This window comes from Ursus arctos, unplaced genomic scaffold (assembly GCF_023065955.2).
Source record: "Ursus arctos isolate Adak ecotype North America unplaced genomic scaffold, UrsArc2.0 scaffold_19, whole genome shotgun sequence".
Lineage (NCBI taxonomy): Eukaryota > Metazoa > Chordata > Mammalia > Carnivora > Ursidae > Ursus > Ursus arctos.
In genome coordinates, this window is record NW_026622863.1 from 51762649 (window position 1) to 51822306 (window position 59658).

Here is a 59658-nt window from a genome sequence, read left to right on the forward strand (position 1 = left end):
CCCTGCCGTGTTCCTGACCTTAGGGGAAAAGCTCTCAGTTTTTCCCCATTAAGAATGATATTTGCTGAGGTCTTTTCATATATGGGTTTTATGATATCTAGGTGTGTTCCCTCTATCCCTACACTGTGAAGAGTTTTAATCAAGAAAGGATGCTTGCTGTACTTTGTCACATGCTTTTTCTGCATCTGTTGAGAGGATCATATGGTTTTCGTCCTTGCTTTTATTAGTGTAGTGTATCACATTGATTGATTTGAGGATGTTGAACCACCTTTGCAGTCCAGAATGAATCTCACTTGGTCATGATGAATAATCCTTTTAACGTACTCTTGGATCCTATTGGCTAGTATCTTGGTGAGAATTTTTGCATCCATGTTCATCAGGGATATTGATGTCTGTAATTCTCCTTTTTGGTAGTGTCTTTATCTGGTTTGCGGATCAAGGTAATGCTGGCCTCATGCAAAGAGTCTGGAAGTTTTCCTTCCATTTCTGTTTTTTGAAACAGCTTCAGAAGAATAGGTATGTTAAATCTTCTTGAAATGTTTGGTAGAATTCCCCTGGGAAGTCATCCAGCCCTGGACTTTTGTTTGTTAGGAGATTTTTGATTCCTGCTTCAATTTCCTTGCTGGTTATGGGTCTGTTCAAGTTTTCTATTTCTTCCCATTTCAGTTTTGGTAGTTTATACATCTCTAGGAATGCATCCATTTCTTTGAGATTGCCTAATATCTTGGCATATAGTTGCTCATAGTATGTTTTTATAATTATTTATATTTTGTCGGTATTGGTTGTGATCTCTCCTCTTTCATTCAAGATTTTATTTATTTGGGTCGTTTCTCTTTTCTTTTTGATAAGTCTGGCCAGGGTTTATCAATCTTACTAATTTGTTTAAGGAACCATCTCCTAGTTTTGTGGATTTGTTCTATTCTTTCCATTTCTATTTCATTGATTTCTGCTCTGACCTTTATTAATTCTCTTCTCTTGCTGGGTTTAGGCTTTATTTGCTGTTCTTTCTCCAGGTCCTTTAGGTGTAAGGTTAGGTTGTGTATTTGAGACCTTTCTTGTTTCTTGAGAAACGCTTGTATTGCTATATACGTCCCTCTTAGGACTGCCTTTGCTACATTCCAAAGGTTTTGAATGGTTGTGTTTTCATTTCAATTTATTTCCATGAATTTTTTTTTTAAAGATTTTATTTATTTATGTGACAGAGAGACAGCCAGTGAGAGAGGGAACACAGCAGGGGAGTGGGAGAGGAAGAAGCAGGCTCCCAGCAGAGGAGCCTGATGTGGGACTCGATCCCGGAACGCCGGGATCCCTCCCTAAGCCGAAGGCAGCCACCTAACGACTGCGCTACCCAGGCGCCCCTCCATGAATTTTTTAAATTATTTTTTAATTTCCTGGTTGACTCATTCATTCTTTAGTAGGATGCTCTTTAGCCTCCATGTGTTTGAGTTCTTTCCAACTTTTCTCTTGTGATTGAGTTCAAATTTCAAAGCATTGTAGTCTGAAAATATGCAGGGAATGATTCCATCTTTTGGTACCAGTTGAGACATGATTTGTGACCCAGTATGTGATCGGTTCTGGAGAATGTTCCATGTGCACTCGAGAAGAATGTGTATTCTGTTGCTTTAGGGTGGAATGCTGAATATGTCTTTGAAGCCCATCTGGTCCAGTGTGTCATTCAAAGTCATTGTTTCCTTTTTGATCTTCTGCTTAGATAATCTGTCCATTGCAGTGAGTGGGGTGTTAAAGTCCCCTACTATTATTATATTATTATTAATGTGTTTCTTTAATTTTGTTATTAATTGGTTTGTATAATTGTCTGCTCCTATCTTGGGGGCATAAAATTTAGAATTGTTAGATCTTCTTGTTGGATAGACCTCTTAATTATGGTATAGTGTCCTTCCTCATCTCTTATTACAGTCTTTGGTTTAAAATTTTATTTGTCTGATATAAGGATTGCTACTCCACCTTTCTTTTGATGTCCATTAGCATGATAAATGGTTTTCCACCCCCTCACTTTCAATCTAGAGGTGTCTTTGGGTCTAGAATGAGTCTTTTGCAGACAGCATTTCGATGGGTCTTGCTTTTTTTTTTTTTTTTTAAGATTTTATTTATTTATTTGGCAGAGAGACAGTGAGAGAGAGAACACAAGCAGGGGAGTGAGAGTAAGAAGCAGGCTTCCGCTGAGCAGGAAGCCCAATGTGGGGCTCGATCCCAGGACCCTGGGATCATGACCTGAGCCGAGGGCATGCTTAACGACCGAGCCACCCAAGCACCCCTGGGTCTTCCTTTTTTATCCAATCTGATACCCTGTGTCCTTTGATTGGGTCTTTTAGACCATTTACATTCAGAATAACTTTTGAAAGATAAGAGGTTAGTGCCATTTTATTGCCTGAATAGTCACAGTTTCTTTATATTTTCTCTGTTCCTTTTTGGTCTGTGTTCCTTTTGGGCTCTCTCTTCACTTAGGGGATCCCCTTTGATATTTCTTGCGGGGCTGGTTTAGTGACCACAAATTCTTTTAGTTTCTCTTTGTCCTGGAATCTCTTTATCTCTCCTTTTATTCTGAATGACGGCCTCGCTGGATAAAGTGTTCTTGGCTGCCTATTTTTCTCATTTAGCACCCTGAATATATCATGCCAGTCCTTTCTGGCCTGCCAGGTTTCTGTGGATAGGTCTGCTGCCCTTCTAATGTTTTTACCCTTGTATGTTGTGGACCTCTTGTCCCAAGATGCTTGCAGGATTTTTTCTTTGTCTCTGAGGTTTCCAAGCTTCACTATCTATATGTTGAAGTGTTGACCTATTTTTAATGATTTTGAGGGGTATTCTCTCTGTTTCCTGGACTTTGATGCCTGTTTTCTTCTCCAGATTAGAGAAGATCTCTGTTATAATTTCCTTAATATACCTTCTGCTCCTCCCCTCTCTCTTTCCTCTTCTGGGATTCCAATTATTCTAATATTATTTCACTTTATAGTATTACTTATCTCTCGAATTCTCCCCTCATAATCCAATAGTTGTTTATCTCTCTTTTTCTCAGCTTCTTTATTCTCCATCACTTTGTTTTCTATACCATTAATTTTCTCTTATGCCTCATTTATCCTAGAAGTTAGAGCCTCCGTTTTTTGTTTTTTTTTTTAAGATTGTATTTATTTGACACAGAGAGAGCAAGCACAAGCAGAAGGAGTGGCAGGCAGAGGGAGGGGGGAAGCAGGCTCCCCCTGAGCAAGGAGCCCAACGTGGGGCTCGATCCCAGGACCCTGGGATCATGACCTGAGCCAGAGTCAGACGCTTAACCAACTGAGCTACCTACACACCCCTAGAATCTCCATTTTTTATTGCATCTCATTGATAGCCTTTTTGATTTCCACTTGACTAGATTTTAGTTCTTTTATTTCTCCAGAATGAGATTCTCTAGTGTCTTCTATGCTTTTTTCAAGCCCCACTAGTATCTCTATAATCGTTATTCTGAACTCTAGTTCCGCATCTTACTTATATCCATACTGAATAGGTCCCTGGCAGTCAATACTGCCTCTCGTTCTCTTTTTTGAGGTGATTTTTTCCATCTTGTCATTCTGTCCAGAGATGAATAGATGAATGAGAGAACAAAACACTAAAATGGCAACAACAATCCCTTAGAAATATGCAGTAAACAAATCAGAAGAGACCTGAAACAAAAAAAAAAAATTTTTTTTAAAGTGAGAGAGAATATAATCAGACAGGTGAACAGAACAGAGCAGTACACTGGATCCCATGTGTATTTTGATCTGTTTGTTAGAAAAGTAGATACCAAAAGTGTAAGGAATGAAAAACATGTATGTACAAAAATAAAATTAAATACAGTGAAAGGACAGAATGTAACTTTAAAAATGAAAGTTAAAAGACAAAAAAAAGAAAAAAGGAAAGAATATAAGCAGACGGGTGAACATCTACTATATCCTGGGTTTATTTTGATCTGTTAGAAGAAACTACATCCCAAAATCGTGAGGAAAGAAAAAATTACATATACAAAAATAATATTAAATACATTGAAGGAATAGAATGTAACTGTAAAGATGAAAATTTAAAAAGACTTTTAAAAAAAGAAAGAATATAATCAGACAGGTGAAGAGAACAGAGCAATACATTAGATTCTGGGTGTATTTTGGTGTGTTTGTTAGAAGAAACTGCATCCCAGAATTGTAAAGGAAGAAAAAAATATATATATATATATATACGAAAATAAATACAGTGAAAGGATAGAATGTAACTCTAAAAATGAAAATTAAAAAAGACTTTAAAAAAAAGAGTTGATAAAATAGGAAATTGGTTTAAAAGGAAAAAGAAAAAAAATTAAAATTGACAGGCTAAGGAATCGTGAGAAAAAAAACCATGAATTCTATGTACTGTTTTCCCCTAGCCCTGGAGTTTTGCAGTTCTGTGTGATCGGTAAACTTGGTCTTAGCGGGAGGTTCTTGCTGAACTTCTGGGGGAGGGGCCTGTTGCACTGATTCTCAGGTGTCTTTGCCGTGGGAGGAATTGCACCCCTCTTGTCAGGAGGCCCGGCTAAGTAAGAGGCTCTGGATTGCTCTATGTGGCTTTTGTTCCCTGAAGGCTTTCCCTGCAGCTTTAGAGGATGACAATGAAAGTGGCGGCCTCCCAATCTCCAGGCCAAGAGCCAAAACCTTGTGCCCCCCACTCCTCAGTGAACCCTCAGGGAAAAGCAGGCAATCACTCCTGGCTCCCTGGTCTGTGGCCGCACTCTGCTCACCCAGCCTGTGTTGTGACAAAGCATTTGTGGCCCTGCTTCAAGTCTCGAAACTTTGTAGACTCCTGCGGGGCACATGCGTGCCTCCCCAAGAGAGGAAGAGGGATCTTGCGGGGCTCTGCTGCTTGCTGGAGAGTGGTTGCTCCAAGCGGGAGAGTGGTTGCCCTACCGTGTCATGGTTCATGATTCACGGTTTATGGCAACACCGAGCTGAGACCCCACTTTCAGGCTCCCTGATTGTAGCCGGATTCCCCGCTCCAATGCCTGGGAACTCTTCCGCAGTCAGGCACCCCCATTCTTTCTGTGACGCTGGGTATCCTGAGACCACACTGTCCCACCTAGGACTCTACTGTGCTCGCCACCTGAGCTCCTTTCAGACAGGGATGTCCCTCGCTGGAATAGCCTTCTAAAAGTTCTGATTTTGCACTCTGTGGCTATATCACTTTCCAGTGCCTGGCTTCCAGAGGCTCCCTACCCCCATGGTTTATCTTCTGATATATCCCCTTGGATTCACTTCTCCACACCTCCTACCTTGCAGAAAGTGGTCGCTTTTCTATTTGTAGACATGCAGCAATCTTTTCTTAGATCTCCGGTTGAGTTCACAGGTATTCAGAATAATTTGATAGCTATCTAGCTGAATTCCTGGGACCAGACAAAACTAAGGTCTCCTACTCCTCTGCCATCTTGGACTTCCACTTTTCCCCCCATTTTTTTAATGGGACAGTGTCACCATCTTATTTTAATGTAAACATTTAATACCAGAGATTAAGTTAATTTTTACCAACTCAGAATTTTTGCAAATATATGAACTTTCCATTTTATCGTATAGTTTATATCACACTACTTCAAAGCATTTCTCTACATGTATTCTCTCTCTTTTTTAAATATTTTATTTATTTGAGAGAAAGCACAAGCAGAGGGAGAGGGAGAAGCAGACTCTCCGCTGAGCGCAGAGTCCGATGCGGAGCTTGATCCCAGGACCCCAGTATCAATAATCTGAGCCGAAGTCAGACACTTAACCCACTGAGCCACCCACGTGCCCCTGCATGTATTCTAAAACAGCTCCTCTGGAATGATTTCCATCACCAGTAACATAAATATACAAGGAACCTTGATTCTAAACAAACAACATCTCAAATGAGTAACTTAAATGAGTCATCAGATAATTGCAGTTGTTAATATCCAAAGGACACTTTGTTGAAATGTTTCTTCTGATCCAACAGTTATAAATTTGAATCTTCAGAAAACAAGGGTGGTACAAGAGTAAAATAAACTAAACTTCTGCAATTTAAGCCTCCCATAGCCCTAATCCTTTGACAGAAGCAAAGCAAAGCATCTTTGCTGCAAATTAAATGGGTCTCCAGTATTTCCATCTAGTTGATCTTTCAGAGCTAGACACCTATGACATAAAATAAATACCTATACCATCTTGGTTCTGGTTGGTTTAATTATGCCCGAAGAGTTTAATACCCACTCATCCAGGTCCAACAGTGGAAGGTCACATAAGTCGCTCTGGTAATTGGTGAGAAGAGACTGTAAAAGCACAGGTTGATTGTGCTGGTGCAGCCCTGTGGGAAGTTTTCTAACATAAAGAATGAGTAGAACAGTTCCGCTCTGAAGACCAGTTCATTAAGGGTAGTTTATATAGAAGGACAGAAACATTCTTCTCTCCCACACGTTATCTGCCATTCTACTTCTTAGAAGGTAGGTGGTACTAAGAGGATTTAGTGTTGTACAAGTATACATTATGATCTCGTACTGCTCCATTTCCTCATAGTTTGATGTCTTCCCAGCTGCCTGTGGTCTCATTGGGAGACTCGTCAGTGATTGGGTGGACTGTTACCAACTATTAATTGGTTCAGTTGTCATTGCTTATATCTGACCCTCCTTTTGGAGAGTGGGCACACCATGAACTCTCCTGTATTGCTAGTATGAAGTGTGGCGTGATTCTCCACCCTGTTGTTCCTCTCTGCCAATCTCTATGAGCTCCGTGGAGGCCGGCACCTGTGGGCACCTGGATGAGGGTGTGCGTGGAACATACAACTGTCAGATGAGTCTGCTGTTCACTCCACTCAGACTCACCTGGCCACCAGTGACTACACCTCACTGCGTCCTTGGCCAGCCCATTTTGTTCCTTTTTATGATTTCTCTATCTTTGTTGAACAGCTCTTTTGTTTACTGTATCTTCTTTTGTTGAATCGTCTACCTGTAGCTCACTAAGCTTTGTTAAAACAATTATTTTGAATTTCGTCTGATAGATCACCTATCTCATTTCCATGGGTATGTTTTCTGATGAATTACTATATTCCTTTGATGGTGTTATGTTTCCTTGATTTTTTGTTTCTTACATCCTTGCATTGATGTTTGCATATTTGATGGTGTGTTCACTTCTTCCAGACTTTGTGGTACTTTTGGTTGAGAGAGTCCTTCACCTACAGGTGCGTGCAAAGGTGTCAGCTTCATGGGGTGTGGCTGTTCTGGATCTGGGGAAGGGCCAATGATAAACTCTCTGGGCAGCTCTGTCACCTGTCAGCATCAGCGAAGGCATCAGGAAGAGATGGCAGGATGGGCAAGGCTGCGGTATCCAAAGCAGTGGGGAAAACTGCTGAGGAACGCCTGATGGCTTTTTTCCATGGAGAGTATTGTGGCAGAGTTGAGGTCGGTGCTGAGTCCCAACTCATGGGCACCCTGTGGGTGGTGGCAGCGGCACTGGGGTCTGGTGTGCGGGCACTTTCAGAGTGACAGCAGTTTTGGGCCCTGGGATACCGATTACACCTCAGTGGTGTTAGTTTGCTTTGTGAGTTGCAGCCACACCCTGAACAGCCATGAAGTTTGTGTCTGTGTGTGCATGGATACACAGTAGCTCTGAGGTCCTGGCATCTGACTAGCCTATCTGGAGGGTATTTCCATTCCCTTGAGGCATAGGTGGACTTGATGTAGCTGGGGGTCAGGGTCTGGAATGCAGGCACACATAGGCACAGATCTGGGGCCCAGGACATGCACAGGGCTGAGGGGCAGTTGCAGTCCTTGTCCTGGAGCTGCACAACAGCAGCTCCTGGGGGTGGGGTGCAGGATACAGTAGCTTTATATTCACTGGGTCCATGATAGTGATGCGTGTTGGTTAACTCGGTGGCAGAAGCTGCCAGTGTCCCCTGTGGAGCAGGCAGCTGGAGCGTGCTGAGCAGGGACTGCAGTAGTGACTAATGAGATAGGTCCAGCCCTTACTTCTGACCCATCCCCACATCTCTCCTAATAGTCTCCAGCTGTCCTTTCTGCGTGCTTGTGCTCTCCTTTATGCTCCACTGTGTAGTAATTGGTCTTAATTGGATTTTTGAGCCCTCTGAAGCTAATGTCATTCATGGACAGCTCTTGAAGTCATTTTTGTTGGGGTAAAGGATGGTATCCTCTGTTCTACCATCCTGCTGACATCAGTCACATAGGATGTTTGTCTGGGTCCTTTGTACCCTGAGTAACTCTGGGACAGTGCTGGCCATCCATTTGACCGGTTTTCCTCCAGTATTTCTTTCCTTTCCTTACTTTCCTTTTCCTTTCTCTTTCCCTTTCCTTGCCCTTTCCTTTCCTTTTCAAGGAGCCCAACACAGGGCTTGAACTCAGGACCCTGAGATCAAGACCTGAGCTGTGATAAAGGGTCGGATGCCCAACTGGTGGAGCCACTAGGGCGCCCTTTCCTGCAGTGTTTCTATCCTCCTGGTACTCTGTAGTTGCTCAGGAGGGCTTACAGAGAAGAGTCCTTTGTGTATCATAGCATGGACATGCTCCAGAAGTGACCACGTGGGCTTACAGGGGCCCTGTTTCTTGTGCATGGCAGCTGGAAAGGTGTGATTCTCAGGACTGTGTTCAGATCATACTGGGCACCTTTGTTCAACCAGTTTGATGTGATTGCCGATGGCGACAATCCGTTTCTGTCTTTCCTCCTTCACTCTTGATAATTTGTGGACTTCTGGGTTCTACTCCTTTGTTAATTACGTGACTTGCAGTGTAGGGGTAATCGGTGCTTTTCAGGCCTCTACATCTCACCCATTTCTCTCACCGCTCTTTCTGTGTACTCTAGCATTCACACTTGCCCAGTTTGCCAGGAGATGTTGACATATACTTAAACTGACCTTGAACAGCAGCAAATTTCATGTGATTGGATTTTCCCACAGCCTTCTACTCAGCCAAGAAACAGGCCAACACAAAGTTGTGGGCAGAGAACAAGTTGTAGACCCTGGCTCTCTTCCTTGTGTCATACCATAGTGTTTTGTCCTTCTAGAGTGCTCTCCGTAATACTTTGACCAGTTGGGCCCAGTTACGCACAGCGTCCACTCCTTCAGTTGAATTCCATCTCCTTTGTGTGGAAAAGCACGCTGTACACTCCTGCCTAGATGAATCGGGTGCATGCGTGTGATGGGCTCAGCCCCTCGCGATAGTGAACACGAATTTCACCAGCGTTTCTTTGCCTTCAGGTTGCTGCTGTGGAGCAGAGGGTGAGGAGGCACCCTTTGCACAGAGCACTACTGTAGGCGCGTCACAGGCCGGGACGCCCACGGCAGCTGTGTCTTCCCGGAAGACCCACCCCTGTGAGATGTGTGGTCCAGTCTTGAGAGACATTTTCCACTTGGCTGAGCACCAGGGAAAAGGAAACAGCCAGAAACTGTTGAGGTGTGGGGCGTGTGGGAAACGATTTTATTGCAGTGCAAAGTCTCAGCAGCAGCAGGAGGAGCACACAGAAGAGAAACCATTTAGATGCAGTGTCAATAGGGCCTCTGTGGTGAAGAGCCGGGGATTCCATGATTCAGGAAAGCCCTTTACCCGTGGAGAGGTTCAGAAGGACCTCCAGCCTGGCTTGGGACATCTAGAGCAAGAGGCCACCTATACTGGGGAGAAGCTAAAGGAAATCACCCAGTTAGGGACAACTTTACAAAGCAGAAAAAGTCATGGTACTTGGGGAGAATGCAAGAATACCTTTGGTCCCAAACACATACATATTCAGGACCAGGGTGTCCACTTTGGAAGACAGTCCTTTGTGTGCAGTGAATGTGGGAAATCTTTTAGCACTCTTACTACTCTCCATTATCACCACAGAGTTCACACAGGAGAAAGGCCTTATGAGTGCAGTGAGTGTGGCAAATCCTTTACCCGAAGACATAGACTCAATATGCACCTAAAGGTACACTCAGGTGAAAGGCCTTATGAGTGTAATGAATGTGGGAAATCTTTTATTTGTAGGTATGAACTCCATTATCATCAGAGAAGTCACTCTGGAGAAAAACCTTTTGAGTGCAGTGAATGTGGGAAATCCTTTAGACAAAAACATTCCCTCTCAATACACCAGAGAATTCATAGTAGAGGAAACCCTTACAAATGCAACAAATGTGGGAAATCTTTTTCTTGTAGTTCCAGCTTCCATTATCATGAGAGAGTTCACACAGGAGAAAGGCCTTATGAATGCAGTGAGTGTGGAAAGTCTTTTATAAGTAGTACTGCCCTCCATTATCATCACAGAGTTCACACTGGAGAAAGGCCTCATGAATGCAGTGAATGTGGGAAATCTTTTATCACTCGTACTGCTCTCTCTTATCACCACAGGGTTCACACAGGAGAACGACCTTATGAGTGCAGTAAATGTGGGAAGTCTTTTAGGGGAAAATCTAACCTCTCTCAGCATTGGAGAGTTCACACTAGAGAAAGGCATGGTTGTATAATGAATATGCAATTTCCTTATTCAGTGTAATGCCACTGGTGGAAACTCTTTGAGGAGCCATTTGTCTGATTTGAATCTTTTATAGTGGGGAGATTCCTTTTAATTTATATTGAAGTATGTGTGGCTATGTTGCCTTTTCTAAATTGTCCAGAGATCTCTCTAGATTTATGTAAATGACAGTTCTGTGACCCTTTCACCTCTGCTGACTGGTAGGTCCACACAGTGCGCATCAGTCTCCACCCCGGTGCACTCAGAGAAGCTGACCCCTGTTCTCTTGAATTGGAGCAGATTAGCAGTAACCTGTGGTCTTAGGGGTCAGCTTCCCCTTCTCCTTGAATACCTTCAGGGCATGGACCTAAATCAGTGATGACCCAGAGAACATCATGAATTTGGCTGGCAGCTTACAGAGAATGACTACCTTTTTCAGGAACACGTTGGTCTCGTGTGATACTTGTGATGAGTTTTTCCAGCTTCCAAGTGACAAACTGGAGAACTGTCTGCTCCACATTGATTTGGCTAACATGATATTCAAGGCCTTACTGTTTAAGTCCTCTTTAATCTTGAATGTTCTACTTACTGTGTGGGGTAGTTTATAAAAAGATTTGGGCTCACCAGGCATCAAAGGGTGAACTTTTTAAGAGTCTCAAATTATCTGTGCCTGAGGAGGGAGAGGATGATGGCAGGAAATAGCTTGCCAGTTTTATTTTGTTTTGTTTTTTAAGTAAACTCGATGTCCAGCTTGGGGCTCAAAGTCAAAACCCTGCCATCAAGAATCACAAGCTCTACTGATTGAGCCAGCCAGGCGTCCCAGTAGCCTCCCAGTTTGGACTAAATTTGCACTGCTGCCTCACAGCCTCCTAGGAAAAACTGTGGGGCTTTCTGGTTTTCACTTGAGGCCTGGATGACATGTGTTTTAGGGGCCTCAGTGATGACCCCCAGGAGGGGGCAGGTGTGGGACTCTTAGTGCTTGTGAAAGCAACATGAGTTTTTTCCCGTACTCAAAGGAGGTATCACAGGGATGTCAGCACTGTTGAGGGGATCTTTTCCCATGTTTACAAGTAGCCATGAGCTCTGATGTCCACAATTCACTGGGCGAGGATCACTGGTTGTAATACCGTAGGGGTTAAGGAAAAGCATAATTGGTACAGAAACGCTGGCTTAATAGAAAGGGGAGGAGACTGCAGCCAACTGGATGGAACGTGCCTCTTCTACAAATGCATCTGGACAAGTTTCTGTGACAGAGACTCCGCAGGATCAGTGTGTACACAAATCTCAGGAGGTCTAGGCATGTTTATCTAATGTAGCTGAAGTCATTGTCAAATAAAATAATTGAAAGATAATTGGCGATTCCTTTAGCCCCTCAGTGTTTTCCACCTCAAGGCCATTACTGCACAGAGAGGAAAACAAAATATTAAAAGGGGCGGGGGGAATCTATAGTTTGTTGATGTGGCACTTAAGACCCAGGCGGTGTTCCAGTTAACTCCAGGGGAGATGTCCTTCATTGCTCCCTATATTTGCAGATGGAGGTAAGACTAACGCCCAGAGGACATGGGAACAGGTGGTACTGTCAGTTTAGGGTTGCCAAACCTATTTTTATTTTGAGCCAATTTTTAAAATTGTATAAAGGTTTAATTTACAGATGCTAATAAGCTGCATATAATTAAGAGTGTACAATTTGTAAGTTTTGACAAGGATATGAATCTCTGACCCCATCATAATCCTGATAATGACCAGATATGTCATGGTATATGTACCTCCTGCCCTTTTATAATCTCTCCTTACCCTACCCACCTCTCCAGGTAACCATCGCACTTTGTTTTACAATGGAAACCATCATTTTTATTTATATGTTTGGAATCAGACTGTTTACTCTTTTGTTTCCCCCGATTTCCTTTGTGTTTCATAATTACTTTGACTTTCATCAGTGACATTATACAAGTAGCTTACTTTTCTGTCTAGATAACACCCTTATGTTTGCATATACCGCTGTTACTTTATTCATCTTTTTTGGGCTTTTAGGTTATTTCTAGATTTTTGCCTATTGAAAATAAAGCAGGGGCGCCTGGGTGGCACAGCGGTTAAGCAGCTGCCTTCGGCTCAGGGCGTGATCCCGGCGTTATGGGATCGAGCCCCATATCAGGCTCCTCCGCTATGAGCCTGCTTCTTCCTCTCCTATTCCCCCTGCTTGTGTTCCCTCTCTCGCTGGCTGTCTCTATCTCTGTCGAATAAATAAATAAAATCTTAAAAAAAAAAAAAGAAAGAAAGAAAAGAAAGCAGTCACAAACATTTGTTGTCAGTACTGTATGCTGTTTTTATTTTTGTCAGTAACTTAATGTTCAATACCTGAGTCACAAGGCAGATGAATATTAACTTTTGAAAAAACGGCTGTGCTGCGATCAAAATGACCGTCCGCGTTTGCATCAGCAATGGATGAAAGTCCACTTCTCCCACATCCCTGCCAGTACGTGACGTGGCCATTCTTTAATTTCAGCCCAGGTAGTAAGTGTGTAGGACAACCTCATGGTAGTTTTAATCGCATTTCCTGAAGGATTCATGATTTTGAGCATTTTTTATGTCTTATTTGCCAATTGCAAATCTTCTTTTGTATTTCTTTTCCATTAACATCATTTGCCTATTTTCTTGTGAGTTACAGTGATTTTCCTGTTCATTTACAAATAAGACACTAAAACAACAAAGACATGTCTAAAAGAAAACCACAGGCCCCAAATAGAGTCACTTTGCTACCACTACATCACCAAACCGGGGCTTATTAGCTAACCTGATTGTAGTTTCACTTTTCCTCAGCCTAAAGTTTCCTGGTTATGCTCGTGATGTCATCCACCTAATAAGTCCCCATTGTCCCCCAAAAGGAGGTGGCTTTGACCAAATAATCTTTTTATCTTTTTTTGTTTTCATGTCGTCCTTGTCCTGCCTTTAAAACCCTTCTGCCCCTTTGAGCCCCTTTCTATTTGTTAGATGGGGTGCTGTCCAATTCATAAATTGTTCAATAGAGATAATTTGATCTTTGAATTTACTCAGTTGAGTATTGTTTTTTATTTTATTAATTTAATGTAAATTCAATTAGACAACATAGAGTGCATCATTAGTTTTAGATGTAGTTGTTCAAGAGTATTGTTTTTCAGTAGACATATTGGAGTTGTCCTGGATTTTACATAGGTTGATCATTTTTCTATACGGAGTACTTGTTTCTAAATACTAGAAGGCTATTCATTATTTTTCCACAGATTTTGCACATGTCATGACCAAAAACACCATATGTGCTTAAGTTTAGGGTGCAAATCCAGCCCCACTTTAGTATTTGCCTATTTACAAACGGTAAATTCTCCCATTATGAGAGCGGGACATGCTCAGAGAAGGCGCTGAACAGCCATTTGGATGTTTGGTGGAAAACTAAACTTTGGCGTGTGCAGGAGATTTTACAAGGCCAGGCAGACAGCAGCTGTCGGGCCTGTGAGCTGCCTTGAGGTCTGCAGGAGCCTCCCAGGCAGGAGACCTTAATCCTGACAGGCCAGAGGGGAGGGACGTCCCTGAACACACTACTGGTGACTGAAAATCTGGCTGGTCTCACGTTAGAAGTGACAAAGGTTGTCAGGTACACCCACTCAGTTCAGAGTCACTTCCTCCTATCCCACCCAGTACATTGGAAGAAATTCTCACCGTGGAACGCCAGCCTCCAAGTGATTTAATTTCTTCTCTTTCTGTATCAGTTGACTGCTGGTCCCCAACGTGTCGACATTCCATGCATCTCACCAGGGCTCTGGGATGTGTTTCCGGACAGCTGTCTCAGGAGAAGCCAGCTGGGCAGGGGAAGGGGGCGGGGGTGCGGCCTCCCCCCTGGTCAGGAAGGACGGACTGGGAGCCGGGTGGGGCGGGGCCTCTCCCGGGAAAGACAGGGATTTCCGTGCCCTGGGCAGGGCCTCACCCAGAACGTCCGGGTCAGTGCTGGCCTCCCTCTCCACCCGAAGAGTGGGAGTGGAGGCCCTGTAGGACCTCTGCGAGAAGGAAGAGGTTCCCTAGGTCAGGCGTGTGGGAACCTGCGGAGGCCTTTCCCATCCCGGGGACACACACGGGATCATGGTCTCACCTCGGAGGATATGCTAGGAAGGGGTCTGCGGGGGGCCTGGTGCCGGGTGGGAGGGCAGGGGTCGTGCAGAGACAGAGGAAACACCTGGAAGTTCTTGAGGACCCGTACTTCGCTGGAAAGGAAGTTCCCACCATCAGTCCTTAAGCCAGTGCCCTGTCCAGAGCTCTGGCCATCCTTGCCCCTCAGAGACACAGCACAGTCCTCAGGTGAGTCCCCCCATTCCTCCCGCATGCACCACTGTGACTGCTCCGGCACCTCCTGGCGGTGACGGGGTGTAGAAGTCTGGAATAAACCGCAGATTATGTTACGGGAGAAACCTCAGGCCCAAGTTGGTCAACAAATTATGACTTTGTTGTACTGTGCGGGCACAGGGGTGCGAGAGCACCTGCCCTGAGTGTCCCAAACGTACTAGGGGAGGTCCCTCCCCAGTGACAAAATCCAGAGGTAGAAAAACAAGCGGGACAAAGAAAGGAATCTTAGCGAGGACAACGGAGGGAAGACAGTGGACTGACCTCTCAAAGACTGACTCCAAAGTGCTCAAAACACTTCAGGGTTTATAGAAGGAAAACGGGGGGCAAAGGGGGGGGGTACATGCAGGTGGGCAGTGAAAGCCAAAATAGATCATTGTGCACTGGAAGCCACCTAGCCACCTGCTTCGTTTGCTCAGAACTGCAAATCAGGGGCACCTGGGTGGCTTAGTTGTTTAAGCGCCTGCCTTTGACTGGGGTCATGATCCCAGGATCCTGGGATGGAGCCCCTCAAATGAATAAATAAAATCTTAAAAAAAAAAACAAAACCGCAAATCAACAAAGAGGCCCGTAGATGCAGGTGGCTCCAATGTCCTACCACTGACGTAAGCAAACCGAAACCTAACCTGGAGCAAAATCTTCTAAATGCCCCAATGGTGAAAACTAAAAACACCCAATCACACAAAGCCGTCTACGTTGGTCTCTGTGCCCTACTTAAAACACACATATGCAAACACACACACAAAACAGTCAACTAGTTTTCCAAATAAGACAATTCCTTAACCAATAGCCAATCACATAACTTACTGCTTTGCTTCCCCTTTCGGTCTACAAAAGCCTTGACCTAATTTGGTTTGGTGCTATCTGAATGGATTTGGTGTTTGTTCAAATAAGCTCTTGGAAATTTACATGTAGTTTCACTTCATCTTTTAAGAGAGCTAATGAAAATAAAAACCCGAAGGACTCATCCTTGCTCAGTAGTGCTCTTGCTAACGAGGGCTTCCTTTCTGTCCAGTGGATTATTACACCTGGACCCCTCTTCTCACAAAATCATCTTTCCTTGTTTCCATTGTACCTACCTCATTCTTTTTTTTTTTTTTTTTTTTTTTTAAGATTTTATTTATTTATTCGACAGGATAGAGACAGCCAGCGAGAGAGGGAACACAAGCAGGGGGAGTGGGAGAGGAAGAAGCAGGCTCATAGCGGAGGAGCCTGATGTGGGGCTCGATCCCATAACGCCGGGATCACGCCCTGAGCCAAAGGCAGACGCCTAACCGCTGTGCCACCCAGGCGCCCCTGTACCTACCTCATTCTAACACAGAGTATAATTTAGTAATTCTGTTTTCCTGTTTCCTGTGTTTTCCTTGAACATAATACAAAGCAATTGAAGGCAGGGCTGTTTGTCTTATGCCTGAATTTCTCCCATGTATCTACCAAAGTTCCTGAGAAACCAGTATGTACTCAATGCACATTCGTTAGAACACTGAATAAACATGATATTTTTTTTTAAAAGGTTTTATTTATTTGAGCAGTGGGGAGAGGGAAGAAGCAGACTCCCCACTGAGCAGGGAACCTGACACAGGGCTTGGTCCCAGACCCCAGGATAATGACCCGAGCCAAACGCAGACACTTAACTGAGCCACCCAGGCACCCCTAAACACGACATTTAAATTTCCCTATCACTTCAACCATTCTAGGTATTGTAAATTTCCTCAAGTCTCTCCAATGTGGTGTGAAAAGTAGTAAAGGAAACCACATTAAAATGGAGCTCTAATGGGGTGCCTGGGTGAGTCATTCCTTTAAGCATTTGACTCTTGGTTTTGGCTCAGGTCATGAACTCAGGATCATGAGATCTAGCCCCACATTGGGCTCCATCCTCAGCAGGGAGTCCGCTTGAGAGTCTATCCCTTTGCCCCTCCTCCACTCCTCCTCTCTCTCATGCGCAAATAAATAAAATCTAAAAAAAATGGGGCATTCACAAAGGGAGGAATGGATAATCAGCAAGAAAAAAGAATATTATTATTATTTTTTAAGATTTTTATTTACTTATTTGACGGAGAGAGACAGCCAGCGAGAGAGGGAACACAAGCAGGGGGAGTGGGAGAGGAAGAAGCAGGCCCCCAGATCCCAGAGCACCGGGACCACGCCCTGAGCCGAAGGCAGACGCTTAACGACTGTGCCACCCAGGCGCCCCAAAAGAATATTATTTTTATCTTGACAAGGGAGGACGGTTTCTCAGTAGGAATTTAATCTCCTGCTTTTAACAAAAAGGATGATCTCTCCTTGCCCCAGCAACCACACACTAACCAGGGCCATGCAGCCAATGAAACACTGTCACAACTAGGAACTCTTCTTCTTCAATAAACTTAATATTGAGAGCAAACCTCCCACTCTCCTCTTAAACCCTAATAAAAGCTGACTTTCCTTCTATCTCTTCAGACTTGCTTGTGCTTTGCCATGGTGTGATTATCCCCAGTTGAAATTCCTCTGTGATTCCTGAATAAACTCAGTTTACTAGTAAAATAACTGGCTATTTACTTTTAAGGATGACAGTAGCATTCCTCAATGTTTTCAAGTATGAAAAAGTCACATTTTGGAGATAAAAGCCTCACAATGACCAACCATGTTGGTCTAGCACAGTCACAGGCTCTGTTTGACTCTATACTTTCTGACTTAAGGCTTCTTCTAAAGTACTCTGAGATCATAATTGTTTCTTAGCTTTTACCAATGTGTAGGGAGATGGAATGTGGCTTTCCCGATAGCTTTTTCTGCCACTGTCTTTAAATAGCTCAAAAAACGTTATGAACTGCTTTCTGAAATGTGCATTTCATGACTATTTTTCTGAGCTAACTTCAATTCCTAAAGCAATACTACTGCCACTGCGTGAAGAAAGAAGAATGACTTCCCAGCAAGAACATGAGATCACTGGGTTCAGATAACCCTTTATTTCAGGGTTCAGAATCTCCCGTTGCACACTTGTTCCAAACGAAAAGGGCAACGTGTTCGGTACCAAAAACAGAATCTGTTAAGTTGCACTATGTTTGGGATGATATCAGACTCCTAAAAGGAATTGAGTACATAGAAATACATGGATAGAAGTGTTCCTCGCTCAGTCTGTTAAGCATCTGCCTTCAGGTCAGGTCATGATCCCAGGACGGATGGTGATCCCACATCAGGCTCCTTGCTCAGCAGGGGCCTACCTCTCCCTCTGCCTGCCCCTCCCCCTACTTGTGCACACTCTCTCTGACAAACAAATAGAATCTTAAAAAAAAAAAGTGTTCCTCAATAGATGGGACACAATCATTATACAGGCAAGAGAGGTTTAGTGTAGAACCAGAGGCTGACCTCGTCACTTACCACTTCATTCGGGGTGGCCTCCCATCCCTGTCCTTCAATGTCACAGACCTGTAAGGGGTGTGAAGGAGGAAAACACAAGCCCCAAATGGAGTCACTTCTGGGAGGCCATGTCACCAAACCAGGGCATAATAACTAAGATCAATGCACTTTCAACCTCCCCCCAGAAATTTAGTTTCCAAGCTTAGGGATTTCTGATCAGTACAAAAAAGGTAATTTGCCACATCGATGGGCCCTCTCCATCCCCCAAAGAAAAGATGAGGGATTCTCCTAATATGACTCTCGTCCCCACAAGAAGGTGACTTCATCTGACATAATCCCTTTATCTGTTTATGACGTTCTTGTCTTACCTTTAAAAACTTTCTCTCTAGCACTTTGGAGCTGCCCTCTCCTTGCTATATGGGGCCCTGCCCAATCCAAAAATCAATGAACAAAGCCATCAGACCTTTACAATTGACTGGGCTAAATTTTTGTTGTTTAACAGGGACTTTCTTGTATTCTTCCTAACCAAGTCCAAAACGGACTCTAATGTTTCCGAGTGCAAGCATTTCATGAGCAACAACATCTTTCTAGCTATGCACAGGCCCATTTCTTTCTGAAGTGCTGTATAAAATATGTTATTTAACTCAGTAAAAGGATCTGGGAGCATTTAAAATAATACTTTTCTAGTTTGGAAACCAACCGTCACAGAGTCTGAAACTGCGGCTCTTCTCCGCCTTTAACAAGGAGCTAAGCCGGCCCCTCTGGGTAGGAGCAGCACCTTCCAGCAGCCCTCAAGGTGCCACGTACCAAAACTTAGGCGCTCCAGGGTGGAGGAGGTTGGAGGACCCGGTTTCTGAGACCAATAGAGCTCTGCGAGCCACACCCCCCGGAAGAGCCTCCGTACCAGGACGCAGCGCGGAGCCAATGAGGGAACAGGACACGGCATTGCTAAGCGAGCGCATCCCCCGGGGGCGGGACTTCCGGCTTGATTCCCCCCCCCCCCCCCCCGCCCTCCACACACCCCCAGATATATTTGCTTTTTCGGAGGGTTTGTTTACCTCCTAAGGTTCAGGATCGCGGTGACTGATGGTGAGGACGCGAGGGGAAGCGCTGTCCTCGCTACACACCGTTGAGTCCGGGTGTCCGTTCCCCTCCGGCCCCGCTGCCGGCCCACCGAGTCCGATGGCGGCGGCCGCGCCCAGGGACCCGGCTCAGGTAAACGCTCGTCCCCCGGCCTCCCCGCCGTCCCCCCACGCAGACCCGAAAGGCCCGAGGCGGGGCGCCTGCTCGCGTCCCTGCGGCCCAGGCCCCGGTGTCCGGGACAGGGAGGCGCCGGCGTGCTGGCTGCGGGAGCGGGCTGCGGGCTGAGGGGCCGGCTGGGGCAGAGGCTGGAGGCGGTCTGCGCCCCCAGCGAGGAACAGCACGTCTCCCTGCCTTGTGTCAGCAGCAAGGTGCGGCGCGGCCAGCGAGGCCTGTCCCCTCGCTGCCTGAGCAGTCCGTGTGTCATGGCGGTAACGAGAGGTGGTCTAAGCCAGGTGTCAATAGGCTTTCCCTGGCCGCAGAGACGAGAACCCGCGGCGGGGGTGAGCGAGGAGGCAGGGAGCGCAGGAGGAGGGAGTTGCAGTGGTCGCTGGTATTGTCCACGGACTGCTGCCGTGTGCACCTTGGATGCTGGAGAACTGGTTGACTACTGGTCTACTTTCTGAGAAGGTCTAAGGCAAATTGTAGGCGTTGCAGGTGGGAGGAGAATGGGGGGAGTGAGGGAAAACCCCAGGGCTGTTGGTCTGTGAACCTTAAAAATAAAATAAAATCTGGCAGTAATTTTACGCGCACAAATGGATTTATATGGGAACGGAAGAGAAGTGCAATGTGGAATAAAGAAGCTGAGTCAAAGTAGTAGGCCAGTGTGGAGAACAAAAGAAAGGTAGTTTTTTTAAGGGAAAAGGGGAGAAGTTGCGAAGGCTGTTATAAACTCCCAAGTGCACTGGAGTAAGCTGGAAGTTCGAAGTATAGTGGCTTCTCATTGGCTGAGCTGTTGTGTGGGGTGATAGGAAAGACTGGCTTTTTGGGTTTGGGGTAGTGAAATAGTATCCCATATAAGTTCAAGTCCATTTTTCTGTTGGGTCTGCATTTGATCGCCGTGATAATGTCTGAGAGTTCCCCCCAGTGCAACCTCCGACTCCAATTTAGTGAGATTTCCCATCATAAATTTTCACAAGTTCTAGCAGCTGAAGAGTTGGAAACTCCCATCAACCTGGTGGAAGTTATCAGTAAGTTGCTTATCCTTGGTGTCCTAACTTGTTTTGACACTGTTACGCGACTTAAGATGTTTCAGAGAAGTGCGAGTGAAGGCGTCAAGTGGGCAGCTGGACAGGACGTTTTGGGAAACTGGGGGAAAGATTCATGATGGAGAGTTTGAAAAGTGATGGCTATTGTGTGGGCCAGGGTGGACATTTGGATCACGTTTATGAAGGGAATGCAGAGTTCAGTGGCAATGCTACTAGTAGGTCAGAGGATCCTAGAAAAACGTGCTGAAGAGTGGTTCTCTTCCGTAGCACATGATTGAGGCTGCTGGGCATTGTGAACACAGGTGAAGGAGAGAGAATGATCTGGCAGATACATGTTCAGGGCTTCCATGGGTTGATGGAACAAGAGATAGCTGAGGACAACTAGGAGTTTTGTGGGGATTTGTTTGTTTGTTTGTTTGTTTGTTTAAGTAGGCTTCATTCCCACTGTGGAGCCCAACACCAGTCTTGAACTCAAGACTCTGAGATCAAGAATCAGATGCTGAGCCCAGTGAGCCACCCAGGCAGCCTCTCCTATGAGCATTTGAGAGTTTGGGGCTGCTCTCTATTCAGTGTTACAGGGCTTCACCAGAATTTTGTGGTCAGTTTTTATGGTGTCTGGAGTTTCACAGGTTTCCTGCTGGGAAAGGTCTGGGGAAATACAGTCATTTCTGCTTACTGTGCCTGGCAGGGAGACCTTTAGGGCTGGGGTTTTCACAAAGGTTCAGTGGAGAGTGGTGGGTCCTGATTGTTGAGGGACAGTATGGGTGGCACAGAAGTAGAAGAGGGTCCATGAGTATCCTCAGTGGACATGTGGTTGGGAGTGTCTGTTATTGAAGGGAGGATTAGAGGCAGGTCAGGAGGACTTCTTAGAAGCATTTGAGGCTTTCCTTCAGTTGGAATCCATGAGAGTACTGGGGTGGTACTGGAACCTGTTTGAATTTTCAAACATCCTTTAGGTGTCATGTGATAAGTACAAGTGTGAGTCAAGGGAGAATCCTTTGGTGTGGGACAGGAAAGTGTGGGAGTTCATCTGTGGGGTCTGAACACATGAGAGAGGTACAGTCTACAGAATCCTGTACACATGGAGAGGGAGTGTGAGCTAAGGGCCTCAGGGCCCTGGTATTGAAGGCTTTCTGGCAGGGGCACCTGGGTGGCGCAGTCATTAAGCGTCTGCCTTAGGCTCAGGGCATGATCCCAGTGTTCAGGAATCAATCCCCACATCAGGCTTCTCTGCTAGGAGCCTGCTTCTTCCTTTCCCACTCCTCCTGCTTGTGTTCCTTCTCTTGCTGGCTGTCTCTCTCTGTCAAATAAACAAACAAAATCTTTTAAAAAATAAATAAATAAAGGCTTTCTGGCAGAGCAGGGCCTATAATTGGCTGTCTTGAGGGCACAGTCTGGGAGACTCCCTGGGAATATCATGGGGTAGGAATGGGACCTTGCAGGCCAAACCGAGAGCTTAGATTGCATCTGTGTGTCCCCCTGCCTGTTACTGCTGTGGACTGAACACAGTGATTGATGGGAAGGTGAGAGGAGAGCAGCATTAGAGGCACCGGGACCTGGTATTTATTCTGAGGTGGGGAGACTGGGTGGATGTGTGGGGGTTGGATTGTGGGTTGTCAGAAATAATGCTCAGGCTGCCAACTTTTCCTTTCATGGTAGTGTGGTGTGACCTTTGAGGACGTTGCCGTGTACTTCTCCTGGAAGGAATGGAAGTTTCTTGATGAGGCTCAGAGACGGCTGTACCACCATGTGATGCTGGAGAACTTTACCCTTATATCCTCGCTGGGTAAGTCCCTCACTGTTCCCATTGACCTGGACTAGACTCTGTATTCCACGTCCCCCTTTCATTTTCCAGGGGATGGTTTATCCTTTTCTCGTATGGACTGTGGGCACTGCTTGCTTCCCCAGCTTTCTGGGGAGTTGCTTTTGTCGCTAGCCCTGAGTTGTTGGTGTGCCCTTTTCTTAGCCCTGCAGCCCCAGCACCCTCCATGTGGAACCCTGATAGGGTAAGATTGGAGGTCAATAGTCATGCAGTGAGGCCGATGGAATGCACTTTGCTTGCCCTCTTCCTGGCTGGGTCCGTGTGTTCAGATCCTTGCCATTTCTGTGGCCCGGGTTTTGAACCCTTTGTGTAGGTGACATTTCCTTGTGCCTTGCTGTGCCTGAAATTGCAGGCAGTGGCATGTTTACTACTTAAGTGGACCATGGATTACTTCTCAAGACTGTCCTGTATGGTTCTTTTAGTAGTGTTTACATCTCTTCTACCTGCCCCACCATGAGCTTTGTTGAGGTATGATTGACCCATAAAATTATATTATTGAAATTATATTACATGATAATTTGATATACATTATGAGATTAGTATAATTTCTTCTTAGATTTATTTATTTATTTGGGAGAGAGTTAGAGCGAGAGAGTTTGTGTGCACGTGCCCACGAGCGGAGAAGAGGGGAAAGCAAGAGAGAAACCCAAGCTGACTCTGTGCTGAGAGTGGAGCCTGAGGCGGGGCCTCAGTATCACAGCCTGAGCCGAAACCAAGAGTTGGATGCTGAAACCGCTATGCCACCCAGGCACCCCTACTTTATAAAATTATTGACAAAATGAAATTACAGCACACTATCACTTGACATATTTACCTGTTTTGTTGGTGGTGGTTCAAAGACATAATATCTACCCTGTTAGCAAATTTCCAGTGTAGAATACAATATTAACAACTCTGATCAACCTGCTATACATTAGATTGTCAAAACTTACTCCTCTTATAAATGTTAGTGTGTACCCCTCCGACATCTCCCCAGTTCCTTCAGGCCTTAGCTTCTGGCTTTCTACTTTCTGTATCTATGACTTTGATTTATTTCTTTTTTAAGGAATACTCGTGTAAGTGATACCATACAAGGTTCGTATTGTGCTGTGTGGCTGATTTGACTCTGCATAATGTTTTCCAGGTTCGTCTGTGGGAAGTGGCAGTGTTGCCTTCTTTTTTATGGCTGAATATTCCTGCACGTGTACATGTGTGTACTAATTGTTCTTTGTCTCTTTATTTATTCATTTAAATACAATTTATTTTTTTATTTTGTTTTTTTACATAGACTCCATAGCCAGTGTGAGGCTTGAACTCACCACCCTGAGATCAGGCGTTGGCTGCTCTACCAACTTAGCCAGTCAGGCGTCCCTGCTTTGTCACTTGAAACGCTCATACGCACTAGTGATGTTTCTATATATTTGCTGTGTGAATAATACTGCACTGGATGTTCATGTTTAGATACTTTGTGGAGATACTGATTTTGTTTCCTTGGGATGCATCCCTAGAAATGGCAGTGGTGGACTATATGGTAGTTGTATTTTCAATTTTTGGTAGGTTTCATTAATATTTTCCATACTGAATCCCCTACTTATATTCCCAGCAGCAGTATTCAAATATTATTTTTTTCTGCACATCCTGACCAACGTGTTACCTCTTGTCTTTTTGGTAAGAACCATTTTAATAGGTACAAGGTGATATCTTGTGGTTTTGGATTATTTGTTTTGTTTTATTTTTAAGATTTTTAAAAATTTATTTGAGAAAGAGAAACCATGAAGGGGAGGGAGAGGGAGAAGCAGAGTCCCAGCTGAGCAGGGAGCCTGACATGGGACTCGATCCCAGGACCCTGAGATCATGACCTGAGCCGAACACAGTTGCTTAACCGACTGAGCCATCCCTGTGGTTTTGGTTTTCATCTCCCGGAGGATTCGTGATTGTGAGCACGTGTTAGTCACTTGTACATCCTTTTCACTGTCTTGCGTGTTTCATTGGCTCTTGCTACTTTTCAGTTTCGTATGGTGGTGCTTGTTAGTTTTTGCTTTTGTTGTGTATGCTTTAGATGTCCTATTCAAAAACTCATTGGCAGGAATAAGATTAAGGAGTCTTTTCCCTGTGTTTTTTCTAGGAGTTTTAGGGTTAAAGGTCATATGTTTAAGTATTTACTCAATTTCAACTTCATTTCCATGTGTACTATAGGATGGAGATCAAGTTTCATTGTTTTTTTCATTTGGACATTTAGATTTCACAGCAGTATTTTATTATTAATTATTTTTTAAAGATTTATTTATTTATTTTAGAGCAAGCGGGCAGGGCTGAGGGAGAGGGAGAATGAATCCAAAGCAGACGCCACACTGAGCGTGGAGTCCAGTGCCAGATCCATCTCAAAACTGTTAGTTCATGGCCTGAGCTGAAACCAAGAGTCAGGCACTCAACAGTCTGAGCCACCCTGGTGCCCTTCACAACAGTATTTAAACATTTATTTATATATTTTAGGAGAGACAGAGACAGTGGCGGAGAGGGGCAAAGGGAGAGGGAGATAGACAGTCCCAAGCAGGCTCTAAGCTGAAAGATGTGGGGATTTCTCTCATGACCCTGAGATCATGACCTTAGCTGAAACCAGGAGTCGAAGCTTAACCAAATATGACCCTTGGGCTCCCCTAGATTTCACAACATTATTAAAGAGATTATTCTTCCCAGGTATAGATTTTTGGCATAATTGTCAAAGATCAGTTGACTATATATATGTACGTTTACTTCTGGAATTTTTATTCTGTTCCCTTGGACTGTTTTTAAGCCAGTGCCCTTTTATTTTGAATACTATAGCTTTGTAACCTAGTTTGAAACCAGAAATATGCTGCCTTCAGCTTTGACCTTCTTTCTGAAGATGGCTTACGCTTTACGCTTTGGTTGACTTGGTGGCAGTGGTGCCAGTGTCCCCTGTGAAGCGAGCAGCTGGAGTCCCTGCCGAGCATGGACTGCAGTAGCACATGCCCTGTGGCTGATATATTCTCAGCCATTACTTCTTACCCGCCCCACATGTCTCTGCTAACAGTCTGCAGCCGTCTTTTCTCTGTGCTTGTGCCCTATTTAGGCTCCACTGTGTCCTACTCAGTCTTAATGGCACTGTTGAGCTCTCTGAGGTAATGCTCTTCATAGACAGCAGTTAAATTGAGTTTTTGGGGGGGGAAGGATGGTATCTCCTCTTCTACCATCCTGCTGACAGCAGTTACATACCATGTTTTTCTGTGTCTCAAGTGTCCTGATAGCTCTGGGACAGTTTGTTTTTCCTTCAGTATTTCTGTCCTCCTGGTATCTTGTAGTTGCTCAGGAAGGCTTACAATGAGGGGTCCTTTGTGTATCATGGCATGGACATGCTCCAGGTGTGCTCACATGGGCCCTGTTTCTGGCGAATAAAAGCTGGGGAAGGTGTGATATCAGACCTATGTTGAGGTCATACCAGGTACCTTTTGTTTGTTCTCCTGGAGCTTGGTGTGATTGCTGATGGCCACACCACATCTCTGTCTTTCCTTCTTCACTGTTGACAATTTGTGGATTCTGGTTTCTACTCCATTGGTAATTCCGTGACCTTGAATATAGACGTAATCACTGCTTCTCGGGCCTCCGTATCTCATCTCTTACTCTCACTGCTCTTTCTGTGTACTCCAGCATTCACCCCCAAACGTTTTACCATGAGATATTCACATGTTCGTTCGTTCTTTCTTTCTCTTTCTTTTCTTTCTTTTTTTTCTTTTCTTTCTTTCCTAAAAGATTTTATGTATTTATTTAAGAGAGAGGGAACGAGCAAGGGAATTGGCAGGGAGAGATTAGGAGAACCAGGCTCCCCTCTGAACAGGGACCCTGATGGGAGGCATGATCCCAGGACCTCAGGATCATACCTGAGCTGAAGGCAGATGCTTAAACGACTGACCCACCCATGTGCGCCATTCACATGTCCTTAAGCTTGACATTGAACAGCAACAAATTTATTGTGATTGCATTTTCCTGCAGCCTTTTACTTAGGCAAATATCACCAGCAGAACTGGTCCTACACTAACTTGTGAGAAGAGAAGTAAGGTTTAGACCCTGGCTCTCTTCCTTGTGTCATACCCTAGGTTTTTGTCCTTGTAGTGTGCTCAAAACCATACCTTGACTTTTGGGGCCCAGTTACGCACAGCAGCCACTCCTTCAGTTGAATTCCATCTCCTTTGTGTGGAAAAGCACGCTGTACACTCCTGCCTAGATGAATCGGGTGCATGCGTGTGATGGGCTCAGCCCCTTGCGATAGTCAACACGAATTTCACCAGCGTTTCTTTGCCTTCAGGTTGCTGCTGTGGAGCAGAGGGTGAGGAGGCACCCTTTGCACAGAGCACTTCTGTAGGCGCGTCACAGGCCGGGACGCCCACGGCAGCTGTGTCTTCCCGGAAGACCCACCCCTGTGAGATGTGTGGTCCAGTCTTGAGAGACATTTTCCACTTGGCTGAGCACCGGGGAAAAGGAAACAGCCAGAAACTGTTGAGGTGTGGGGCATGTGGGAAACGATTTTATTGCAGTGCAAAGTCTCAGCCGCAGCAGGAACAGCACCTGGGAGCAAAACCCTGCAGAAACCGTGTGGACAGGGCCTCTGTGGTGAAGAGTTGGGGATTCCATGGTTCAGGAAATCCCTTTAACTGTGGAGAAGTTCAGAAGGACTTCCTCTCTGGCTCGAGGCATCTGCACCAAGAGGCCACTCACCCTAGGGAGAAGACAGACACGATCACCCAGTGCAGGACAACTTTACAAAGCAGGAAAAGTCATCATCCTTGGGGAGAATGTAAGAAAGCCTTTGGTCCCAAACACACAGATACTCAGGACCAGGGTGTCCACTTTGGAAGACAGTCCTTTGTGTGCAGTGAATGTGGGAAAACATTCAGGTACAAATCCTTATTTGCTATACACCAGAGATACCATACTGGAGAAAGACATTATGAGTTTGGCAAATACAGAAAAGCACTTTGGCAAAGGTCAGCCCGCAGTCAACATGCAAGGGCTCAGAGTGGATCCAGGCAGTACAAGTGCAGCAAATGTGGGAAATCCCTAGGCCACAAATCTGTCCTCATTCACCCCCAGAGATGGCACAATGGACTTAAGAGTTATGTTTGCAGTGGATGTGCAAAATCTGTTAGCTGTAGCTCAGTGTTGATTACCCATCGGGTTCAACCTGGGGAAAGGTTTTATAAGTGTCGTGGCTGTGCAAAATCTTTTCCCTCTATGTCTGCCCTCTGTTATCATCAGAGATCTCACACATTCTTAAGACCATATGAGTGCAGTGATTGCGGGAAATCTTTTACCACTAGTTCTGTCCTCCATGCTCACCAGAGAGTTCACACTGGAGAAAGGCCTTATGAGTGCAGTGAATGTGGCAAGTCCTTTGTCCGAAGGTATAGCCTCAAAGTACACATAAAGGTTCACTCAGGTGAAAGGCCTTATAAGTGTAATGAATGTGAGAAATCTTTTAAGTGGAAGTCAACATTGATTAAACACCAGAAAATTCATACAGGAGAAAGGCCTTATGAGTGCGGTGAATGTGGGAAAACTTTTATCTATAGGACTCACCTCCGTTATCATCACAGAATTCACAGTGGAGAAAGGCCTTACGAATGCAGTGAATGTGGCAAGTCCTTTGTCCGAAGAAACATCCTCAAAGTACACATAAAGGTTCACTCAGGTGAAAAGCCTTATAAGTGTAATGTATGTGGGAAATCTTTGAAGTGTAAGTCAACATTGATTAAACACCAGAGAATTCACACAGGAGAAAGGCCTTATGAGTGCAGTGAATGTGGGAAAACATTTGCCACTAGCTCTGTCCTTCATTCTCACCAGAGAGTTCACACTGGAGAAAGGCCTTATGAGTGCAGTGAATGTGGGAAATCTTTTACCACTAGGTCTGTCCTCCGTGATCATCAGAGAGTTCACACAGGAGAAAGGCCTTACGAGTGCAGTGAATGTGGGAAATCTTTTACCGCTAATTCGGCCCTCCATTATCACCACAGAGTTCACAGTGGAGAGAGACCTTATGAATGCAGTGAATGTGGCAAGTCCTTTGTCCGAAGAAATAGCCTGAGTGTGCACCTGAAGGTTCACTCAGGTGAAAAGCCTTATAAGTGTAATGAGTGTGGGAAATCATTGAAGTGTAAGTCAACATTCGTTGAACACCAGAGAATTCACACAGGAGACCGGCCTCATGAGTGCCGTGATTGTGGGAAATCTTTTACTTCTAGATCTGCCCTCCGTTCTCACCAGAGAGTTCACACTGGAGAACGGCCTTATGAGTGCAGTGACTGTGGGAAATCTTTTACCACTACTTCTCACCTTCGTTCTCACAAAAGGGTTCACAATACTGAAAGGCCCTATGAATGCAGTGAATGTGGCAAGTCCTTTTCCCGAAGAAATAGTCTCAATGTACACATCAAGGTTCACTCAGGTGAAAGGCCTTACAAATGTAATGTATGTGGGAAATCTTTGAATTATAAGTCGACGTTCATTCAACATCAGAGAATTCACACAGGAGAAAAGCCTTATCTGTGCAGTGAATGTGGGAAATCTTTTAGTTATAGCCGCGCCCTCCGGTATCATCGTCAGAGTCACCTTGCAGTAAGTCCTTATGACTGTAGTGATTGTGGGAAATCTTTTACTTGTAGTTCTTATCTCCGTGATCACCAGAGAGTTCACACTGGAGAACGGCCCTATAAGTGCAGTGAATGTGGGAAGTCTTTCACTTCTCGTTCCCTCCTCCGTTCTCATCAGAGAGTTCACACTGGAAAAAGGCCTTATGAGTGCAGTGAATGTGGCAAGTCCTTCTTCCAAAGAAATACCCTGAATGTACACATAAAGGTTCACTCAGGTGAAAAGCCTTATAAATGTAATGAATGTGGGAAATTGTTGAAGTACAAATCGACATTCGTTCAACACCAGAGAATTCACACAGGAGAAAGGCCTTATGCTTGCAGTGAATGTGGGAAGTCTTTTTTCAGTTACGGTGCTCTCAGTTATCATCACAGAGTTCACATTGGGGAAAAACCTTAGGAGTACTGGAGATGTCGAAAATCTTTCAGCTAAATTTCTAATCTCATTCAGCGTTAGAAAGTACACAGTATATAAAGTCTTCATGGGTGATAACATGAACTAAATGGTTCTGTTCACTAATGTTGATAGGTTGACTCCCTGTCCTCTAACGCAATAGGAGTAGCAGGTGGTGTCTCTGGGAGGTAACTGATATTAGAATGGGTCGTGTGTGTGGATTCCTAATGACTGGTTTCAAAGTCTTAGAAGTATTCTGAGACAGCTTGCTTCCCCTATCAATCATGTGAGGACCCTTTGAGAAGATCTATAAATCAGGAAGCTGGTCATCACCAGACACAAAACCAGAGCATATGGGGAATCTTGAGGGAGATATCCTGCCTCCAGAAGTGAGAAATTTCTGTTGCTTACAAGCCACCCAGTTTATTATATTTTGTTAGAGCAGCCTGAGCTAAGACACGTGAAGAATGTGGGTAATGTTTTGGGCAAAGATACCGTTTCATAAAAATCAGAATTCACCTTGGACCATGACCACATTGAGGGAGGTGAGGGACACCTTTAGCCAGACATCTGTCTTCATTCCACACTTAAGAGTTCACACTGCAGGGGGCGCCTGGGTGGCACAGTGGTTAAGCGTCTGCCTTCGGCTCAGGGCTTGATCCCAGCGTGCTGGGATCGACTCCCACATCAGGCTTCTCCGCTAGGAGCCTGCTTCTCCCTCTCCCACTCCCCCTGCTTGTGTTCCCTCTCTCGCTGGCTGTCTCTGTCAAATAAATAAAATCTTTAAAAAAAAAAAAAAAGTTCACACTGCAGAACGACTTTAAATGGCAGAGAAGATGATCCATCCTTCCTTAGTGTAATTATGCTGAGAAGAACCTTCTGAGGCAGCCACCTTCCTGAATTGAGCTTTGTTCACCTTCATGTCCACAGTGGAGTGACTTGTCATAAGTTCCAGCTATTTGGGGAAAGTTCAGAAGTTGTATTGTGTGTTCTGATGTGTCAAAGTAATTGCTGGAAGTCACTGCCAGATTCTGTGACAGAAGTCATTTCACCTCTGGCACCTGGATGGTCCCAATAATGAATATCTGTCACACCCAGCTTAATGATGCTGACCACTTTGCTTTGTCCTTTGCTGGTGGAAATTATGGGTACTGCTCATATCTCATTGCCTTCTCAGTTAGTACATGGATGTGACCCCGTATTGACCCTTGTACCTCTTGATGGTGTTTTGCAGAGAATGACTAAATCTTTTGGGGACATTGTTGGTCTCCTGTGGATTGTGATAAATCTTTGCAGCTTGTGAGTCAGCAACACAGGAATTGGGTGCTATGTGTTGGCTCTGGTTTATGCATTGCTAAATGCCTTTTTTGTTCAATTACCATTAGTCTTAGGTGTTAAATTCACTCTAAGGAGTTGCTTGAAATTAGAATTGGGCTCAGCCAGACTTAGGAGTGAACAGATCTCATTGCAATCCAAACTTACTGTGTTTTGGAGAGGATAATTGCAAATAAATAATACATAGGTCAGTTCTAGTCTCCAGCTTGGGCCTTAATTTGTATTAAAACTCAAGACCTTTCTTATGGGCTGAACTCTGTGCCCAACATTCGTATGTTAAAGTTGTAACCGCCGGTACCTCACAGTGTGACTGTAGTTAGACATAGCATCCTTAAAGAGATCATGAAGGTGAAGTGGGTTATTAGGATGGGCTGTTATGCAGTATGGCTGGCTTCGTGATAAGAAGAGAGGAAGATACCGGCACACACAGATGACCATGTGAAGACAGGGAATCCCCATCTCTAAGCCAAGGAGAGAGGTCTGAGAAGAAACTAACCCTGCTGACACGTTATGTCCAATTTCTAGAGTCCAGATTTGTGGGAAAATAAATACCTCTTGTCTGATCATCCAATGTGTACTTATATCAGTTCTAACTAATTCAGCTTCCTACGATCCATATCTGGCTTTTGTGGTCTGGATGCCAACAAGTTTTGTGTGCTGAGAGGTCACCCTGAAGAGGGAGCAGTTGAGACCATCTCCAGTGCTTGTGGAAACAACAACAATATTTTGCTTGTCCACAGCTGATAGCACAGGATGCCAGGCACTGTTAGTGGAATCTCTACCTCAGGTCCTTCAAAGGAGCCATGTGACCTGATGTGCAGTATTCACTTGTAACACCACAGGGGTGGGGAACTGTAATTGGTAATCTAGGAGATTGGGTAATTAGGGAGTAGAGGAGACATCGGCCACCTATGTGGTGTGTATCCACAGATGTTGTAGTGACTGGGAAGTATCAATGTGCACAGAAATTCTGCACTTTTAGACACACATTGTTAAAATAATCCAAAAGTCACTAATTCTTCTATCCTCTGTGGTGCTTACATGTCAAGGCCACTGTGGTAAAGGCAGGAAAAAGATAAAGACATGGGAGAATTGATCGTCCAGGGATGTAGCTTTAGTGACCCCGCCCGGCCAGCATTCTTGTTGATGTCCTAAAGGACTATGGCAGACGCCTGTTCTGAAAAACCATCCGCCCAGGTTGTCTCCCAGGTACTGCCCAGGTCTAGGGCGAAAAATGCAGATCTTTCTGGAGGTGACGGTGCAGAGTCCTACTCCTATTCACGGTTGCTCAAGATCTGTTCTGTCCCAAAGTCCTTGAATAAACCATTTCTCCTCAAGGTGGACTTCTCAGCCTTTTTCTTCGGTCTGAAGGCTTGGAGTTTGTGCATGTATGTCCCTTTCATTCTGTGGTACTGTTTCCTTCTCTGGATGTATACCAATCTCTTCATCTGTTTGGAGCACGTGATTATTTCCTGTGTTTCCTTTTCACAAACGATTCCCTCTATATATTTTCATTGTAATTCCTTATGAGGATAGAGGTTTCATTTCTCTTCTGCTAAAAATCAAAGCACCATGGTAGGCGCAGGTAGGTGAGTGTTAACACTGTCATGTATCAAGGGCCAAAATGGGGTCTGAAGTGTTCACTACTGCATTCCCTCCGGTTACGTATGAGAGTTCCAGTGTTTTCATCCCTTCTAGTACTTGAGAGGATCAGTGTCCCATGTCAGCCCTTTTAGTACATGTGTAGTGCTATGTCGTAATCGCATTTCCTACGGCTTTCTGCCTTCCAGCATTGTTTAATGTGTTATCTTTATCACCTGTATGTCTTCTTTGGTACAATTTCTGTTTACATCATTTGCTTATATTCTTTCATATGAGTTATGACTACTTCCCTTTTTAGTTAAAAATAAGCCATGTACACAACAAGATAAATGTTTGAATTTTTCTCTGTGGTGTCATGGTAGTACTGAAAGCCTGCTTCTTCATTAAGTACCTCAGATTTTTGTCGCTTACCCACTGTCATGGAGCAAAACACCCTACATGTTTAAGTCTAGGGTACATTCATTCCACTGTCATAATTTTCTTAATTTCAGGCCTTCAGAAAAACAAAAGTCCATCCCCACTTTGTAGAGTTTGCCAATTTCCAGGGTGTAAATTCTCCCATTGTGAGAGCAGGTTATTTTCAGAAAAGGTTCTGACTAATTGTATTGGGTGTTTGGTGGAAAACCACTCACTGTGGGGGCTGTGTGCTGGCTGGAGTTCTTCAGGAGCCTCATAGGCAAGAGACCTTAATCCTGACAGGCCAGAGGGGAGGGACCTCCCTGAACATCCTGACTGGTGACTGAAAATCTGGCTGGTCTCACGTTAGAAGTGACAAAGGTTGTCAGGTACACCCACTCAGCTCAGAGTCGCTTCCTCCTATCCCACCCAGTACATTGGAAGAAATTCTCACTGTGGAACGCCAGCCTCCGAAGTGATTTAATTTCTTCTCTTTCTGTAAATTGACTGCTAGTCCCCAAAAGGTTGACACTCCCTACATCTCACCACTGCTCTGGGATGTGTTTCCAGACAGCTGTCTCAGGTAAGTCTGCTGTGCCCAGGGAGGGGGTGGGGGTGCTGGGCCACTTCCGGCCTCCTGCTGGCAGGGAAGGACTGGGAGCCAGGTGGGGCGGGGCCTCCCCCAGAAAAGAAGGGGATTCACTCCTGGGTGGGGCCTCACCCAGAAGATCAAGGGTCAATCCAGGCCTCCCTCTCTACCCGAAGAAGGGCCTCTACTAGAAGGAAGAGGGTCCCTAGGTCAGGTGTGTGGCAACCTGTGCAGGCCTCACACACACACACACACACACACACACACACACACACACATGGCGGGATCATGGTCTCATCTACAAGGACATGTCAGGAAGGGGCCTGCAAGGGGGGCTGGTGCAGGGTGGTAGGTTAGGGTCAGAGACAGAGGAGACACCTGGAAGTTGCTGGAAGGACCCTCTGGGTTGAGTACCTGTACTTCACTGGAGATGAAGTTCCCACCATCAGTCCTGAAGGCAGTTCCATGCCCAGAACTCTGACCATTATTTCCCCTCAGGGACACAGCACAGTCCAGAGGTGAGTCCTCCATTCCTCCCACCAGCACCATCTTTACCGCTCTGGCGCAGATGGGTGTAAAAGTCTGGACTAAACTCAGCGGATCAGGTTGTCCACAGTTACCGTGGGGGGGGGAGACCTCAGTTTCAGGTTTTTCAACAAATTATGACTTTGGGGCATCTGGGTGGCTCTCACCCCTTAGGCTCTGGTCTCAATCTTGGTGTCCTGGAATCGAGCTCCGCTTTGGGCTCCCTGCTCTTTGGAAGTCGTCTTCTCCCTCTCCCGCTGGCCCTCCCCCCACTTGTGCTCGCTCTCTCTCTCTCAAATAAATAAATAAAATATTTTTTAAAACACCCAAAAAACAAATTATGACTTTGTTGTATTGTTGGAACACAGGGGTGCAAGAGCACCTTGCCTGGGGGTTCCAAACAGACTTGGTTTGGCCACTCCCCGGTGACAAAATCCGAAGACAGAGAAAAGAGTGGTGGTAACAAGACAGGAATCTCAGGGAGCCCAACACAGAGAAGACAGTGGCCTAAGCTCCCAAAGATTGTCTCCAAGGTGCTGAGAACACTTCCGGGTTTATAGAAGGAAAACCTGGGGCCAAGGTAGGCGGCTACATGCAAATAGGCAGTGAAAGTGAAACAGATCATTGTCCAGGAGTCAATCATGGTTGGGGACTTGCTGGCTCAGGGCAATTCTTAGTGCTTGAGGGGGTAGTTTTTGGTTCCCATCAGGGGATGCCTTGCCAGCAGGGTCTTCCATTTGAGTCAAGAGACAAGCTGGAAAGAAGGAGCCACCTGGAAAGTTTGAGCTCAAAATGGGACAGCTGAGGTCCTTCAGTACTAAGAAAAGTAGTAGGTATGGGTGAAGCCAAGTCAGGCCCTTGGGTGACCTAGTAATGTTAAATAAGCACCCTCAGCATGATTGATTAACTTTTCTGTTTATAGACCATGCATTCTCTCCTAGAAAGAGCTGAGGACTTCTGAATCCCACAAACCAAAACAGACCCTCTTGTACAACCCCCAGGTTCTAAGGAACCAGAACCCCTTGCACAACCTCCCAACACCGTGAATACATCTATAGCTAGCACCATTGAGTCTGCGTGTAGTCAAGAAGTGTTAAGGACTGCTATTATCTCTTTACTGGTTAGCTGCCCTAAACTCTTTTAAAAACCGCTGGGTGAGGGGCGCCTGGGTAGCTCAGTCGGTTAAGCTTCTGCCTTTGGCTCAGGTCATGATCCCAGCATCCTGGAATAGAGCCCCATATCGGGCTCCCTGCTCAGTGGAGATCCTGCTGCTCGCTCTCCCTCTGCTATCTCTGCTTGTGCTCACTTGCACTCTCTCTGCTAAATAAATAAATAAATAACCTAAAAAAAAAAAAAAAAAGCCTTGGGTGAGGCAGAAACCTTGGAGTTGGCCTTTGTGTGAGAGTCCACCTTCTTCCCAGGTGGCCAGCCTTCCAAATAAAGCTCATTTTCCTTTCCAATCAATGCTTCTCTGTTGAGTACTGACTTTTGGAGTGCTGGGCAGCCGAAATTGGGATTTCGTAACATAGGAACATATTTGAACACAGGCACAGACACAGAGCAAACCATCCATATGCCAAAGGATTTCTAAAAGGATATGGGGCATCCAAGTCGTTCTGTTGGTTAAGTGTGTGCTTTTGGCTCAGGTCATGATCTCAGGGTCCTGGGATCAAGCCCCACATCTGGCTCCCTGCTCGTCGGGAGTCTGCTTCTCCCTCTGCCCCACCCCCCACTCGTGCTCTGTTTCAAATAAATAAAATCTTTAAAAAAATAATAAAATAAATGATATATGGGGCACCTGTGTGTCTCAGTCGGATAAGAGCCCACCTCTTGATTTTGGCTCAGCTGTTGATCTCTAGGGATTGTGAGATCAAGCTCAGCATTGGGCTCCATCCTCACTCTGGGGTCTGCTTGAGCTTCTCCCACTTCCTATACATCTGACCCTTCCCCCGCTCACCCTCGCTCTCTTTAAATAAATAAATAAAATCTTAAAGTGTACCATACTGCAAATATTGTTTTTCTGGACCAGGTACAGTGGTTAAAGGTTTTTCACTTTTTATGTTCATAAAGGTGCACTAATCCACTAATAAAGTACAGAAAATCAGACATTCTAGACATTACCTTTTTAAAAAAAGATTTTGTGTATTTATTTGAGAGAGGGAGATAGAGAGCAAGCACAGGGAACGGAGGACAGAGGGAGAGGGACAGGCAGATTCCCCCATGAACAGGGAGCCTGATGCAGGGCTCAATCCCAGGACCCCAAGATCATGCATGACCTGAGTGGAAGTCGGATGTGTAACCAACTGAGCCATTCAGGCACTCCTTTAGACATTACTTTTTTAATGGATGAAGCAAACGTACATTCATAAATTATGCAGCTTGTATTCTGAAATCTTGCAACTATATATAGAGGAGATTTGTGTCAATCACAAGAATATCAGGTGCCTGCCTTCAGAACACAAGGAGAGCATGGAACGTTCAACTGTGTGTCTCTCTTACCAAGAGATGTCTTAACAAACTGACTCCTGGGCTACCGCTATAGTGTCTGAGTGAATAGGTCTGGGATGTGGGCTGAGAATGAGCATTTTTAATGAGCTGAGGTAAAGCTAATGGAGAGGTCAGTTCAGAGATGAAACTGGAAAACAGGTTTTTTTAGGGAAGGCCAGGCTGCCTCCCTCCAGACTCCAGGACGAGGAGTCTGTAGACCTACAGACTGTGATGAGCAGCAGAGCAAAGGGTTCTCATGGACACCGCTGAGTGTCTCTGCAATGAGCCAAGCAGGGTAAAGGCTTAAGGGGCTGGAGTCCCAGGGTTTCTACTGCAGAAGAGTCCACGGAAGCCACCTAGCCACCTGCCTCTTTTGCGTGGAACTGTAAATCGACAAAGAGGCCACTTCATGCCTGTGGCTCCGGTGTCCTACCAGCTACGTAGGCAACTGAAACCCAACATTTATAAATGCCTCAATGGTAAGAAATCAAAACATAAAAACATCCAATCACACACAGCGAACTATGCTGGACTTCACCCCGAGCATGGAGCCTAGTTAAAATTTAAAAATAAATAAATAAATAAAATAAAATTTAAAAAAAGCAAGGGGCCCACAGGTGGCTAATTCGGTTAAGTGTATGACTCTTGATTTTGGTAGAGGTCATGAGCTCAGGGTCTTAAGACCTATCCTGCATTAGGCATGGAGCCTGGTTAAGATGCTCTCTCTTCCTCTCCCTTTGCTCCTCTCCCCCTGCCTCGTGGGCTCTCTAAAAACAAAAACAAAAAAACAAAACCAGAGCCAATTCATGTTTCCCAAATAAGACAATTGCTTAAACTATAGCCAATCATATAATTTCTTTGGTTGTTTCACTTTTTGGTCTCCCCCCCCCCCCTGTTTTTAAGTTTTTATTTATTTATTTGGCAGAGAGAGACAGCAAGCAGAAGCAGGGGGAGTGGGGCAGGCAGAGGGAGAGGGAGAAGCAGGCTTCCCATTGAGCAGGGAGCCTGATGCGGGGGCTCCATGCAGGGGCTCAATCCCAGGCCCCTGGGATCATGACCTGAGCCGAAGGCAGCCACTTAACCCACTGAGCCACCCAGGCGCCTCATGGTCTTCCTTTTTAGATTAGGCTTTTCCCTAGTTTGGTTTTTTGTTGCCTGAATGGTTTTGGTGTTTGCTCAAATAAGCTCTTCTAAATTTTCACGTAGCTCACTTCATCTTTTAACAGAACTGATAAAAATGAAAACCCACAGGACTCATGCTTGCTCATGGTACTCTTATTAATGAGGGCTTCCTTTCTGCCCAGTGGATTATTACACCAAGTACTCTCTTCTCACAAAATCACCTCCCCTTGTTTATATTCCACCTGCCACATTTTAACATTGAATGTAAACTTGAATTTCTGTTTTCATGTTTCCTGTGTTTTCCGTGCACATAATACAAGGCATTTGAAGGCAGGACTACTTGTCTTGTGCCTCCATTTCTCCCATGCATCTACCAGAAGTTCCTAAAGAAACAGTATGTGGTCAATGGACATTTGTGAGAACAATGAATACACATGACATATCAATTTCTTTTCATTTTAATTCTTATGGGTACCCTAAATGTCCTCTTTACTTCTCTCTCCAAGGTAGTCTGAAAATTAGTAAAGGAAACCGAATTTAAAATGAAAGCTTTCTGGGGTGGGGGATGGGGGTAACTGGGTGATGGACATTAAAAAGGAGGGCACGTGATGTAATGAACACTGGGTGTTATATAAGACTGATGAATCACTGAACTCTAATACTGAAACTAATAATACACTACATGTTAATTGAATTTAAATTTAGAAAAATAAAAATAAAATGAAGGAAAATGAAGCTCTCACAGAGGTAGGAATGGTTAATTTGCAGGAAGAAGGAAGATTATTTTTACCTTGACAAGGGAGGAAACTTTCACAATAGAAATTTAATCCTCCTGTTTTTAACAAGAAGAAGAATGAATGCTCCTTGCCCCAGAAACCACACACTAACCAGGGCATAGAGCCAATGAAAAACTGTCACAACTGGAAACTCTTGTTCTTCGATGAACTTTTATTGAAAGCAAACCTCCCCAGTCTTCTCCTAAAACCTAATAAAAGATGACTTTCCTTCTGTTTCTTCAGACTTTCCTGTGATTGGCCCTAGTGTACTTTTCCTAGTTGAAATTCCTCTGTTAATTCCTGAATAAACTCAGTTTGCTAGTAAATTAGGTGGGTATTTATTTTTAAGGATGACGGTAGCATTGGTCAATGTTTTCAGGAATAAAAAAAGTTACATTTTGGAGATAAAAGCCCTCACAATGACCAAGCATATTGGTCTAGCAGAGTCACATGCTCAAGTTCATTAGATCTTTTCTCAGACTTCTTAGAGCCTTCTCTAAAAGTGCTTTGAAGTCGGGGTTCCTGGGTGGCTTAGTTGTTAAGCATCTACCTTCGGCTCAGGTCATGCTTCCAGTGTCCTGGGATCAAAATCTGCATTGGGCTCCCTGCCTCCTGTTCCCTCTTTCCCTGTCTCTGTCAAATAAATAAATAAAATCTTAAAAAAAAAAAATAAAAGTTCTCTGAGGTCATAATGTTTTCTTAGCCCTTTATGTGTAGGGAGATGGAATGTGGGTTTCCCCATAGCTATTTCTACCATTGTCTTTAAATAACTGGATAAAGGTTAGAAACTGCTTTCTAAAATGTGCATTTCACCAGTTGTCTGAGATAATTTCAATTCCTAAAGTGACACTACTGCCAGTGCCTGAAGAAAGAAGAATCACTTCCCCGCAAGAAGATGGGATCATTGGGTTCAGATAACCCTTTATTTCAGGGTTCAGATTCTCCCTTTGCACACTTGCTCCAACTGAAAATGGCACCATGTTTTCGGTACCAAAAATAGCATCGGTTTAGTTGCACTATGGGATGATGTTAGATTCCTAAAAGGGATTAAGTACATCTGAGAATATAGGGTAAGAAATATACGGATAAAAGTGTTCCTTCATAGATGGGATGCAATCATTATACAGGCAGAGAGGTTTAGTGTGGAACCCCAGGGTGACCGTGTCACTGACCACATCATTCAGGATGGCCTACCATCCCTTGTCCTTCTTCCCTGGCATGGGATGCGATGGGATGGGACCTGTATGGGATGTAAAAATGAAACCACAGGCCCCCAATGGAGTCACTTCTGCTAGGCCGATTCACCAAAGCAGGGCATTATACGGAAGCTCATTGCACTTACCTCCCCAGAAATTCAGTTTTCACTGCACAGTCAGGACTATGCTGGTCAGCACCAAAGGTTAATCTACATGGATGGGCCCTCTCCACACCGCAAAGAAATGAGTCTTTTGTCCCTACATAACATGACCTCATCTGATATAATCTTTTTTTCTGTTTATGATGTTTTTGTCCAACCTTTAAAAACGTTTACTTTCTCTAGCGCTTTGGAGCTGTCCTCTACTTGCTAGATGGGGGGCTAGCCAATTCACAGATCGATGAGTAAAGCCAAAAGCCCTTTAGAATGTACTGTGTTGATTTTTTATTAATTAACAGGAAGTTTTCTAAGTTCATAACAAACTACGAAACTAACGCGCTTCCGGGAGCAAGCAGTTAATGCACAACAACTCTCCAGGTACACAGAGACTCATTTTTTTCAGAAGTGCTTCAAGGAATGATTTGTCATTTACCTCAGCTAAGGGATTTGTGAGTATCAAATAATAGTTTTCTCCTTTTAAGGATGACTGGCCTTCATGGAATCTGAAAGTATGGCTCTTCTCCGCACTTAACAAGGAACTAAGCCGGTCCCTCTGGTACAAGCAGCACTTTTCAGCAGCCCTCAGGGCGCCACGTATCAAAGCTCAGGAACTCCGGGGTGGAGGACCCCTTTCTGAGACCGCTGGAGCTCGGGGAGCCACACCCCCCGGACCGGCCTCCGTACCCAGGACCCAGCGAGGAGCCAATGCGGGAACAGGACACGGCAATGCTAAGAGAGCGCATCCCCCGGGGGCGGGACTTCCGGCCGATTGCGGCGTTCGCCTTCTTTTTCCGTTTGTTTATCTGCAATGGTGGGGAACGCGATTTCGGAAATGTGACTAATCGGGAACGTGACGGGAGGGTCTTCCCTCCAAGGCAGACACTGAGTTCCGAGGATCAGCGACGTCTCCCGACGGGCGGCGCACCGGGGCCTAGACAAAGACTGATGATTCGTGTGTCCGCTCCCCTCCCTCAGCTCCCGGCCTCGCTCCGCCCACCGAGTCCGATGGCGGCGGCCGCGCCCGGGGACCCGACTCAGGTAAACGCTCGCCTCCCCGCCCTCCCCGCCGTCCCCCCACCCAGACCCGAAAGGCCCGAGCGCGGGGCACCTGCTCGCGTCCCTGCGGCCCAGGCCCCGGTGTCCGGGACAGGGAGGCGCCGGCGGGCGGGGGCCCGTGTGTGAGCGCCGGCGTGCTGGCTGCGGGAGCGGGCTCGGGGCTGAGGGGCCGGCTGGGGCAGAGGCTGGAGGCGGTCTGCGCCCCCAGCGGGGAACAGCACGTCTCCCTGCCTTCTGTCAGGAGTAAGGTGCGGCGCGGCCAGCGAGGCCTGTCCCCTCGCTGCCTGAACAGTCCGTGTGTCATGGCGGTAACGAGAGGTGGTCTAAGCCAGGTGTCAATAGGCTTTCCCCGGCCGCAGAGACGAGAACCCGCGGCGGGGGTGAGCGAGGAGGCAGGGAGCGCAGGAGGAGGGAGTTGCAAAGTGGATGTTATTTACTTATTTTTTAAAAGCTATTTTATTTATTTGACCTGGAGAGAGTATGCGCGCGTCGGGGGGTAGGAGAGGTAGAGAATCCCAGCCGACGCCGGCTGAGAGAGGAGACCAACTCGGGCTACATGCGGTGATCCTCACCTGAACCAAAACCCAAGAGTGGGGCCCTCAAGGGACTGAGTCACCGGGGCGCTTCAGTGTTAGAGTTGGAGTAGAATGACCACTGTGGCTGTTGGAGAATTGGTTGAATTATGGTCCATTTTTGAGAAGAGCTAAACCAAATTGTGGGTGTTGCAGATGACAAGAGAAAGGGGGGAGTCAGGGAAAACCCCAGGGCTTTTGGTGTCTGAACCTTAAACGTGAAACAAAAACGGGCAGTTATTTTACCCACAAAAAATGGGTTTATTTGGGAATGAAAGAAACTGCAATTCAGAACACACAAGCTTAGGCCAAACAGTAGGACAGGAGTACAAAGGAGAGGTAGGATTTCTTAAGGGGAAGAGGGCAAAGTTTTGAAGGCTGTTACAGACTCCAAGTCCATTGGAGTAAACTGGGAGTTCGAAGAACCGTGGCTTCCCATTGGGTGAGCTGTTGGGTGGGGTGATCAGGAAAGCCTGTCTTTTTGGGTCAGGGGTAGTGAGGTACTGTGGCAGTATAAGGTCAAGTCCGTCTGTTCCTCGTGGAACTGCAGTTCATCATGGTACTAGTGTCTGAGCAGTCTCCCAGCTGCAACCTCTGCCTCCATTTCGGTGAGGTTTCCCATTCTCAGTTTTCACAGGTCCTAGCAGCCAAAGAGATGGAAGCTCCCATCATCCGGATGGAAGTTATCAGTAGGTTGATTGTGCATGGGGATACCTAAGTTGTTTTGACATTGTTCACGATCTCTGACGTTTCAGAGAAGTGTGGGTGATAGCAGAAGGTGGGCAGCTGGACAGGAAATTTTGGAAAACTGGGGGAAAGATTCAGGATGGAGAGTTAGAAAAACGATGGCTATTGTGTAGACCAGGGTGGAGATTTGGATCACATTTAGGAAGGGAATGCAGAGTATCCTGGCAATGCTATTAGTATAGGTTGGAGGGTCTCGGTAAAGTGTGCTCGAGTGGTTCTCTTGTTCAGCACCTGGTTGGATTGGCTGGGCATTGCCAACACAGGTGGTGAAGGAGAAAGAATGATCTGGCAGATACATGGACAAGCCTTGCATGGAATGATGGGACAAGAGATAGCTAGGACACCTAGGAGGTGGTTGTTTCCCCCCCCCCCCAGTAGTCTCCACGCCCAGTGTAGAGTCTAACATGGGGCTTGAACTCAGGATGCTGATCAAAACCTGAGCTAAGAGCAGGAGTCAGACCCTTAACCCACTGAGGCATGCCGGTGCCCCCTGCCCAGGAGCATTTGAGAGTCTGGGGATGCTCTTTATTCGGTGGTGTAGGGTTTGAACAGAAATTTGGGATGAGTTTTTATAGTGTTTGGAGTGTTTCAAAGTCTTGCTGCTGGAATAGGTCTGGGGCAGTTGTCATTTGTGATTCACTGTGCTGGGCAAGGAGACCTTTCACGCTGGGGTTTTCACAAAGGTTCAGTGGAAAGTGGTGCCTTCTGATTGTTGAGGGACAGTATGGACAGCACAGATATAGAAGAGGGTCCGTGAGTGTCGTAAGTGAACAGTGCTTGGGAGTGTCTGTTACGGAAGGAAGAATTACAGGGAGGTGAGGAGGGCTTCTAAGTAGCATTTGAGGCTTTCCCTCAATTGGGATCCATGAAAGTACTGGGACTGGAACCTGTTTGAGTTTGTCAAACATCCCTTGGGTGTCATGTGACAAGTACAAGTGTGAGTCAAGGGAGAATCCTTCGGTGTGGAGCAGGAAGGTGTGGAGTTCATCTGTGGGGTCTGAAGATGTGAGAGAGGTACAGTCTACAGAATCCTGTACACATGGAGAGGAAGTGTGAGCTAAGGGCCTCAGAGCCCTGGTATTGAAGGCTTTCTGGCAGAGCAGGGCCTATAATTGTCTGTCTTGAGGGCACAGTCTGGGAGACTCCCCGGGAATATCATGGGGTAGGAATGGGACCTTGCAGGCCAAACCGAGAGCTTAGATTGCATCTGTGTGTCCCCCTGCCTGTTACTGCTGTGGACTGAACACAGTGGTTGATGGGAAGGTGAGAGGAGAGCAGCATTAGAGGCACGGGGACCTGGTATTTATTCTGAGGTGGGGAGCTGGGGTGGCAGGGGAGACCGGGTGGATGTGTGGGGGTTGGATTGTGGGTTGTCAGAAATAATGCTCAGGCTGCCAACTTTTCCTTTCATGGTAGTGTGGTGTGACCTTTGAGGACGTTGCCGTGTACTTCTCCTGGAAGGAATGGAGGCTTCTTGATGAGGCTCAGAGACGGCTGTACCACCATGTGATGCTGGAGAACTTTACCCTTATATCCTCGCTGGGTAAGTCCCTCACTGTTCCCATTGACCTGGACTAGACTCTGTATTCGGCGTCCCCCTCCTCCATTTTCCAGGGGATGGTTTGTCTTTCTCTCGTGTGGACTGTGGGCACTGCTCGCTTCCCCAGCTTTCTGGGTAGTCGATGTTGTCGCTAACTGATTTGTTGGTGTGTCCTTTTCTCAGGCCTGCAGCCCCAGCACCCTCCATGCGTAGCCTTGATAGGGTAAGATTGGAGGTCAGTAGTCATGCAGTGAGGCTGATGGAGTGCACCTTGCTTGCCCTCTTCTTGGCTTGGTCGTGTGTTCAGATCCTTGCCATTTCTGTGGCCCGGGTTTTGAACCCTTCATGTAGGTGACGTTTCCTTGTGCCTTGCTGTGCATTGTCATGTTTACTACTTAAGTGGACCATGGGTTACTTCTCAAGACTGTCCTGTATGGTTCTTTTTGTAGTGTTTACATCTTTACCACCTGCCCCCCTCCCATGCGCTTTGTTGAGGTATGATTGACAAATAAAATTATATTATTGAAATTAGAGTGCATAACGATTTGATACACATTAGGAAACTTTTTTTAGATTTATTTATTTATTTGAGAGAGAGAGAGCGCGCGCAAGCCAAGGGGAAGAGGAGAGGGAGAGAGAAACCCATGGTGACTCTGCCCTGAGCTCGGATCCTGAGGCAGGGCTTGGTCTCTCCACCCAGACATCAAGACATGGGCCGAAACCAAGAGTTGAACGCTTAACTGACTGGCCACCCAGGTGCCCTTACATATGAAATTATTGACAAAATGAACCCATTGAACACAACATCGCTTGACATAATTACGTTTTTTGTTATTGGTGGTTCGAAAGCTTAGTATCTACTCCAATAGCAAATTTCAAGCGTACGATAGAATATTATCAACTGCAGTCAACATGCTGTATATTAGATCCTCAGGACTTACCTTGTAAATGTTAGTGTGTACCCCTGACCAGCAGCTCCCCATTTCCCTCAGTTTATAGCTTCTGGCATTCTACTTTCTGTTTCTCTAAGTTTGACTGACTTCTTGTCTTAATAAGTATCCACATAAGTGGGTTTGTACCCTGTATCCACGTACAGGGTTTGTGTTTTGCTGTGTGGCTCATTTGACTTAGCATGGTGTTTCTCAGATTCGTCTGTTTCGTGGTCATTGTAGTGTTGCCTTCGTGTTTATGGCTGAATATTCCTGCATGTTGTGTGTGTACTAAATGTTCTTTGTCACTTTATTTATTTATTTCTCTATTTAGTTACAGTTTGTTTTTTTATTCTCTCTCTCTCTCTCTCTCTTTTCATATAGAGTCCGTACCCAGTATGGGGCTTAAATCCACTACCCTGAGATCAAGAGTTGCATGCTCTGTGGACTGAGTAGGCCACGTGCCCCCCGTTTGTCAGTATAAACACTCACAGACTTACTGATGTTTCCGTGTATTGGCTATGTGAGCAATACTGCAGCGGATACTCATGTTCAGATACGTTGTGGAGATACTGATTTGTTTCCTTCGGATACATACTAGAAATGGCCGTGGTGGACTATATGGTAGTTTTATTTTCAGTTTTTGGTGGGTCTCCTAATATTTTCCATAGTGAATTCCCCGCTTACATTCCCAGCAGCAGTATTCACATGTTATTTTTTTCTGCACATCCTGACCAACCTGTTGCCTCTTGTCCTTTGGTAATAGCCATTGTAACAGGTAGGAGGTGATGTCTTGTGGTTTTGGTTTTCATCTCCCGGAGGATTCGTGATTGTGAGCACGTGTTAGTCACTTGTACATCCTTTTCACTGTCTCGCGTGTTTCATCGCCTCTGGCGCAACTTTTCAATGTGGTATGGTGGTGTTTGTTAGTTTTTGCTTTTGTTGTGTATGCTTTAGATGTCCTTTTCAAAAAATCACTGTCAGGAGTAAGGTTAAGGAGGCTTTTCCCTATGTTTTTCTAGGAATTTCAGGGTTTGAGATCGTATCTCTAAGTCATTAGTCAATTTTAAGTTCATTTCCTTCAGTGCTGGAAGATAGGGATCCAGGATCCCTGGTTTTTCATTTGGATATTGAGTTCACAGCAGCATGAAAGAGGTTATTCTTTCCCCAGTGTTGATTCTTGGCCTCATTGTCAAAGATTAGTCGTCCATACATGTGTAGCTTTGCTTCTGGGCTCTTTATTCCATTCCACTGGTCTGTTTCTATGCCAGTACCCTATTGTTTTAAAAACTATAGCTTTGTAATTTAGTTTGAAATGACAGGTGTGCTGCCTTCAGCTTGATCTTCTTTCTCAAATTGCTTTGGCTTCAGACATTGGTTAACTCGATGGCAAAAGATGCCGGTGTCCTCTGTGGAGCAGGAAGCTGGAGGCTCTGCTGAGCGGGGACTGTAGTCGCACCCACCCTGTGGCTGGCAGAGATAGCCCCAGCCCTTATTTCCCACCCATCACACACGGCTCTGCCAGTGGAGTCTCCAGCCGACTTTTCTGTGTGCTTGTGCCCTCTTTTATGGTCTGCTGTGTTCTAGTCAGTGTTAATGGGCCCTTGAGCACTTCCAGGCTAAGCCACTCATAGACAGCTGTAGAATTGATTTCTTTTGTTGGGGTGAGGGATGATTTCTGCTTTTCTACCATCCTGCTGACATCAGTCACATAGGATGTTTTTCTTTGTTGTGTCCTGAGTCGCTGTAGGACAGTGCTGGCGGTTCACTTGGCCTGTTTTCCTACAGTATTGGTATCGTCCTGGTACCCTGTAGTTGCTCAGGAGGGCTTACAGGGAAGAGTCCTTTGTGTATCATAGCATGGACATGCTCCAGAAGTAACCAGGTGATCTCATGGGGAGCCTGTTTCTGGTGGACGGCAGCTGGGAAAGGTGTGGTATCGCACTGTGTTGAGATCATACTGGGCACCTTTGTTTTTTCAACCTGAGTTTGGTCCCATTGCTATGGCCACACCCCACTTCTGTCTTTCCTTCTTTACTGTTGACAGTTTGTGGACTTCTGAATTCTACTGTTTGGTGGTTCCATGATACCCAGTTTAGGGGTAATAAATGCTTCTCGAATCTCCACGTCTTGCCGATATCTCTCACTGCTTTTTCCAGGTAGTCCGACATTCACTCCTGAAAGTTTTACCATGAGCTATTCACATGCCCTTAAACTACCTTGAACAAAAGCAAATTTCTAGGGATTGGATATTCCCGCAGCCTCTCCTGAGCCTAATATCAATAGCAGAAATGGTCCTACACAAACCTTTGGTCAGAGAACAAGTTGTAGACCCTGGTTCCCTTCCTTGCGTCATACCCTAGGTTTTTGTCCTTCTAGAGTGCTCTCCACAATACTTGACCAGTTGGACCCAGTAAAGCACGGCGACCACTCCTTCAGTTGAATTCCATCTCCTTTGTGTGGAAAAGCATGTTGTACACTCCTGCCTAGATGAATCGGGTGCATGCGTGTGATGGGCTCAGCCCCTCGCGATAGTGAACACGAATTTCACCAGCGTTTCTTTGCCTTCAGGTTGCTGCTGTGGAGCAGAGGGTGAGGAGGCACCCTTTGCACAGAGCACTACTGTAGGCACGTCACAGGCCGGGACGCCCACGGCAGCTGTGTCTTCCCGGAAGACCCACCCCTGTGAGATGTGTGGTCCAGTCTTGAGAGACATTTTCCACTTGGCTGAGCACCAGGGAAAAGGAAACAGCCAGAAACTGTTGAGGTGTGGGGCGTGTGGGAAACGATTTTATTGCAGTGCAAAGTCTCAGCCGCAGCAGGAACAGCACCTGGGAGCAAAACCCTGCAGAAGCCGTGTGGACAGGGCCTCTGTGGTGAAGAGCTGGGGATTCCATGGTTCAGGAAAGCCCTTTACCTGTGGAGAAGTTCAGAAGGACTTCCTCTCTGGCTCCGGGCATCTGCAGCCAGAGGTCACTCATACTGAGGAGAAGCCAAATGAAATCTTCCAGTGCAGGAAAAGTCTTGATACTTGGGGAAAATGTAAGAATGCCTTTGGTCCCAAACACACAGATACTCAGGACCAGGGTGTCCACTTTCGAAGACAGTCCTTTGTGTGCAGTGAATGTGGGAAAACTTTCAGGTACAAATCCTTATTTGCTATACACCAGAGATACCATACTGGAGAAAGATACGAGTTTGGCCAATGTGGAAAATCCCTTAGGCAAAGATCAACCCTGAATGAACATGGAAAGAGTCACAGTGGATCCAGGCAGTACACGTGCAGCAAATGTGGGAAATCCTTAGGCCACAAATCTGTCTTTATTCATCCCCAGCGATCGCACAATGGAGTGAAGAGATATTTTTGCAGTAGATGCGCAAAATCTGTTAGCTGTAGCTCAGTGTTGATTGCCCATAGGGTTCAACCTGGGGAAAGGTTTTATAAGTGTCGTGGCTGTGCAAAATCTTTTCCCTCTATGTCTACCCTCCGTTATCATCAGAGATCTCACACAGAGGAAAGACCTTATGAGTGCAGTGATTGTGGGAAATGTTTTACGAGTAGTTCTGTCCTCCGTTCTCACCAGAGACTTCACACTGGAGAAAGGCCTTATGAGTGCAGTGAATGTGGCAAGTCCTTTCTCCGAAGAAATAGCCTCAAAGTACACCTAAAGCTTCACTCAGGTGAAAGGCCTTATAAGTGTAACGAGTGTGGGAAGTGTTTGAAATGTAAGTCAGGATTCGTCAAGCACCAGAGAATTCACACAGGAGAAAGGCCTTACGAATGCAGTGAATGTGGCAAGTCCTTTCTCCGAAGAAATACTCTGAATGTACACATAAAGGTTCACTCAGGTGAAAGACCTTACAAGTGTAACGAATGTGGGAAATCATTTAAGTTTAAGTCAACATTCATTAAACACCAGAGAATTCACACAGGAGAGAGGCCTTATGAGTGCAGTGAATGTGGGAAATCCTTTATCTCTAGGACTGACCTACGGTATCATCAGAGAATTCACACAGGAGAGAGACCTTACCAGTGTAGCGAATGTGGCAAGTCCTTTGTCCGAAGAAATATCCTCAAGGTACACAGAAAGGTTCACTCAGGTGAAAGGCCTTATAAATGTAATGAATGTGGGAAATCTTTGAAGTGTAAGTCATCACTGATTAAACACCAGAGAATTCATACAGGAGAAAGGCCTTATGAGTGCAGTGAATGTGGGAAGTCTTTTATCACTAGTTCTGTGCTTCATTCTCACCAGAGAGTTCACACTGGAGAAAGGCCTTATGAGTGCAGTGAATGTGGGAAAACTTTTACGACTAGTTCTGTCCTCCGTGATCACCAGAGACTTCATACTGGAGAAAGGCCTTATGAGTGCAGTGAATGTGGGAAATCTTTTACCACAAGTTCTGCCCTCCATTATCACCACAGAGTTCACAGTGGAGAGAGACCTTATGAATGCAGTGAATGTGGCAAGTCCTTTGTCCGAAGAAATAGCCTGAGTGTGCACCTGAAGGTTCACTCAGGTGAAAAGCCTTATAAGTGTAATGAGTGTGGGAAATCATTGAAGTGTAAGTCAACATTCATTCAACACCAGAGAATTCACACAGGAGAAAGACCTTATGAGTGCAGCGAATGTGGGAAATCTTTTTCTGCTACTTCTGTCCTTCGTTCTCACCAGAGAGTACACACGGGAGAAAGGCCTTATGAATGCAGTGAATGTGGAAAATCTTTTACCTCTAGTTCTGCCCTCCGTTCTCACGGAAGAGTGCATACTGGAGAAAGGCCTTATGAGTGTAGTGAATGTGGCAAGTTCTTCCTCCACAGAAATAGCCTCAATGTACACGTCAAGGTTCACTCAGGTGAAAGACCCTATAAATGTAATGAATGTGGGAAATCTTTGAACTATAAGTCAACGTTCATTCAACACCAGAGAATTCACACAGGAGAAAAGCCTTATCTGTGCAGTGAATGTGGGAAGTCTTTTAGTCATAGCTGTGCCCTCCGGTATCATCGTCAGAGTCACCTTGGAATAAGTCCTTATGATTGTAGTGAATGTGGGAAATCTTTTACCACTAGTTCTGTCCTCCGTGATCACCAGAGACTTCACACTGGAGAAAGGCCTTATGAGTGCAGTCAGTGTGGGAAATCTTTCACCGCTCGTTCTGTCCTTCGTTCTCATCAGAGAGTTCACTCTCGGGAAAGACCTTATGAATGCAGTGAATGTGGCAAGTCCTTCGTCAGAAGAAATAGCCTCAATGTACATGTAAAGGTTCACTCTGGTGAAAAGCCTTATAAGTGTAATGAATGTGGGAAATCTTGGAAGTGTAAGTCGACATTCATAAAACACCAGAGACTTCATACAGGAGAAAGGTCTTTTGCTTGCAGTGAATGTGGGAAATCTTTTTTCAGTCATGGTGCTCTCAGTTATCATCACAAAGTTCACAGTGGCAACAGGCCTTAGGGGTGCTGTTGTTGTGGGGAATCTTTCAGCTAAATCTTCAGTCTCCTTCAACCTGAGGAAATACACAATAGAGTCCTTATGGGCAATATTAGGAACTGAATGTTTATGTTCATTAAAATTGACATGTTCAATCCCTATGCTGTAATGCAGTAGGAGTAGCAGGTGATGTCTTGGGAGATGATTCAAAGTTAGTTTCATAAAAATCTGAATTAACCTTGGAGCGAGGCCTCATGAGTAGGTGAATGACACAATTCCTTTAGCCAGTTATCTGTATGCATTCCACACTTGAGAGTTCACACTGCAGAAAGAGTTAAAATAACGTAGAAGGTAATATTTCTTTCTTTAGTGTATTTACACTGGAGAAGGATCTTTTTGAGGCAGCCAACTTCCTGAATTGAACTTTGTTCACCTGAGTGTCTAGAGTGGAGTTACTTTCCATAAGTTCAGCCTTTTGGGAAAAATTCAGAAGGTGTGTATCATGTTCTGATGTGTCTGAAGTTATTGCTAGAAGTCACTGCCAGAATCCATGGCAGAAGTCATTTCATCTCTGCCACCCGGATGGCCTCAGTAACTTATATCAGTCACCACCCAATATGCTTAATGATGCTGACCTCTCCTTTGTTATGTGCTGATGGAAATTACGGGTAATTGAACCTCTTCATTTCTGATTTTGGTCATGTGTGTGACCCAGTGTTGACCGTTAGTACCTGATCTATGTTCTGGGGGGTTACTTGCACAAGAAGACTAAATCTCTTAGGGATTTGTTGGTCTTACAATGCTTCTGATCAATCTTTGCAGCTTCCAAGTCAGTAACAGGAATTGAATGCCACTTTTGCTCTGGTTTATGCATTAATATGTTTTTTTAAATTTAATTGTCTGTAATCTTAGGTGTTGTGTTCACTGTAAGGAGTGGTTTGAAAGCAGAATTGGGCTCTGCCCACACGTAGGAGTGAACAGATTTCATTGCATTCCAAATTTATTGTGTCCCAGAGAGGGTAATAACCTCCATACGTACAACATTACTCTTCTCCAGCCTGGGCCTTAATTTGCATTAACTCTAAAACCTAACTGATGGGCTGAATGTGCACCCACAATTCATATTCTGAAGTTATAACCCCCAGAGCCTCACACTGTGGCTATAGTTAGACATAACATCTTCAAAGAGATTGTGAAGTTGAAATGGGTTATTAGGAGGGACTATTAGGCAATGTGGCTGGCTTCATGATAAGAAGAGACGAGGGTACAAGCACACATGGATGACTGTGAAGACTGGGAATCTTCATCTACAAGCCAAGGAGGGAGACCTGAGAAGAAATTAACCCTGCTGACATCTTATGTCCAATTTCTAGACTCCAGATTTGTGGGAAAATAAATTTCTGTTGTCTAATCACCTAGTTTGTGTACCGTGTTATATCACTTCTAGCTAATACAGCCTCCTAGGATCCATATCTGGCTTTTGTGGTCTGGATGCCAACAAGTTTTGTGTGCTGAGAGGTCACCCTGAAGAGGGAGCAGTTGAGACCATCTCCAGTGCTTGTGGAAACAACAACAATATTTTGCTTGTCCACAGCTGATAGCACAGGATGCCAGGCACTGTTAGTGGAATCTCTACCTCAGGTCCTTCAAAGGAGCCATGTGACCTGATGTGCAGTATTCACTTGTAACACCACAGGGGCGGGGGAACTGTAATTGGTAATCTAGGAGATTGGGTAATTAGGGAGTAGAGGAGACATCGGCCACCTATGTGGTGTGTATCCACAGATGTTGTAGTGACTGGGAAGTATCAATGTGCACAGAAATTCTGTGCTTTTAGAGACACATTGTCAAAATAATCCAAAAGTCTCTGAATTCTTCTATCCTCTGTGTTGCTTACATGCCAAGGCCATTGTGGTGCAGGCCAGAAAAGGACAAAAACAGATTTCATAGTCCAGGGATGTAACTGTGACCCTGCTTAGCCAGCATTCTTCTTAGTATCATATACAGCTATGGCAGACACCTGTTCTGAACCATCCTCCTCCCAGCTTGTCTCCCAGGTACACCCCAGCCTCTAGGGCTATAAAAGCAGGACTTGCGGTGGTGTTGTGGAGTCCTACTTCTGTTAAGGTTGCCCAAGTCTTGCTTCTGTTCAGAAGTCCTTAAATAACCCATTCCTTGAGATGCCTGGGTGGCTCAGTTGGTTAAGCGTCTGCCTTTGGCTCAGGTCATGATCCCAGGGTCCTGGGATCTAATCCTGCTTTGTGCTCCTTGCTCAGTGGGGAGCCTGCTTCTCCCTCTGCCTGCTTTGCTCTCTGTTTCTCTGACAAATTGATAAATAAAATCTTTAAAAAAAAATTAAACCGGGGCGCCTGGGTGGCACAGCGGTTAAGCGTCTGCCTTTGGCTCAGGGCGTGATCCTGGTGTTATGGGATCGAGCCCCACATCAGGCTCTTCCGCTATGAGCCTGCTTCTTCCTCTCCCACTCCCCCTGCTTGTGTTCCCTCTCTTGCTGGCTGTCTCTATCTCTGTCGAATGAATAAATAAATAAAATCTTTAAAAAAAAATAAAATAAAAAAATAAAAATTTAAACCATTCTTCCTCAAGCTGGACTTCTCACCCTTTTTTTTTAAAGATTTTATTTATTTATTTATTAGCATGGGCTGGGGGAGGGGCAGAGGGAGAAGCAGACTCCCTGCTGAGCAGGGAGCCTGATGTTGGCCTCTATCCCAGCACCCTGAGATCACAACCTGGGCTGAAAGCAGATGCTTAACTGACTGAGCCACCCAGACACCCCTCTCACCTTTTTACTTTCGTCATTCAGCTCTGAGGTCGTTTTTACATATATGTCCCTTTCAGTCAACAGTACTGTTTTCTGGATGTATACCACGATTGATCTCTTCATCTGTTCGGAGCACTTGGGTTATTGCCAGTGTTTCACTTTCACAGAGGAATCCCTCTATATAGTTTCATTATAATTCCTTATGAATTATAGGTTTAACAGAGGAGGTGAGTGTTAACATTTTCATGAAAGGGCCAAAATGGCATCTAAACTGTTCACCATTGCATTCCCACCAGGCATATGTGAGAGTTGCAGTATCTTCAGTCCTTGACAATACTTGATAGGACCAGCCTTTAATGTCAGCCCTTTTAATACATGTGTAGTGCTATGCTTTCATCATTGTTTCATGTGTTTCTTTACCACCTGTGTGTCTTTTGTGGTACATTTTCTTTTCTTTTTTTTTTTTTCTTTAAAGATTTTATTTATTTATTTGACAGAGATAGAGACAGCCAGCGAGAGAGGGAACACAAGCAGGGCGAGTGGGAGAGGAAGAAGCAGGCTCCCAGGGAAGGAGCCTGATGTGAGGCTCAATCCCAGGACCCTGGGATCACGCCCTGAGCCAAAGGCAGCCGCTTAACGACTGAGCCACCTAGGCGCCCCATGTGGTACATTTTCTGTTCGTATCATTTGCCTATTTTCTTTGATGTGAATAATGGCTAGTTCCCTTTTCAATTACAAATAAGACATGCATACAACAAAGGTACACGTTGGAATTTTCCTCATTTGCACACGGTGTGACATTTTTCTCTATGGTGTCATGGTAATACTAAAAGGCTATTACTTCATTAACTACCTCAGATTTTTGTGGCCTACCCATTGTCATGGACCAAAACACCTCACATGTTTAAGTCTAGGGTACATTCATTCATTCCATTATGTCATCATTTTCTTAAGTCCAGGCATTCAGAAAAACAAAATCCATCCCTGCTCTGTAGTGTTTGCCAGTTTCCAGAGTGTAAATTCTCCCATTGTGAGAGTGGGATATTCTCAGAAAAGGTGCTGAATAACTATATATGGGTGTTTGGTAGAAAACTGTTCACTGTGGGAGCTGTGAGCTGGCTGGAGGTCTGCAGGAGCCCCAAAGGCAGGAGACTAATCCCAACAGGCCAGAGGGGAGGGACGTCCCTGAACACCCTGATGAGTGACTAAAAATCTGTCTGGCCTCACCCTGATAGTGACAACGTTGTTAGGCACACCCACCAGGTTCAGAGTTGCTTTCTCCCATCCCACCCAGTACATTGAAAGAACTCACCCTGGAGTGCCATCCTCCATGTGATTTATTTCCTTCTCTCTCTCTCTTTAAGATTTGATTTGATTTGATTTGATTTGATTTGATTTATTTATTTATTTATTTATTTGACAGCACAAGTGGGGGCAGTGGCAGAGGGAGAAGCAGGGACTCTGCTGAGCAGGGATCCAGATGGGGGTCTAGATCTCAAGGCCCTGTGATCATACCTGAGCCAAAGGCAGACACTTAACCAACTGAGCCACCAGTCTCCTTCCTTTTCTTTTTTTAATAGTTGACTGCTGGTCCCCAAAGGAGTCTACATTCTGTGCATCTCACCACAGCCTTGGGCTGTGTTTCCAGACAGTTGTCTCAGGGGAAGCCTGCTGGGCCTGGGGAGGGGGTGAATGCTGGGGTCATTTCTGGCCACTTCCTATCCTGAAAGGACTGGGAGCCAGGTAGGGCAGGGCCTGTCTCAGAATAGATCTGGGATCAGTGTTGGTGCAGTTTTTGATGTTACTTCTAGGTGGTGACTTTGGCCTTTCATTTGAACTATCCCTTTTGACCTGATCCACTTTCAGCCTCCATGCCAAGGGGCAGCCCTTCCACTCAAGGGCTTGCATGTCAGAAAGATCCTTTGTAGTTTCAGGCTGGGAGATGCACAGGAAGGTCAGGTTTCCCAGTTCAGCCTGAAGCTGCCACCTGGGCTCTGACAGGTCTCAGCTCCCCTCACCTAGAGCTTAGTGACTACCGCAGGGAGCCATATCACTTATGGTGCACTAGTTCTGGGACTCTAGAAGTTTGGCACTGACTATTGCCAGCTGTGCAAGAGAGGGGAGGAGAGGGAGACAGCCAGTGTAAATCTCTTTAAGACTGCCTTTAATGTGTGGGCTGTAATGCCAATGGGTGAAAATAAATTCATTTAAGTTACTAGTGTTTTTATTTTTCAAGAAAAGAAGGAAGAAAAGAAAAGGAAGAAAGGGAGGGACGAAGAAAGTAAAAAGAAGAAGTAAGGGAGAGAAAAGGAGAGAGGAAGGGAGGGAGGGAGAGAGAAAAAAGAAAAGAGGAAGGAAGGGGAAAAAAGGAAAGGGAGGGAAAGGAAGGAAGAGGAAAGAAAGGGAAAGAGAGGGAAGGGAGGGAGAAAGAGAAAGGGGAGAGGAGAGGGAAGGAAGAAAAAAGAAGAAAAGGGAAGAGGAGAGGAAGAAAGAGAGGAAGAGAGAAAGGAAGAAAAAAAGGGAAGAGAGAGGAAAGGAGAGGAAGAAAGGGGGAAAAAGGAAGGCCAGAAGGGGTACATCTTCACTCACAATGAAGAGTATACCCAGGTCTGGTGCTAGTATTGGAACTGCAGAGGCCTTTTCTTCTCCGGACCCTAGTGTGAGCACGATGGCATCTTGGGGAGTCAGTGAGAAAGGGGCTGAGCATGTGGAGATCGGGGTAGGGTCTCCCGAGGACCTTGGCACCAGACAGGAGGGCAGGGGTGGCTCAGGGACAGAGAAGACACCTGGAGGGAGTCAGCATCCTGGGTAGAAGATTTAGGAAGGAGCCTCTGGGCTGAGTTACCATACTTCCTCTGGAGCCTATGTTCCCACCGCTGATCCTTAAGGCATTGCCTTAAGGACCATTCTAGACCTGGTAGGCCCCTCAGGGACTCAGCACAGTACACGGGTGAGTCCTTCCTTCCTCCAACAGCAGCATGGCCACTCTGGTGCCTCCTAGCGGTGATGGGGTGTAGAAGTCTGGACTAAATTCGGTGGATTAGATTGTCCATGATAATCTTAAGGGAAAAAAACCTGAGAGCAGGTTGGTCAACAAATTATTGAAGCGGTAGAGCGAGGTTCTTGTCTCACAGAATCGAAGAATGGATCTTGTGGACGAGGGAGAGTGAGTAAAGTGATAGAAGTTTATTAAGCAAGAATACAGAAAAAGTTCTCAGGAGTGAGAGGGGTCCCAGCAGGGTTGCCACTAAGGGCTTTTAGGGTTGGTCTTTCGTAGAAAGCCAACCGGAGAACTTAAATCTTTTTGACTTCTCTACTGGCAGCACCTCTGATTAAGGACTACTGATAACATCTTTAGTGGCTTACTTCTTTTAGGGTTTGGTTATTTTCTGTTGATCACAGGAGACTGTCAGAAGTAAGACTTCTCCCTCAGATACCTGGGGCGGGGTGGTCTGGAATGTTCCCTTAACTCTGGTTTCCTTACACCTCCACATTTTGTGGATTTCTGTGAGCCTGATCATGGAGCCCCCTATCTATATATCCCTACCAAGCACCACCTGTCCCATACTGATTATGACTTTGTTGTACTGTCAGGGCACAGGGATGCAAGAGCACCTAACCTGAGGGTCCCAAACAAACTAGGTTTGGCTGCTCCCTAGTGACAAAATCCAAAGGCAGGGGGCGCCTGGGTGCCGCAGTCGTTAAGTGTCTGCCTTCAGCTCAGGGCGTGATCCCGGTGTTGTGGAATCGAGGCCCGCATCAGGCTCCTCCGCTGGGAGCCTGCTTCTTCCTCTCCCACTCCCCCTGCCTGCGTTCCCTCTCTCGCTGGCTGTCTGTCTCTCTGTCAGATAAATAAATAAAATCTTAAAAAAAAAAAAAAATCCAAAGGCAGAGGAAGAGGTGGTGGTGAACAGGGAAGGAATCTCTCTCAGCAAGGCCAATGCAGAGAAGACACTAGACTAACCTCTCAAAGAATACTCCAAAGAGACAAAAGTAGTTTCAGGTTTACATAAGGAAAATATCGGCCAAGGGTGGGTGGCTACAAGCAGGTAGGCAGTGAAAGTCAAATAGATCATTGTCCGGGAGTCAATCATGGGTAGGGTCTTGGTGGCTCAGGGCAATCCTAAGTGCTTGAGGGGGTAGTTTTGTTTCCTATCAGGGGATGCTTTGCCATCGAGGTCTTCCATCTGAGTCAATAGACAAGGTGAAAAGAATCCAACTAGAAAGTTTGAGGTCAAAATAGGGGCAGCCAAGGTCCTCTTTAAGTACTAAGAAAAACAGTACGTATGGGTAGAGGCACCCTGGGCCCTTGGGCCAACCTAGTAATCTTAAGGTTAAAGAAGCACCCTTAGCTTCTATGATTTATTAACCTTTCTCTGTTCATCTATAGGTCATGTTTTCTCTCCTAGAAAGAGCTGAGCATTCTGCATGACACAAAACAGAACAGACCCTCTTGCATGACCCCTAGGCACTAAGGAACCAGACCCCTTGTACAACCTCCCAGTGCTGTGATAGCATCTATAGCTAATACCGTAGAGTCTGCATGTAGTCAAGAAGTGTTAAGGACTACTGTACGCCCTTTACTGGTTAACTGCCCCAAACTCCTCTAAAAACCCCTGGGTGGGGCACCTGGGTGGCTCAGTTGGTTAAGCGTCTGCCTTCAGCTCAGTTCATGATCCCAGGGTCCTGCGATGAGCCCAGCATCAGGCTCCCTGCTCAGTGGGGAGCCTGTTTCTCTCTCTCTCCCTCTGCCTCTCCCCCAGCTTGTTTTCTCTCTTTCTCTCTTGCTTACTCTCTCTCAAATAAATAAAATCTTTAAAAAATAAAAAATAAAACCCCTGGGTGAGGCAGATACTTTGGAGTTGGCCTTTGTACAATGGCCCGCCTTCTCTCCACGTGGCTGGTCTCCTGATTAAAGCTCATATATCTTTCCAGTCAGTACTTGTCTCTTGAGTATCATTTTTGGAGCAGTGTGCAAACAAACTTGGGTTTTGATAACATAGGAACATATTTGAACACAGAGCCCCTCATACACACACAGCAACTCTTCCATGTGCCTAAGCAATTTTAAAAGGATACCATACTGCAAATAATTGCTTTTCTGCACGAGGTAGAGTTGATGTGAAATGTTGGGGTGAGGGGCACCTGGTGGCTCAGTCAGTTAAGGATCTGCCTTAATGGGATGGAGCCCCGCATCCATCTCCTTGCTCAATGAGGAGCCTGCTTCTCCCTCTGCCTGCTTCTCCCTCTTCCTGCCACTCCCCTTGCTTGTGCTCTCTGTCAAATAAATAAAATATTGAAAAGAAAAGAAAAGAAAAGAAAAGAAAAGAGAAGAAACGGGGTGAGGGATCACACCGTCAGGAAAAAATTCTTGAGATGTCTCCATGAGACAAAGGTGGGTTATTAAAGCGCAGGCACGGGACCTGTGGTCAGAGCTGCACTGGGGTTGTGAGAGGTGACTGATTATGTTATTTCCAGTTGGGAGGGAGTAGGGATAGTGGCTGCACGGATGGTAGTTGTTGTCAGGTCAAGGTCATCTACTAAAACCTTAATTGAGACCCTTCAGATGTGTATCTGTGGGCTATTTGTTTAGAGAATAATTGCTCTTGTATACCTGGGGGGGGGGATGGGTAGAACTAAAGGAAGCTTCCAAAGGGATATGCATATGGTAAATAGACTTACAGGATCCTGGAGTTCTGGCTAAGGTCAAGCTAAGGTTGTCTTTTTCCTTTAGAAAATACTGAAATTGAGTGAGTGGAGTTCCTGGAAGAAGGTCACCCTGCCTGTCCCAAGTACTTGTCAGTGGGGTGTAAGTTGTAAGGAACTTTAATTTTTTCTCTTTTTCTTTGTTCACATCAGAGTGATTAGTGGCTTTTTATTTTCTGTGTTCACAAAGGAGTAGTATCTGTTAATAAACAACAGAAAATCCGATGTTCTAGACTTTCCTTTTTTAATGAAGGAAACGAGTGTGTGCTGATAAATTTTGCTGCCTAGGTTATGAGATCCTGCCACTGTCGAGCAGATTGGTGTGAATCAGAAGAGTATCAGGTGCCCTGTCCACAGGAAGCACAGCGAGCAGATGCAATGTTTTACTGTGTATCTATCTCACCCGAGGCTTCTTAAAACACTCAATTCTGTGGCTACCCCCAAAGTCCCTGAGTCAGTAGGTCTGTCTTGTGGGCTGAGAATGAGCATTTCTCATGAGTTGGGATGAAACTGATGGAGAGGTCAGTGCAGAGATGAAACCATGAAAACAGGTTCTTTAGGGAAGGCCAGGCTGCCTCCCTCCAGACTCCAGTAGAGGGAGGCTGTAGACCTTCGGACTGTGATGAGCAGCAGAGTGAAAGGTTCTCATGGACACCCACTGAGTGTCACTGTGGTGAGCCAAGCACGCTAAAGGCTTAAAGGGCTGGAGTCCCAGGGTCTCCACTGTGGAAGACCCCACTCAAAGTCACTCTCCACCTGCTTTTTTTGCTTCCAACTGAAATCAACAAGCAGGACATTAGACCCACGAGGCTCCAATGCCCTACCACCTACATAGGCAAACTGAAACCTAACCTCCAGCAAATTCTTTTAAAAGTCTCAAGGGTAAGACATGGAACCAAAGAATCCCAAACAGTGATTCACCCAATCACAAACAGCTACCTAGGCTTTCCCAAATAAGGCAATTCCTTAAGCCATAGCCAATCATATAACTTGTTTGCTTTGCTTCCATTTTTTTGTTGGCAAAAGCTCTTCCCCTCCTTCAGTTTTCATGTTTGCTGAAATAAGCTCTTTGAAATTTAAATGAAACTCACTTTGTCTTTAACAGAATTAATAAAAATTAAAACTGGCAGGACTCATTCTTGTTCAGTGGTGCTCTTATAAGGAGGGCTTCCTTACAGCCCAGTGCGATAGTCCATCCAATCCCCTTTTCGCAAAATCACCTCGCCTTGTTCCATTGCTCCTGCTACAATCTAATATGCAATATAACTTAGTATTTCTGCTTTCGTGGTTCCTGTGTTTTCCTGAACCTAAAAAAACACCACGTGAAGGCAGGATTGCTTGCCTTATGCCTGTATTTCCCCCATGCATCTACCAAAGTTCCTGAAAACCCCAATGCATATTTGGTAGAAGAGTGAATAAACATGACATT

The 59658-nt window shown here is 45.4% G+C and overlaps 3 protein-coding genes across 5 annotated transcripts; 2 read left to right on the forward strand and 1 right to left on the reverse strand.

Annotated features, from left to right (window-relative positions):
• Positions 1-12743: 12743 nt before the first annotated feature.
• On the reverse strand, positions 12744-19072 carry LOC130544081 (uncharacterized). The gene is made up of 4 exons (XM_057313916.1): positions 18942-19072; positions 18156-18203; positions 14551-14662; positions 12744-14458 (listed from the first exon to the last, which is right to left on the reverse strand). Exons 2-4 carry the CDS (start codon positions 18161-18163, stop codon positions 14213-14215), a joined length of 366 nt encoding a protein of 121 aa, XP_057169899.1. The 5' UTR covers positions 18164-18203; positions 18942-19072; the 3' UTR covers positions 12744-14212.
• Positions 19073-19107: 35 nt separating this feature from the next.
• Positions 19108-31949, forward strand: LOC113249894 (zinc finger protein 418-like). Of its 2 annotated transcripts, XM_057313912.1 has the most exons (4): positions 19154-19349; positions 22082-22208; positions 23368-23433; positions 26545-31949. In XM_057313912.1, exons 1-4 carry the CDS (start codon positions 19221-19223, stop codon positions 29283-29285), a joined length of 3063 nt encoding a protein of 1020 aa, XP_057169895.1. In that variant the 5' UTR covers positions 19154-19220; the 3' UTR covers positions 29286-31949. The 2 variants fall into 2 exon arrangements, with proteins under 2 accessions (XP_048079670.2, XP_057169895.1); XM_048223713.2 differs by lacking the exon at positions 23368-23433 and having other exon boundaries at positions 19108-19349.
• An 8263-nt stretch (positions 31950-40212) lies between these two features.
• Positions 40213-51158, forward strand: LOC113250021 (zinc finger protein 418-like). 2 transcript variants are annotated; one of them, XM_048223711.2, is made up of 3 exons: positions 40213-40503; positions 43257-43383; positions 46881-51158. In XM_048223711.2, exons 1-3 carry the CDS (start codon positions 40411-40413, stop codon positions 49766-49768), a joined length of 3108 nt encoding a protein of 1035 aa, XP_048079668.2. In that variant the 5' UTR covers positions 40213-40410; the 3' UTR covers positions 49769-51158. The 2 variants fall into 2 exon arrangements, with proteins under 2 accessions (XP_048079668.2, XP_048079669.2); XM_048223712.2 differs by lacking the exons at positions 40213-40503; positions 43257-43383 and adding an exon at positions 43631-43727.
• The last annotated feature ends 8500 nt before the right edge of the window (positions 51159-59658 follow it).

Coding starts and splice junctions, on each gene's coding strand:
- LOC130544081 (XM_057313916.1), bottom strand. Junction 14,459..14,550: donor TTCCTAGCATATCCTCCGAG/GTGAGACCATGA, acceptor TCCTTCTCGCAG/AGGTCCTACAGGGCCTCCAC.
- LOC113249894 (XM_057313912.1), top strand. CDS start 19,221: ATGGTGAGGACGCGAGGGGAAGCGCTGTCCTCGCTACACACCGTTGAG. Junction 19,350..22,081: donor CGCCCAGGGACCCGGCTCAG/GTAAACGCTCGT, acceptor CTTTCATGGTAG/TGTGGTGTGACCTTTGAGGA. Junction 22,209..23,367: donor TACCCTTATATCCTCGCTGG/GTAAGTCCCTCA, acceptor AATGTTTTCCAG/GTTCGTCTGTGGGAAGTGGC.
- LOC113250021 (XM_048223711.2), top strand. CDS start 40,411: ATGATTCGTGTGTCCGCTCCCCTCCCTCAGCTCCCGGCCTCGCTCCGC. Junction 40,504..43,256: donor CGCCCGGGGACCCGACTCAG/GTAAACGCTCGC, acceptor CTTTCATGGTAG/TGTGGTGTGACCTTTGAGGA. Junction 43,384..46,880: donor TACCCTTATATCCTCGCTGG/GTAAGTCCCTCA, acceptor CTTTGCCTTCAG/GTTGCTGCTGTGGAGCAGAG.